General features: G+C 33.7%; 1 pseudogene; it reads left to right on the plus strand.

Annotated features, from left to right (window-relative positions):
* Positions 1–70126: 70126 nt before the first annotated feature.
* Positions 70127–71037, plus strand: LOC100932509 (annotated as a pseudogene).
* The last annotated feature ends 1052 nt before the right edge of the window (positions 71038–72089 follow it).

Below are 72089 nucleotides of genomic sequence, written 5' to 3' on the forward strand. Positions count from 1 at the left end.
GATTTCACACAAATGAATTGGATACAGAAATATATTTCATTCAGCAAGGAAATAGGATAAAGGAAGAGGGGGAAAAGTAACTAGTGGAAAAGTGAGTTAAGGGAGAGGTTAACTCTAAGCAAAACAAACTATAAGAATACATAAAAATATTTATATATCCTTTTTTGAGTTAGCACAAAATGATCAAAGAGGGTGATCATAAATTGAAGAATGAATGAACAATTTATGGTATATAAATATGATGGAATATTGTGCAAAATTCTTATCAGTGTGATAACTAAGATCACAGAGAGCTAAAAGTAAAATATGCTACACACTTTCTGATAGAGAGGTAAGTAATCAGACTGCAGAATCATATACACACATTCACTTATACACACACATTTTTTTTTAACAGAAAATTTGTTTTGATTGACTATACATGTTGAAGTGGAACTATTATTATATTGTTCTCATTTGGGGGTGATGTTAATGATAGACTGGCTGATTGAAAGAAAATATTAAAAGCAAACCTTAATCATTATATAAATGTGAACTATTATTATAACTATTAAGTAGCACTAAGAAATAAAGAGTTTGGATGATTTGCATAATCCTCCCAGATTTTAGACTCAAGTAGTTTTATGTCATTATTATTATGAATATTTACTTCAGCATTTTGAATGGCAAGCATATATACCTGCTTATCTCATAAGATTCTCTTCTGTGTATTCCACAATTTCATCCCAAAGGGTGAAATACTTCTTTGAATTCTATTAATATCACAAAAATGTTCATGGAACGCAGTCTTTCCTCTTTCTCTTTTATTCTTGTCATATTACCAGCCTAATTAAAATATCTGCAACCTTATCCAAGTTCTTAATATCTCCAGTGGGATATGGGTAAATGAAAGGGCATAAACAAGAGTTATAATAGTTTCATATAAAAGTTCAACCTATGAAAATTAATTACAATAGCAAGGCAATCTAAACAGCAATTTATTAAACAAACCCTTGACATTTGCCAGATGAAGAGACATGGTGGACAGAGGAAATATCAATTTAGAATGTAAACTCATTTTAAAACTATTAAAGAGAAGGATGATGAAAGATTATAACCAATATAACTTTTATAGGGCAGAAAAGTAGTAGAAAGTAAAAAGCTAGAAGTTTCTCCATAGAAAGTCATCTGGAAAGAATTTTAAAATGAATATGAAATGAGGGGAAAAAACTGGAAAAAAGAAAGGCATCTAAATATATATGTATATACAGTTTTTTTCACAATCAAGGATATTGGAGGAAACAAACCTGGATTCATTCCATAGTATGGTAATGAGAAAAACAGAGATGGGAAAGGTCTACACTCACTGAAAAAGTCCAAACTAGGTGATGTAAATTCGATGTTGGGGGCATAATTTTGAAGTAGTAAAATCTGGAATAGGACTCAGAGGAATATGAAGAAAATCCAACCTCTGTTGATTCTTAAAATGGAGTCTCCTAGAGAAACTCAGCAAAGCAAGAAAGAGGTGAGCCTTGTCAAGGGATATTCCATAAAGACCAAGCTGCAGGATTGATAAGCTATTCTAGCATAAGGAAAAACTAGATGCTGAGATAGCGATAGAATTATGGGGTTTTTTAGTCCAAAACATTAGGAACATGATTGAAAGAGGGAAGAGGGAAGGAGAGAGAGAGAGAGAGAGAGAGAGAGAAGAGAGAGAGAGAGAGAGAGAGAGAGAAGAGAGAGAGAGAGAGAGAGAGAGAGAGAGAGAGAGAGAGAGAAGCAGAGAGGGGGAGAGAAATAAAGAAAGAGAAAAAAGAGAGAGAGAGAGAGAGAGAGAGAGAGAGAAACAGAGAGGGGAGAGAAAAAAAGAAAAAAAAAGAGAGGGAAGGAAGAAGAAAAAGGAGAAAAGAAAGGAAACAGGAGGGGAAAAGAAGAAAAGGAAAGGGAGGGAAGAAAAGAGGGAGGAAAAGAGAGAGAGACAGACAGACAATTACAGAGATAGACAGAGAGAAAGACAAAGAGACAGAGATACAGAAAAAGAGAGAGACACAGAGAGAAAGACAGATGAAGAGACCCTCCCTATTACTTCCCTATTTTCCCTCCTCCACTCCCTATTATTTATGTATAGTTTTCTCCATTAGAATATAAGTTCCTTGAGAGTTGGTATCATTAGAAAACACAGACAAGATGGTGGAAAAAAGTCAGGAAGTTGTCCGAGTTCTCAGTTTCCCCTGAAGATGTTAAATCAAGCCTCTAAATGGATTCTGGAGTGACTAAAACTACAAAAAGACAATGTGAAACAAATTTTCAGTTTAAGATAACTTAAAAAGACTTCAGAAAAGGTCTCTCTCACTTGGGTAAAAAGGGGGGTGCAGTTCAGTTCATGTACTAGGAAGACAGCAGGAGGCTCTTAGTTATAGCATAGGTCAGCAACCATGCCCCATAGGCAAGCCTCAGGAGGTACAGTAGGCCAGCTGTTAAGGCCAGCATAAAAGGCATACTGCCCAGAATTCAGGGCAAAAGTAAGCCAGGCCTTCCCAGTGCAATAAACAAATTGCTAACCCTCAAGGCCTGGTACAGAGAGCCAGGGACTAGGTCTCTGGCTCAACACAAGAAGCTTGGCAAAGAATTCCTTGTGGCCCAAAAGCAGTGAAAAATTTTAAAAGTCAGAAAATAGACTAGAAAATGAACAAGAAAAGAAAAAGAACCTTGACCATAACAAGATACTATGGCAACAGGAAAGATCAAAACCCAAACTCAGAAGAGAACAACAGTATCAAAATCCCTGTTTGCAAAGCCTTAAAGAAGAATATGAACTGATCTCAAAACTAAAAGACATTTTGGAAGAGCTCAAAAATGATTTTAAAAATCAAGTTAGAGAGGCAGAAGAGACCTTGGGGAAAGTCATGAGTTATGCAAAAGAGAGTCAACAGCTTGGAAAAGCAAAGAGGGAGAAACAGACTGAAGTAAATAACTCCTTATAAAGTAGAATTAGCCAAATAAAAAATGTTCAAAATTTCAGTAAAGAAAAACTCCTTAAAAGTGCAAATGGAAAATAATAACTTTTATGAAATATCAAGAATCAGTTGAACAAAATCAAAAGAATGAAAAAAAGAAGTAAAAATAAAATATATCATTGAAAAAATAACCGACCTGGAAAAAACAGGTCCAAGAAATATAATTTGAGAATTATTGGTTAACCAGAAAGCAGAGAAACACACACAGAGAGACAGACAGAGGGAGGGAGATAGAGAGAGAGAAAGAGAGAGAGACAGAAAGAGACAGAGAGACAGAGAGACAGAGAGACAGAGACAGAGACAAAGACAGACAGAGGCAGAGACAGACAGACAGAGGCAGAGACAGAGAACTTAAATAGCATCTTTCAAAAAATTATGAAGGAAAACTCTGTTGATATCTTAGAAACAAGAGTAAAATAGTAATTGAAAGAATCGCTTATCATCTTCTGAAAGAGATTCTAAAATGAAAATTTCAATGATTACTATAGCCAGATTCTAGGAATATCAGGTCAAGAAGAAAATATGCAAACAACTAGAATGAAACAATTAAAATATCATGGAACCACGGTTAGGATTACATAGGACTTAGCAGCTTCAACATGAAAAGACCAGAGGTCTTGGAATATGACATTCCAGAAGGCAAAGGAGTTTGAATTACAACCAAGAATTGACTACCAAAAAATTGAGCATAATATTTCAGGAGACGAGATAGAAATTAAATGAAATAAATAAATGATTTTCAAATTTTCTTAATGAAAAGACCAGAGATGAACAAGAAATGTGAGCTTCAAATACAAGACTTAAGAGAAACATAAAAAGATAAACAGGAATGAAAGAAAAAATGTATCCAATAAAAAAAATCCAATTTATTTCCCTACACAGGAAGATGATGCATGTTAACTCTTTAAAAGTATCTCTATTAGGGCAGCTAAGAGGAGAATACATAGACAAAAGGTGTGGGCATAATTTGATAGTGACATGATAATATAAAAATTTAAGGAGTGAGAGGAAAAAAGGATTGTCCTGAGAAAAGAGGAAAGAGGGAGATAGAATGGGGCAAATTATATCACATAAAGAGTTATGAAAGACCTGGGAAAGAAGGGAGATGGTGAACATTATTTGAACCTCATTTATATCAGATTTAGCTCAAAGAAGAAATAACATACATTCAGATGGGTATAGAAATTTATCTTACCCTATAGAAAACTAGGAGGGGAAAGAATAAAGAAAAGGGTATGATGGAAAAAAGTATAATGGAAATGAGGGAAGATTTAGGAAGGCAGTGATCAGAGTTGGTAACATGTTTTCTTGAATTTAATTATCTATGACTTAGTACTATTTCTGATGACTCTTTGTCTCTATCTTGTCTCTGTCTCTCTGTTTTACTGTTTCTCTTTTTGTCGAAGTCCCAATATTTTTCTGTCTCTGTCTCCTCTGTCTCCCTGTCTCTTTGTCTCTCCTCTCTGTCTCTGTCTCTGTCTCTCTCTGTCTCTCTGTCTCTCTCTCTCTCTCTCTGTCTCTCATACACATGCACATCCACACACACACACACACACACACACACACACACACAAATACAAAAATTCTGAGAGGTAGGTTATTATTTTCCATTTTACAGTTGAGGAAATTGAGGCAAACAGAGGCTAGGTGAATTGACACACAACTTATATGTATATTTGGCCAGAAGACTCTGGTCTTCTTGACTCCAGGTTTTGTGATCTATCCACTACACTAACCATATCTTAAAGTATTCCTATAGATGGTGCCTTTTGCAATTTTACCCCATATTCCAAGTGCTCCATGAGGAGCCTGAGGAGCTCAGCCCTCAACAAAGAATGTGTAGCAATAATGAGAAGGGCCCTTCATGCAGGAAGAAATACTGTTATTTTTGTGTGTGGCTGGTAAAGAAACAGAATAGACATCTGTAGGCTCTTTTCCCAAATTTCTCCAAAGGGGTTGAAGGGTTCCTCTCTTTTCCTCAGAGAGAAGGAGTTCTAAACTAAAAGTTTATATATCTACTCCCTTAATTAGTATTTATCTAGGGATATGGACAAATTTCATCTAACTTCTGATCTATTTTAAAGGGTCAGGGTCACTTCAAGCTCTCTATCCAAGAGAACCTCATTTGTCACCAAATACCAGCTTCATGATGAACACATAGAGCACGTATCAAAGAAAATACATCTATACACATCAAAACAAAATAGCCATCAGAGAAGGTAAACCCTAGGAGAATATATACAATCTAAGAAGCTCTCTTGTTAGGAGCAAGGTAATTTAGCTCAACCAAGAAAGAGTAATTGATCTTATCCAAGTGGAATCTTCTCAAAGTTTTGAATATAACAAATTGGAGTGGGGAGTGGTAAAGACAATAAAGATCGGCAACTTTACTCATACCTTCCAAGTTTCTCTTACTTCAGAAACCTCAAGTAATGTTGACCTATCCCAACATAATGTGAAACAAACTAAAAGATTGATGAGTCCCAAAAAGGAACTGTCCTTGAAGAGTTTTGATGGGGTGCTGGATTTTTCACCACCTCTGCTCTTGTCACTCATGTGGGGCAGGACGGTCACTTCTACCAATAAAGAGAGAATCCCATACCAGTGGACTTGGGAAAACATTTTGCAAACCTTTGAAAAGATCATTCGAAGCAAGTCCAAAACCTGAAAGCACACAGTATAAACACATCCATCACCATTTTAAAACAACAGGGACAATTCTCTTGGAGTCCCAGGCAACCAAACTTCAGTACCATTAAAACTAATATAAATAAATACACATTAAAAATACATGTAGTAGATATGACACTATAAAATTATTAAGTATAAAAAGTATTACCTGTGAGAATATTAGAATGATGGCAAACCTAACTACAGATAAAATTTGTAACCCATGTATATTTCAGAAGTCCATGCATATCCATGATACTCAGCAATCAATCAAAAAGGACAGTCTTCTAATTAACAAAACAAAGTTATCTAGCTTCCACAATAACACTATCAGTAGACGTTTATGTAACATTCAACTTCACTATAAATAGTAATGTATATGCACATCAACAAACAAATATTGCTATAGGATGAACACAACACAAAAGACAGTGAAATGATCATAACAAAATAAAAAGAAACATAGTCAGAATTGGTGAAGAATCCAATCCCCCTTCAAAACTCTTCAAGGACAGTTCCTTTTTGGGACTTATCAGTCTTTTAGTTTGCTTCACATATTATTGGGATAGGTCAATCCCACTTGAGGTTTCTGTAGTAAAAGATTTTGTGAAGACATGAGTGAAGTCTCCAGCATGTCCAGCATGCAATTATATGCAAGGACCTTTTCATAGAAGCAATCTGTACCATTTTTGCTTTTCTTGAATCATGTGAAACTATATTTTCAGGTTTTCCTGTAACATTATAACTTATCCTAATGATTGAACAAATGGGTTAGTTCTTCTGTCACCAAGTATTCTATTCATGAATTAGTTGTTGTGCCTGCATTAATACTTCATATAGATTGACAATGAGGATCATTGTCACCTGAGTTGACAAACCATTCCAGATTGACTATCATTATATTTGAGTTCTGTGGATTAAATATGACCTTTAGAAATTTCTGAAGCATTTTAAGGCAATAAAGGAGTTTCCTCTGAGTTTAGTTCTGCTGTATAATTAAAAAAAATAAACCTCAGCTTCCTTCACTGTATGCATTACTCAATGCCCACATTTAGCTCAGAAAGTCTTTGCCCAGCTAGTAGACAGTATTTTTTATCAGTTTTTTTTTCCCTGAATAAATATCCATTAGTTCTTTACACATACTCATTAGATAGTCCAATTAACTTTCTAACTCTCCTGTGGGCTTCGACGGTAATTGTGATGAATAGTCTTGATAGGGCTTTCTATGGGAGAACTATTTTGTAAACAGAAAAGTTGCCCAGAATCTGACTTATTTTGTATGGCTTAGCTGTCTATTGGTCAGCTAATCTCTCTTCCTCAGATAAAAATAAAATAGTATCCACTATACAGGTTCAAAACTAAAAACCACTGACTGTCAAAATTGTTCAGAGTTTGTTAATCTTTGGAAACATTTGTAACTTTCCATTTTTCTTAGTCACACCCACTATGAGTGATGCATAAAGACTTTTGGATTAGATGACAATGCGATTAAGCAGCTTTTCTTTGAGCTGATTTCTGAGATTTGAGAAATCTGCCTAAATCGTTCTCTGAATGGTCAGGATTTGGTGAGTTACATTCTGTTGATTATACCTTAATCACATTCTATATCCCACTCATGCAATGAACATTTTTTTTTTATTTAGTTCCATTCTTCTGTTTCTAGGGAGTTCCCAAAGACAAATATTTCTGGATCCAGCTCCAAGGATGAGAGTTGGGGCTCCTGTGATATTCATATTTATCTCTATCCTTTTCTGTTTGTGCACAGTCTTGCATAGATGGTCAGAGAGTACAGTTATTGGTACTGTGTGAAACAGTATTGTTCACAAAAACAATCAGAGACTCTCAGAGTAAAAAAACAAACAAAAAAAGGGGTTTATTACAATCTCCCGAGAAAGAACATCTTGCTTATCAGCAAAGAAATGCCAAACATAAACTGGCAAACAAGACTAAATGGGTCCTTGAGCCCCCCAAATCCCAAACCTCCAGACTGGCCTTTTCTGCCATTGTTTGGGGGAATCCAGTCTTACATTCTAATCTCAAAATCTAACCCCAAAAATAGAAGAATACAAGAAATAAAACACTTAAGAGAATTCAAACCCATCTTCACCTTTAAAAGAAGTACTTACATGCTAATTAAGAGGTGGTAGGAAATATGAGGGGACAACACCTGCAATTTTCTAGCTATTTCTCTATTTGTTATTATAGTTTAAGGCTATATTCCTAGAAGACCATCTTCACTCAGTAAATTCCACACAGGTCCTAGTTTGTGATTCACTGTATCCTGCTGATTTTTTTCAGGTCCTGTGACTTCAGTTCAACAATGATGATATTGCTCTCTTGCTTTTCTTCTGTCACCCACACTCAAGATGACCTGGAGTCTAAGGTGCTTCTGAATTATATTGTTCCTGGAAGATCAGGAGTATAGGTCTCATTTGGCCCATTGTTGGCAATGGTTTCTGCATCTGCATAGTTTTGATGATATCAGTAGCACCAGGGTCATGTATCAAGTCCTAGAATGATATTTATAATATAATTTTTCTTGTATTTACAAGATCCATAGTCTTACCTCCACATCAGTATATTCACAAATTATTCTACCCAAGGAGGAAATCTATAAGTTTTTCAACTTTTTGCTTGATATTACTTGAAAAAAATATCATAGGGTTCTTATGACTGTCCTCAAACATCTGAATGAAAGATTGTCTACATTCTTGCCAGTTAACATTTGAATTCTTCTTTATGAGGTTATTTACTGACTTTGTGGTGCATCCCTTAAGATCTTTGATAACTTCTAGACCTTGTCTATCTTGGGACCTTCTGATATCCTAGGTGCATGCTTGAATACCCAACTCAGGTCTCTTAATTTTGTTCTTCCTGGAGATACTGATCAAACCCAGGAAATTCATGGTTTTTGTATTCTATCAGAAGTACGGCCTCCATCTCCCACATTGATGGAGCTTCCTATTGCTTGCAGCAATAAGTGCAATATGTTATATTTGGCAATCAAAGTCTTGCATAAACTAGTCAATTCTTCTCTTTTCAGTTGTTTTTACACATTACTCTCCAATACTTTTGTTCCAACCAGTGACACTGGTCTCCTGGTTCTTCATGAATAAGATATTCTATTCCTCTGCTCCATGAATTATCTCTGGCTATCTCTTAACCCCTAAACTTTTGGGGCACCTGCTTCTGCTCTAACTTTTGATCTCTTGGTTTTGGAAATCCCAACTAAAATTCTGCATTTCACATAGAAAGTCCTCCCCATTTTCTCTTAATCCAAGGTTCTTTTTTTCAAAAAAAAATTCTAATTATGTTGTATATAGTTTGCTTTATATTTATTTGCATATTAATTCATCCATTAGATTACAAATTCTTGGAGGCCAGGGACTGTTATTTGCCTCCTTTCATCATCTCCTGTTCTTAGCATAGAGTCTGGCTTTCACTAGGTGCCCAGTAAATGTTTACTGATTGATTAAAATTCACTCTTAAAAGGGTATGGATGTTTGGAAATACAAATACAAACCAAGCTGTGAGTGGAAAATAATTCCTATTTGCATTCATTCTAAGCCATCAAAACCTAGATAACGACCCCCTATAAGTCCTGAACTAGGATTTTTATTGGCCATTCAATAAATGCCTGAGGAGGTGTAGGCTTAATGTATAGTCAAATAACTCTATTTAAAATGTAATGGAAAACCCTAAAGAAGACAAAACAAAAGAAAACATTGAAAAAGCACAGGACTGAAAGTAAATTCTCCAAATTTTTAATGGGAAAAATAGTTTCCATTATAACTTGCAAAAACATAAAACCAAAAATGATACTCCTACTGATATAGCTCCCACACAATTGGGTTCAGCATGTGTGATGAAGCTCCTCATATAAAGATGGATCCATGCATGACAAGGACCATTATTTTACCTGTGGCAGAATAGAAATCTGTAGTCTCTTTTCCCATAATTCTTTTCCAAGGGAGGCTTTCATTCCTGTCAAGAGAGATAGCAGAAAGTTGGTCCCTGTAGTCTCTCTAGTCTTAATAGAGAGCAGGGGGATCAGTATAGAAGCAAATCTATTTGCTCCCTTAAATAATATTGATGAAGGACACATCTGAAACAGTGGTCTTGCGTGGTGCCACAGTTTCTTTTTATTGTCCTGCCTCAGTTTCCCTAAATAGTTCTGCCTCAATTTCCCTAAATCGTTCTGCCTCAGTTCCTTGAATTGTTCAGCCTCAATCCTCCTGGCTGTAAGCCCCCCTGCCCCCGTTCATTAGGACTGAGATAATTAGGGCTGTAGAGATCTGGCCATTCTGACATTCCAAAAAATAAGACTCTGATTGTCCTATCTCAGATACCTAATTGGCATCCTCTATCTCTAAGTTCCCGACTTTCTATCTCTAAGTGACTATCCCTCTTCACTCCCAGTTTATCAGAATTTATGGCCCTAATCCCCGACCCTGTCAGAACTGGATTGATGGTCCGTCCCTGGAAATTCCCACTCTCAATGTTCGGGCATCACCCCCTGCCTTTGTCTCCCTGATCTTGGAGCCACATATATAGTTCATTGGACTTTCACATTCGATGGTGATGCTGAATGCTTTAAGACATCAGACCTGGGACCAAATTGGATCCTTTGGTCCCAGAAAATCTCTCCCTCTCAGAAATCCAAATAAAATATTAAAAAGCCTCTAATCTCTTCTTGCCTCAGTTTCTCCAACATAACATTTTTAACTGAATCATAATTTACTATCAGTAAATATTATATATATATATATGTACATATATATATATATTCCTATTTTACGTGCCTATATACACAGTGACAAGATTGAGACAGCAATCTTATGATTCTATGATAATGATTCTAAATACAAAGCACAAGGTTCAAGTTACATTGACAAAATCATAGTGGTATTCCCCTCTGTCAAAAGGCTAACTTAATTTATGAGAAAAGGCCACCTTTATATATAATAAAAGGCCACAGAACAAAATCCAAAAATGATTTTTGTAAAATGCTTTAAAAAGGGACAATTTTTATAAATTAAGGAAGAACCAAGGAAGTGTTAGGGAAATAAAGGATATGTATTAAGATAATGAGACTATGTTAAAGATATTATGGCAAAATTTGTTTCCTATCACGGCTTAATAAAACAGTCTGGGCAATTCCTAAAAGATTGTTTAAAGATGCTAACTAGACAATTTCAGAGTAGATGATCTGATTAAATATTTTTGACCTTATATTATTGAAACAAAGGTTGATAAAGACCTCATATCATTGAGACAAAAGAGGCTAATAAAGCCTTTTAAACACATTATTGAGACAATAAATGTCCAATTTAGAACATTACATTAATGAGGTATAGGCAATTGATTAAGGCCTCATATTATTCTTTACAAAAAGAATTGTCTGGGAGAACTAACTTCATTATAGCATTTAATAAGTGGGTTTTGAAGTCCACATCACCAGAGTCATTAAAAATTTCTCAAGTGAAAAGGGGTCACAAGTGGAAAAGTTTAAGAAACTGATATAGGGAATATGATCAGTGTCTTTCTAACTTCTTATCATTCTGTCAATTTGGAGGGGAAAGGAGAACCTTAATTACTTTATCTAAGACAACCACATTTCCACCAAATACCTGTTCCACTTGTGTGATAGATACTCATTGGCACATGTCAGAGGAGAAATTTCTCATCAAAGAAATACAAACACATATATATGTATAATATAATAGATAATAGATAATATGAATATTAATATTAATCTTGAATTTATAAGCTTTATCTGGATTTCAATGTACAAGAATCAAAATCTGAAAACTAAAGCGTATAGAAATATTTACTTTTAATCAATTTTCATATATTTCTAATTTTAAAGACTGATTTTACAGCATCCTATTTGAAAAACAAACTGGTCCAATTTAAATTGAATGTTTGTGAGAGAGGTAGAAGAGTGTTCTACAACTCCAAAAACCTCATTAGCCTTTCTCTTACCTTGATGGGCCATTAAAAGGGCAATGTGAATTAATTTTGGCAGATACTTTCATGTGCTTTACTGAAAAAAGAAAAAAAAATTAAATCCATTTTGCCTACTATAGTCTATAATTTGCCAGTGCTAAATGCTCAGGACATTGCCTCAGTATGGACAAACCTAATTCATGACTGATATCAAAGCAGCTGGTCTATGAATATCTGATCTCAGTTTGTAGGATTATGTATTAGACAAGAGTTTTTTTTTTTTTTTTTATTTAATAGCCTTTAATTTACAGGATATATACATGGGTAACTTTACAGCATTAACAATTGCCAAACCTCTTGTTCCAATTTTTCACCTCTTACCCCCCCCCCCCCTCCCCTAAATGGCAGGATGACCAGTAGATGTTAAATATATTAAAATATAACTTAGATACACAATAAGTATACATGACCAAAACATTATTTTGCTGTACAAAAAGAATCAGACTCTGAATTATTGTACAATTAGCTTGTGAAGGAAATCAAAGATGCAGGTGTGCATAAATATAGGGACTGCGAATTCAATGTAATGGTTTTTAGTCATCTCCCAGAGTTCTTTTTCTGGGTATAGCTAGTTCAGTTCATTACTGCTCCATTAGAAATGATTTGGTTGATCTCGTTGCTGAGGATGGCCTGATCCATCAGGACTGGTCATCATCTAGTATTGTTGTTGAAGTATATAATGATCTCCTGGTCCTGCTCATTTCACTTAGCAGCAGTTCGTGTAAGTCTCTCCAGGCCTTTCTGAAATCATCCTGTTGGTCATTTCTTACAGAACAGTAATATTCCATAATTTTCATATACCACAATTTATTCAGCCATTCTCCAACTGATGGACATCCATTCAGTTTCCAGTTTCTAGCCACTACAAAAAGGGCTGCCACAAACATTCGTGCACATACAGGTCCCTTTCCCTTCTTTATAATCTCTTTGGGATATAATCCCAGTAGTAACACTGCTGGATCAAAGGGTATGCACAGTTTGATAACTTTTTGAGCATAGTTCCAAACTACTCTCCAAAATGGTTGGATTCGTTCACAACTCCACCAACAATGAATCAATGTCCCAGTTTTCCCACATCCCTCCAACAATCATCATTATTTTTCCTGTCATCTTAGCCAATCTGACAGGTGTGTAGTGGTATCTTAGAGTTGTCTTAATTTGCATTTCTCTGATTAATAATGACTTGGATCATCTTTTCATATGACTAGAAATAGTTTCAATTTCTTCATCTGAGAATTGTCTGTTCATATCCTTTGACCATTTTTCAATTGGAGAATGGCTTGATTTTTTATAAATTAGAGTTAATTCTCTATATATTTTGGAAATGAGGCCTTTATCAGAACCTTTGACTGTAAAAATATTTTCCCAGTTTATTGCTTCCCTTCTAATCTTGTCTGCATTAGTTTTGTTTGTACAAAACTTTTCAGTTTGGTATAATCGAAATTTTCTATTTCGTGATCAGTAATGATCTCTAGTTCTGCTTTGGTCATAAAAACCTTCCCCTTCCACAGGTCTGAGAGGTAAACTATCCTATGTTCCTCTAATTTATTAATAATTTCATTCTTTATGCCTAGGTCATGAACCCATTTTGACCTTATCTTGGTGTACGGCGTTAAGTATGGATCAATGCCTAGTTTCTGCCATATTAGTTTCCAATTTTCCCAGCAATTTTTATCAAACAGTAAGTTCTTATCCCAAAAGCTGGGATCTTTGGGTTTGTCAAAGACTAGGTTGCTATATTTGTTGACTGTTTTATCCCTTGAACCTAATCTATTCCACTGATCAACTAATCTATTTCTTAGCCAATACCAAATAGTTTTGGTAACTGCTGCTCTATAGTATAGTTTTAGATCTGGTACAGCTAAGCCACCATCATTTGATTTTTTTTCATTAATTCCCTTGAAATTCTTGACCTTTTGTTTTTCCATATGAACTTTGTTGTTATTTTTTCTACGTCATTAAAATAGTTTTTTGGGAGTCTGATTGGTATAGCGCTAAATAAATAGATTAGTTTAGGTAATATTGTCATAGACAAGAGTTTTTAATATTGAATTTTATTACTCTACATGTAGGCTGTCCCAGGTTTGCTTCTATATTAAACTTTCATAAAATCTGCCTAGTTCTGTAACACTGCAATTTCTTTTGAAGGTCACAGGGGCACAAGTAAATTGCTATATGAGGTTAGATTGCCACAAATGCTGTAGCAGTAATGAATGTTTCATAAAGGGTCTAAGGCTCAGTTGAGACAACGGAAACTGATTATCTAACCCATAGGATCACTAACCAACTTTCTTTCTCTGAGGATTAGTATGGTCTATCAAATTTAAGAAGCATTTATTGTGACTGCAAAAGTAGAGGTTAAGTGGTGATGACAGTAAACTATGTTTAAAAACAAACTTTAAGGATGAATGAGAGGTGGGTGGTGGTGCAATTTGATAACTTCTGAACAGTGAGCCTTCATTGAGAGAGAAAAATAGTTTCTTCTACAATGCATTTGACAAATCATCACTATGTTGCTGGTGACAGTGTGTTTTTTTCTGCTCTAATTAGCAGTTCTACCTGAAATGTTATCAGCATTAAGTGGGAGGATATTAAAGGAAAATTTAAACATGAATACAAATTGTCCTTTACTCAGATATTCTGGAATTTTAAAAAATGATTAAAAAATCAGGAGAAAAGCACATTTTCATATCATCAGATTAAAAAAAAATATATAGTGTTATTTTGAGATATTTAATTGCCTAGTTTTAATAAATAGAATTATTAACTATTAATTACTATCATTGAATGACTTTCTGGAATGTTTATTATCTAATTTTCAAATAAGACCTGGAAGCTTCAGGCTAGACAAATTCTCTTATCTCCACATAGGTAATATTAGGAATGGGGTCAATGTTTGTCTTGTGGGGAGAAATGATTTTAGATGGTCAACCAGATCTAACTAGGAGCAACTAAAATGTATAATAGATATTGTTGTTGTTTCTTTGTTTTATAATATTGTACGTGTATTCAGTATTTTATGGTTTTAAAATAATTTTTCTGTATATTAGATTGTAGAATATTAAAATTGGGAAGATCTTTTAAATCATCTAATCTGATTGTACTCACTTTCTAAAGCTCCTAAATTGGCTCAACATAACTTCTCCAAGGAACAATATGTCCTGCCTTCAGGATAAGTTGATCACTTGAAATTGAAACCATAAAGAATAATTCAGATCCAGAAATGCTACACCTTCTCAATTCAATCTTAATTGCTTTTCCTCTCTACAGGTTCTAGCACGAAATTCCTCCCAAACTCTTCTATTATTGGAGGTTTCCAACCTTCTTAGCAACTACATTCATGTAAGTACTTGTACTTGGCTTGATTCCATGGAAAAATATCCTCCTCTCACCCTGTACTTAGGTCAGGTATCTCCTGGTGATTGTTCCTTCCCCACACACATATTGCTTTTTTTCACCTTTCTTTTATGCATTCTCTTTCTCCATTAGATTGCTCTTTGAGGACTAGGTCTATCTCTTTTTCTTCTTTGCATCCCTAAAGCTCAATAAAGCATGATTAAAGCTTAATAGCACATAGTAAGCACTGAATAAAAGTTAATTGAACTGAATTAAAGTGTGTAAGGCAAGTGACAAATTCAACAGATCTTAAATGGTGTGGTTAATAATCAAATCCAGCATCCTGATTCAAGTTCAGATGTTATGAGGTCTAAAATCCATGAATGCCATCGCTTAAGGGCAATGTAAGGGATGGTACTGGCATTTTTACTATGATAGTGGAGGGGAGAACCAAGTACATGACTTTACATAGGTAGAGAGGTACAGGGTGCACTCTAACACTAGGCTGATTGGGATAATAGGTGTCCATCTGATTTTGGAGGGCAATGGAGTTTCTATTAGCATATAGAAGTCTTTGACACATTTCATGAAAGCCTTATATTTTAAGATTCAAAGTTATTTCATTAGCCAATATTAGTTCAAACAATTGATGACTAATAAAAAATTTGGGTACTATAAATCAGTTTCACTATTGGAAGTATATTTAATACATTTGGGAGCTATAGATAAAATATCTGGCCATTTAATTTCAGTATGAGCATAATTTTTAGCTAGTTTAAAGTTTCAGGATGCAGTGGGCCCAGGGTAATATGGGCAATGAAAATGGTGATTAATCTGCAGTGTTTTTCAGATTGGTTTAGGATTTATTGTTCTTGTTGATTTTTTTTTTTTCTTTAAGAATCTTTTAGTACCTGTAGATGGATGTGCTTTCACAGAGAAACAGATTTATTCAAATATCTGAATACATACATGGAACAATGAATGCATCTCCATAGGAATATCATTTAGGTATTTAGGAAAAAAGTTCTACTGGATTAGCTGTCCTCTTTATTCTTATAGGTTTTCCCTATACATGCTTTTGTTTGGCAAATAGGGGAGTTTTGAGTTATTATTGTAGCAAAAAGGAAAATGTAGAATGAGACATTTTCCCCCCAGGTCTATTAATCACTTTCATTTTGTAGACATCTGCTATGCTACAGTAAATGTGATCAAGGTTTGCATGTCAGGTTTTAAATCCAATTTAGGAACCATCTTTGCTCTGAGTAGGAAAGTAACCCTGAAATTATCTTCCTTAGCTTCTGGGACCTGACTTTGGTGGTTAGCAACAATCTCAAGAGATTTATAGGGGAAGTTAAGCTTCAGGGATGGAAACAAAGAAAGGAACAGTCTTAGTTTTGGAAGGTAGCGTGTACTGCAGTAATATCAGACTCAATTAGAAATAGAGCCCAATGGACTATACATGAGGATCCCTGTGGGTAGTATATGGGCTTAAGAATTAAAATTTCTAGAGACTGCATTTTAATTTTGTTGGGTCAGCACTTGGGAGTATTTAGGATGCATGGAGTCTACAAGTCTTGGGTTTGACATCTCTGGTCAGCAGACTAATTTATATATTCATTTATGAATCAAAGCTGGACTACTCCTAGAATGTTTCCAAAAAGGCCATTTTACTCCTGTATTACTATTGTTATGGATTCAGGAGTTGATACCAACATTGAACTTATCATGTGGCATTTTAATTTCCTTCTCTGGTCAGAAGAAGCAACACTGTGGTGGAAAGAGCTTTGTAGAGAGGGGAAACCCAGAATCAAATCCCTCCTTTCATACCCCAGCACTTGGGAAAGTCAGCCAACCTGCGTGGATTTCAGCTTCCTCATATATAAAGCAAAGGTGTTGAACTGTATTATTTTGAGGTCCCTTCCCATCATATATCTCTAATCCTATGGCTCTGCTATTAAGAGGGGTAGAAGGGATATTGTTATACCAGAATTAAACTGTTCTGTCAGATTAACTTCTGAAAGTCACTAACTGGTTTTCTTAAGCATAAAGCAACAAAATCCCCTTAACTTTGTCTTATCTTTGTTATGGTCAGAAACGTGTGTGTGTGTGTGTGTGGGGGGGTGATTTGGAATAGCTTTTTTATGAATTATGTATCCTTATTTAAGGGAAATAATAGCATGGGACAGGAGTCTAAAACTTTCATTTATAGAAAAGAAACAAGACAGAACTTTTACTTCAATATTCACAGCATTATTCATTAATCTGGAACAGGTTTTTCAATGTGGCATTTAGCATTTCTCAACTGGTAAGCATTGATATTTTGCCCTTGAATGATAAATTGCTTATGTTTCAACATAAAAACCTTTACCTTGATCAGAGTGAAATGATAATTTAGTCAAATTTATACTCATAAGTGATACTACCCCATACAGTAAATTCAATGCTTACAATTAAAGCAAGGGAAAACTATTCTAAAATTTACATGAATACTAGCAGATATAGGGATTTGTTTATAGTTGCAGTACACCATAAGAAAAAAAAATTAGGATACACTGAGTAGGGTTCAATCTTCAGGAAACAAATTCCCTAATTCATTATTAAATACATTTTAGATAGCTTAACTTTTGGAAAAAAATTTTTGTAGACAAATATATGGCATTTAAAAAAATTTGTAATGTGAATTTGACAAGAATTAAAATATGAACATTTCCTAATTCAAAAAATAGAGAGTATTGCATATGAAAATATGAATCTCCATAGCAAATAATTTTTTGTATACTTCAAATTCAATATGGCAGTTCATGCTATATCCACTCTGAACTTTCTTCAGTTTTCTTCTGTTTACTTTTAAAATTTTATTTATTTAATACTTTCCCTCAGTTACATTCAAAACAAGTTATATTTTTTTACATTTGTTTTTAAAATTTTTGGAATTCTAGGTTCTCTCTTTTATCCCCACCCACAATTAAGAAACTAGTTATGAAGTTATGCAAAACATTTCCATAAAAGTCAAGTTGTGGGAAAAATATGTGGAGCTTCCACCCTAATGAAAATAAAACCCTCAAGAAAAATTAAGTTAAAAAAAGTCAGAAAGATAGAAAAAGAGAATACTTCAATCTGCATTCTAACTCAATCAGTTCCCTTTCTGTGTATGGATATAATTTTTCATCATAAGTTCTTCAGAGGAGTCATGGATGACTATCTTACTGAGAATAGCATAGTCATTCATAACTGGTCATCACAAAACATTACTATTACTTTTGTATAAAGTACATTTTACTTTGCTTAAGTTCAAAGAGGTTTTTCCAAGTTTGGTTTGATTTTTATGAGAGCTTCTTGTTCAGCATTTCCCATAGAGCAATAATATTCCATCACAAGCACATACCACACTTTGTTGAGCCATTCCCCAAATTCCCTCCTCTCAATTTCCATTTTTTTTGTCTTTGGCAAGTATAGTAATATTTGAGCTTCTTTCTGGATGCTTGTGATATTTAGTCCTTGACCTGAGAGTTCTGGAATTTGGCTATAATGTTTCTGGGAATTTTCATTTTGAGATCTCTTTCAGGAAATAATTGGTGGTTTCCTTCTATTTCTAACTTACCCTCTGGTTCTAGAATATCAGGACAGTTTTCCTTGAAAAATTTTCTTGAAGTTCAGGCTCTTTTTTTTTTTGACCATGACATTCAAGTAGATTAATAATTTTTAAATTGTCTCTCCTGGGTCTATTTTTCTAGGTCAATTGTTTTTCCAATGAGACATTTCACTGTTTTTTCTATTTGCTTTATTGTATTTTGATTTCTCATAAAGTCATTAACATTCATTTGCTCAATTCTATTTTTTAAGAAATTATTTTACTCCATGAACTTTTGCACTTCCTTTCCCAAATGGCCAATTTTGTTGTTTTAAGGCATTTTTCTCTTCATTAGCTTTTTGCACTTCCTTTTGCATCTCTCTCAATTCTTTCACTAATTTTCCCTATATCTCTTTTACTTATCAAAATCTCTTTCGATCTCTTTCATTATCTGAGCCCAATTCTTATTTTTCTTGGAAGCTTTGGATGTAGAAACTTTGACTTTGTTATCATCTTCTGAGTGTGTGTGTTGATTTTCCTTGTCATCATAATAACTTTCAGTCATCAGAAACTTTTCTTGCTGTCTGCTCATTTTTCTAGCCTATTACTCTGCTTTTAACTCTGTTAAAGCAGGGCTCTGTTTCCAGGATGGAGGATGCATTGTCCCAAGCTTCAGGAGTGTTGTGCAGCTGTCATCAGAGATACATCTATAGTCCTGACCATAGTGAACAGTGAGGAGGGTGGACACTTCACTATAGCTGTAAAATTTAGTGTCCTGGTTGAGGATGAGGTTGCTGACTGTGCTGAAGCAACCTGCAACAGGATTGTGTGCTGGGCTCTCATCCTAATGTCACAGATTCTCTCCTCTTACCTTCCAAGTCTTCTATGGTATTTCTGGGGCTAAAAAGTTCAGAAGGCTTGATTGAACACTACTGCTGATTCAGAGATCCTAACTCACTAATGCTGGGATTTGGGCCAGGGCTACTGTAGCTTGTGCTAGAAATATATGCTAGCTAGCCTCCCACCCTGGTTCCCCAGACCTTTTCTACTGACCTTCCACGTCTGCTTTGGTGTCTCTGAGCTAAGAGTGATGGAAGCCACCGGTACTGCTGCTGTTTCAGAAGTCTGGTTGGGGCCAGATCTGGGTCCAGGGCTGGGGCTGGGCCTAGAGCCATGCTGGTGTAGCCTTCACTGGGGCCATTTTCTGGACTCCCAGACTGATGCCAGAGACCTTTTCTTTTAATCTTTTAAGTTATCTTCAGCTGGAAAATGTTTTATTCCATCTTTTGGGATGTTCTGGTGCTCTTAAATTGGTTTAAAGTCATTATTTAAAGGAATTTGAAATGGTTTGGAGGTGAGGTTGGATGAGTTCCTCCTGCCTTTACTCCACCATCTTGATTCTGTCTCCTTTTGTTTTTTTTTAATTGTTGGAAATTTTATATCTTTTCTTCTTTTTTAAGTATCACCATCTCTTTCCAGAATCTCCTTCCTGGTAGTTTAATTTCCATCTTCTTCCTTCCTCCATCTTAAAAAAAACAAAAAAAACAAAAACAAAACAAAAGCATAGGCTACCTTTATGATAATTAAGTAGAGTCTTGTAAAGCGATTTCATCCATTGACCATGTCTCACATTGTCTATGCATTCCATCAGATCTTTCACTGGGATAGGAAGCATGATTTATTAGATTTCTGGATTCATTTTTGTTTATTAAATAGATCATAGTTCTTAAATCTCTCCAAACTGTTTTGTGTGTATTTTTACTGTGACCCTTATCATTTTCTCTACTCCTGGACCTACACTTTTCCTCTTAAATCCTTCCATCTGCCCCCAACAACTCAATGATATGAATACCTATATCATAAAGAGTCAGAATATTTCTTTCCAGTATCACATTCAGACTCTACTTCTACCATCATCACTTAGTAGCCAACTGTTATTTGAGTTTCATACTCTCCAAATTTATTACCAAATCCAGATCCTATGGATTGGTGTCTATATATGCTTAGGACAGTGTACCTCCTTCTTCATTGAATTCATTCTCTAAGGTACAGTTTTCTTTCTGTCCCATTTCTTGATCTAATTCTAGTGCACTCCAGTATATGTTTATTGATGTTCCCTTTACAATGCAATTTCCCAATTTCTCAAAATACTAAATTTTCATACCTTATTCCTTCAGGACATCTTGGGTACAAACAGAAATATTGTCAGATTTAATCTTGTAATCACTAAATGTTCCAATTTAACATTCATGGACTCTGAAATTTTTCTGTTTTATTAAATCATTCATCATCCCATCTATCCCCTTGATGTATGATAATCCCATCCTTTGTATTCACTGTCACCTCTAATTTCTTTATCTTATAGTACACTTGCTATACTCTTTACTTTCCATTCTCAACTCAGTGAATCAGTTCAAATCTATAGTATTTTTATCCTTTAAAATCATTAAAAATGATTTTATGGTATCATTTCATTTGCCTTCTTGCACTATCATGTATCATACTCAATCCAACTTTGTATTATTCTATTGAATGAAAATATTGAACAAGAGTCTACATAGACTCTTAATCCCAGCATTTCTCATCTTCTTCAGCAAACTATCCATGCTATCAACTCTTCTGTTGTTGTTTAGTCATTTCATATCCAACTCTTCATGATGCATTTGGGGTTTTCTTGGGAAAGACACTGGAATGGTTTGCCATTCCTTCTCCAGCTCATTTTGTAGATGAGGAAATTGAGTCAAATGGGATTAAGTGACTTCTTCAGGATCACACAGCTAGCAAGTGTCTGAAAACACAGCTAGTAAGAGTCTTCTTAACTCCTGTTCACTAAATCCCCTAGCTGCCCTTGTACTAACACCTCAATATATCAACAGCAACAACAACTCCATTAGGGAGAGTTCTAATATTCAATCTCTGTCTACTAGGCTCTTTCATGATGCCTACCAACATTTGGTATCTTCTTTGACTTCAGACAAACAAATATACTTTATTCAACAATCTTCAATAGCTGATCTCTTATATTTTTGCTGCCCTTCTCAGCTAAATAAAGCAGTGAAGAAAGAGATCTCTTTTTCTATAGTGACTCCCATGAAATGGGACTTCCATATGTATCATTCAACTGAAATTATTCTCTCTGTTGTCATCAATGATCTCTAAATTACCATATTTAGTGGCATTTATCAATCTTAATTCATCTTGACATCTTTCAGTCTTTGATACAGATTATAAGTCTTTCTTTCTGGATACTTTTTCCTCCAAGCATTTGAGATGTCATTATCTTTTAATTCTTTTTCTACTTGTCTCACTGTCTTCTCAGTCTCTTCTGTTGGATCTATATCTAAGTCATGCCCACTGGTCATATGTTTCTTCCAAAATTTTGCCCCAAATCTCTTCTTTTCTCTTTATATAATCTCACTTAGTGATCTCATAAATATTAATTGATTTAATTATCATCTCGAGATGATTCTTAGATATATTTATAGACATTGTTTTTCTTTTGAAGTTCAGGATTATACCATCAAATTAGATTTGGATGTCTTAAACTGGACATGCCACAGGCATGTCAAAATTAATTGTCTTAAACAAAACACATTGTCTTTTTTCAAAACCAATATTTCCTCCCCTAATCAAGGGCATCACCATTCACTGAATTCTCCAGTTTCACAACCTTGATGTTATCCTTTACTTCTTACCTGCACTCACCCATATACTCAATCCATTGAGAAAATCTTGTAACTTATACCTATATAACATCCCTCCTATGTAGGGATTTCTTTCCATTCACCTAACTACCATCATAATTTAGGATTTCCCTAACTTTTCCTTGGACTGTTGAAATACCCTTATAAAGTCTTCTTCACTCAAGTCTCTATTCCAAACTATCTTCCAGTCACCTGGTAAAATGATTTTCCTAATGTATATTCTCTAATCAAATAATTCTATTATTACTTTGAGTCAAATATAAAATTCTCTTTGGGGAATTTAAATCCCTTCACAATCTAGATCTTTTCTATCTTTCCAAATTTTTTCAAAATTTGCTCCCCTAGAAAGAGTCTAGAATCTGGGTACATTGATTTATTTGCAGTTTGTCAAACATGGTAATCTACTCTCTGTTCTTTTGATCTCATTGCCCTCCATGTTTAGAATGTTGTCCCCAGTCATCTTCAAGTCTTAAGCTACCTAGGTTTTCTTGGTTCTTTTCTTATCACTTGCTGCTAATAAGATTACCTTCTATCATATATATCAATATCTATATCAGTTGAACTGCTCACTCCATTTGAAAATGCATGGAAGTGAAAAACACACAATTTAGATTTGGGGATTTCAAAGGATATATAAAAAGAATATATAAGCTCCAATGACTGTATTAAAAAAAAAAAACTATATAGAAAGCCTATTAAGAAGGATAATGGGTTACAAATAATAAAAACATGAAGAAAAAATCTTATATTCTAGTAAAGATATCTATATCTTTTGTATATAGAAAATTATTATATTTCAATACTAGAGAAACTGAGGCAAAATAGAGGTTAGAGAGTTTTAATATTTTATTTGGATTTCTGAGAGGGAGAGATTTTCTGGGAACAAAGGATCTGTTTTGGTCCCAGGGTTGATGTGTTAAAGCATTCAGCAGTCAATGTGAGATTCCAGTGATTTTTATATATGTGGCTCCAAAATCAGGGGAGACAAGGGTAAGGGGTGATGTCCAAGTAATGGTGAGTGTGGGAATTTCCTGAAACGGACCATCAATCTGGTTCTGACAGGGTGAGGGGTGAGGACCATAAATTCTGATAACCTAGGAGGACTTAGGAGCCAGGATGTCTGAACTAGATCTTCTCTTATCTGAGATTATATATTTACAGTTTATGACTCTTGCAACGCCAGAATGGCCAGATCTCCACAGCCCTAATTATCTCAGTTCTAATGAACAGGAAAGGGGATTGCAACCAGGGGGATTGAAGTAGAACAATTCAAGAAACTGAGGTAGGACAATTTAGGGAAACTGAGGCAGGACTAGTTAGAGAAACTGAGGCAAAAAATAAAAGGAAACTGTGGCACAACAATATGATATCTCTCCTATTAGAATATGATCTCCTTGATAACACAGAATATGTTTTTGTCTTTACTCTATACATAGGACTTAACATAATGTTTGGTACATATTTAAATGCTTAATAAATGTGAATTGATTGAGTGACTGAGAATATAATGAGGGAGTGGGCACAGATATCACTTGGGGTTTGTGAGAATAAATTTCCAAATCTAAAATAGTTTTAGAAAGAAATTTATTAGGTGGTTTGGTAGAAGAAATCAAGCCAGAAAGATATGACTCCTTCTCAAGCAATCTCTGGAATACCTTAAATAGGAATACATTATATGGAATTTAGGCAAGTATCCCTACACTCACTTATTCACAGTTAAGAAATTTTGTTGTGAAAACAATTTGAAAGTAAGATAGATTGAAATTGAACATGAATAAATGTAAACATTCAAAAATTTTTGGCAAAATCAAAATGCAAGATACAAAATATAAAACACAAGCTTATGTGGATCCAAAACTGACCAGAATTAGTGAAAACAAAACACAAATGTTTTGAGTAGCTCCAGGACTTAGAAGAATATAATTTTTTGAAGCCATCTCTGGCATTACTGTAGTTATTATGATAAGATTTCTAGGTTCTAACAATCTTAAACAGAATGCTGGTTGATAAATTTACCAAACACTATAACAAATAATAAACTAAACTCTTTATATTTCTTCTATCCTCTACTTTCCAGTCAAGTTAGCTAATTGCTCTTTCCTAATCTCTGTTTTAATCACTTGACTCCATAAATTTGCACAGAATGGAACTAACACCAGCAATGATTTCCTTTTTCAATTCCACCTCAGTACCAGGAATGAGCTCTCTTTTCAATTTCATCTCATTTTGTTGTTGTTGGAAGCCACAATTCCCTTCACATAATGAAATACTCTTCATCTCATCAGTAATCAGTACTTGCTTCCTTTTACTGTGTAATTATTTTTTTTTACTATTTGTATTTTATATTTGCTGTTTATGTGTGTATAACATTCCATATTTATCTCTCACAGTCAAAAACATGCACTCCTTGGGTTGGGAACTATTGTTTTTTTTTTTTCTCTTTGTATCCTCATTTTTTTTTTTTAATTCATAGAGGGATGTTACCTATGCAGCTCACTGACCTTTTTTTAAACACACTTTTCCTCTTTATTAGAATATAAGGTTTTCTCAATATTTTTATTATTTGTAATCCTTCTTAATAGACCCTTCTTAGAACCCTTCTTAATAATTTGTAATTCTTCTTAATAGACTTTCTATATATATTTTAATGCAGTCATTGGAGCTTATATATTCTTTTTATATATCCTTTGAAATCCCCAAATCTAGATTGCATGTTTTTCATTTCCATGCATTTTCAAATGGAATGAGCAGTTCAATTGAAATTTCACATTATTTCTACTTCAGAAATCACTTTTTTTGAAGGTCTGAATTAATTACAATGTAAGAGAACTCTTGTTACTGCCTTCATCTTCTGAATAATCAGTGCTATGAAGGCAAGACCAAAAGGTTTCAGTTCTGCTTTTTAACAGAGAAAGGAAGAGGGGCAAAGACAGAGAGAAAGAAAGAGAGAAAGAGAGAGACAGAGACAAAGAAAGAGACAGAGAGAAATATAGACAGACAGCGAAAGAGACTTAGAGAAGTAAGAACACAAATATATATAGAGAAAGACAAAGAAAAAGACAAAGAGGACACACAGAGACAGTAATACAAACAGAGCCCTAACAAAGGTCAGAAAAATTGAAGTCTTCCATTACTACACTAATATACATCCATGGCAGATTTATGATATTTCCAAAATTACTCATCTTCCTAGTTCCCATTTATTTATTTCGGATAAGTCTATAATATAGTTCAATGAAGATGATTTTGGTTGTTGTGAGTTAATTTAATTTGGCTTGCTTTTGTTGTTATTATCATTTTCCTTTTTCTTTAATTGATGCTCAAATCAAGGAATCTCTGGCATTCTTATACTCTCAAGACCTTAGATTTCCTCTCAAGAAGAAATTTTATTCACCAGATTTATGTTTCTATTTATTAAGTTAGAGTTTGTTTTTTTTTTTACTCTCATTATAGCATATGTCAAACATAATATTATTGTTTCATGTGAAGCATTCCTTCTTGAGTCCTATGTTCTAACTCTGGTAAAATGGCTCTATTCCTTTTTTTTTTTTTTTTTTTTAACAATAACTGCTACTTGTTTTTTTTAAGTTTGTTTTAGTAGATCCAATAACATTTCTTTTTATCAAAGAGTATGCACCTAATCCTCCAAATTTGTGTATTGTGTATTGGAGTTGTACATTCCAAATAACCTTGTGAGGGGGAGCAGGAAAAATGAGGGGATGAGAAGGACCTAGAGAAAGGAAATGCAGACCATTCATTCGATTGCCCTGGCTCCAGGAAACAAGTGCACTGCTCCATTTCACCATAAAAAATTAGACATTTATACTTCCCAGGAGTAGTTTTTCAAAAGGTCCCAGGGCTTTTGGCCATAAAAATTGCTGTAAATTTCTGCTACAGCTTTCTGCCTTCTGCTTTCAAAAAAAAAAAAAAAAAAAAAAAGACAACTGAACACACTATCATCCAAGCAGCCCTAAGGAGAGCCCTGTAGGGAAGATCAGATATGAAGATAAAATTTAAGACCTCAACCAAACCAAATATAACTGTTTTCTGTGAACATAGCCTGTTGTTAAATTCTTCAAACTAAATGAGTTCATCCATTTTTTAAAAAATAAAACACATTATTAAAAATATGGTATAGGTTAAAATAGCTTATATATATTTTTGAATGAATATTTTTAAATGTCTAGTAGTCCAAGATTTACAACACTGGGTTAGCAAAAGAGCCAATTAAAGCAATAGGACCAGGGAATCATCTATTTAAACCTGACAAGTAATTAATTTTATCCAGAACCTTATTGTACTTTGGAACCCAACTTAAGTGGAATTTTGAAAGCAATTAGGATGGTTGATCAGAGAATAAAAGTCAAATCTGTTTTATATGCAGTTATACTATCAATAGTAGGTATGAGGATACTTAAAGATAAGTTGTTTTTACTTGTCAATGCCCCATTAAAATAATTTTGGATGTCAATACTGGATCTTGAAAGTATCTGAAGATACTTTAATTCATTCCTAAATTTCACTTAATGTACTAATTGGTGTTGGTCTAGTTTTTTTGAAATGAAGATTTAACCATGTTATCATTATGGTACTTTTGAATGTTTGGTTTTCTTATATACTGATCTGAGGAAAAAAAATTCTTGAACTCAACAAACCAGAAAGAACTATTTTTCTCTTATCTAGGTGCCTGTGATATGGAAATATTCATCTGGTATTTGATATATTCTGGTTTTATGTGTATAAAAAAGATACCATAATCCACTGGCACATACCCACATACATGGTTACAGGATGTAAAGCCTACACAAAATTCTGTATTACTCACTTGATTCACTGTCTTCTATTTTCTTTTCTCTAGAAATCTTCACAAAGCTTACCCAGAAGTTCAATTTAACTAGTTGGTGAATTCTGGGGGTGATGTTTCTATGGCAATGCAGCTTATAATTTAGTCTAATTTTGTTAACATATGTAAAATTTCACAAGGATTTTCCTCTTCCCTTTATAAATCCATAAAATCCACCAAGAACTTTATGAAAAATAATCTGATAAGCATCATACTTTTGTTTCCCTTAAAATAGACAGTAGTTTATTATTTTTTTCTCCTTCAAAACAAGTTGGAACACAAAACTTAGATCACATTGTTTTACCAGAGTAGTTTATAGCATTCACTCTCCACAAATTGTTTTGCTGTCATCCAGGTACTGTCATTTCGAATCACCAATTAGTCTCTGTCCTTAGTTTCAAAACAACCAGAGCTCACTTAATCCAGTGAAAAACAATTGTAGTCAATGCTGTGTGAATCAATAAAGCAGTTGATTGACTTTGTAACTTTATAAAGCAGTTATGGTTATGTAACTGGGTATTGGAATATTTTCCCCTGTAGGCAGGGAAATGTTCTTGAACCTGGTCTCATGAACTTTTATGAATGATAGTTCCAGAGAGAATTATTGAAATTTCCCACTTACACTGCAGAGAATAATTATAAGATTCTAAAGGGTAAACCCTAATAAATATGAGGTTCAGCTGAGATTTGGCTTTGAACTGTGATGAAAACATGAGACAGGCAGACACACAGAGATACAGAGGCAGAGAAATAGAAAGAAAAAGTCAAAGCAGTAAATAGAGAAGACTCAGAAAGAATTTTGTAAAATAAGTTAAGAGAATAGGATCTGAGCAGTGTGGGATTGTCTAAGGACTGTTTTGGGTGCTTGAGATAAGCAAAAAGTCAGTCAAGGTTTAAATATCCTACCATCTGCTGTAGCTGGCATATATGTTTACATGTGTTTTTTCTATAATTTAGCTGTTTATAGTTCCTGATTTCATCTCACATAAACTATGGCTGTCATTAATGCTGTCTAACGCACTCCTGCTAATTATGCATATAGAACGAGATTTAATAAATGATATTTTCCCATAAGCTTAGAAATTCAAAACTGGTCAATCCAAAATTCTGAACTTCAAGTACAAAATGTTATATTTCTTTTCCTCTACTCCTACCCTCCTCATATGGAGATTGTCATAAATAATAAAGAATCTTATGGATTTTATTTTTTTACCTACTCATAAAATCCTAAAGAGTATAGAGGAACAATTTTATTTGGAACTATTTACCCTCAATTTACTGAACCAGGACTAAACACAATTCATGTGTTATAGAGTGAAAGTTACCTCAGTGACAGAGATTTCTACCCTCCAAAGTGAAGACTGGAATAGAGACATGAGCCAAGAGATCATCATATACCCTGGACCATTCAGTAAGAGATATTTTTTTGGGGAAGAGTAGCCATGATTCTAAATTCTGAAAACATAAGCTAGCTTTTGACTTTCAATTTCCCTCATATTACCAAACACTGAATGACATTGCTAGTTATATATTAGCACTTACTTATAATTTAGTCTGAGGTATAAATAACTATTTGAAATCCATAGGGAAGAAAAGGCTAGTTCCTTACTATCAAAAATCTTATAATGTCACAGTGAAGATCAGTAAGAGAAACATTAAATAAATAGAGCTAGGTACCCCTCCCCCAAAATATATAATTATATGATTGAGTAGCAAGGGTATGGCTGTGCTTGTAGTTATAACTAATTCTCCTCAGAGAGCCTGGGTTTGGAATTTCTGGTAATTTATTCTCTCAAAGCCTCTGTGAAAACATCTTATCACACATGCCCAAAGTAACAAATTTGAGTAGGAAAAACTCAAATTGATCCTTTTTTGGGACTCGCAAATGTCAAAACATGTGTGGCATTTTACCATTTGGACTTAAGGTTATTCATGCTCTCCTTTATCTATACACTGGTGATAGACACCTCTCTGGTTTTTTTATTACCTTCAACAGACTTTTAGTTTCTTTGCTGCAATTTGACATAAACCTTAACCCTTTGTGAAGTGATAAGACTTGTAATCCTGGGAGTGTTATCCTAGTGTTTTTGGCTATAATGTATTGGGTTAATTAGGGAAAAGCCCTTGAGGTGGTCCTTGAAACGGAAAGCATGGTATATTGACAAAAGAATTGAACATGGAGAAAGGAAAGAATTGAGTCTATACCACATATTTATAATTGTATTAATTTGTACAAGATTCTTGGACAAACAACTTCTCTTAAACTGCTTCCACATCTATAAAATGGAAATACTAATGTAAGAGAAATCAATTAAGCATATTTGCAGGCTCTTAATTGATGTGTCTTCCTGATGACTTACTGAATGAGGTGAAAAACATTGCTCTAATTGAATAAAATCATCCTTCCCTTCCCTCATCTGATATATTAAAGTGAGTTGTAAAACACCACACCCATATTTTTGTGCACTCTCTCATTTGGATTTCTACAAAGAAGGTAGAGGGAAGTATTTCTCTCCATTTTCAGAAATTAAAACATGTTGAATCACAGAAGAATATGGTAAGCTTTAGGTGTTTAACTAATTAACCCGAGGATCTTTGCTGTAGATGTCACTTCATTTATAGCCTATCTTTAAGATTTCTCAAATTCAATCTCCTCAAGGTGGAGTATTTTTTGAGTATCTTAATTCTGGAAGAAGAAAGGAGGACTATCTATGTGCCCCTACAGGTGGAATACTGAAGCCATTGTATTAAAAACCCAGGAGATGAAGACTTTGTCAATTCACCACAATATTATTGTGCATTGTTCATATAATTCAAGTCAAATATAAAGGCAAATTGTCTTTTCTGCATTTTTTCAAAGTATATTTACTTCTAAGGAAGGATGGTTTATTTGTGTAGTCAAACTACCCAAATTTTACTCATGTTACAGCTGATAGAAATTGCTATTGATTCTTTTTTGCCTTATTAATCTTCCATTGCAAGTAAAATAAAAGCTAAACTAGATTCACCAGACATAATTCAATGAGGAAAATAAAATGATGGGATATCTTGTGATACACTTTTATGAAAATGTAGATGCATGCCATATTTAGGTTTTATTTTGGAGATTTCTCTTGAATCACACTCCATGGTAGGAGTAAGAATCAATCCAATCCATGTGATTTCCAGAGTCTTTGAAAAGAAAGATTGATACAAAAGTGATAGTAATATTGTAATATCCACTTTAAAGGTTTAGTGTGTATGTGGTGGAAAGTCTTTCTAAACTATAACTATATACCCTTTCATACTCGCTTAAATTTGAATTACTTAACTAAAGTCTAAAGGCATACAACAGGGGGTTGGTTGTGTTCCATGCTTTTAGCATGGAACAATAAAAGGGGATCGGGGCTTAATATTAAGAAATATTTCTGTGTTGTAAGAAATAATGAGCGTGATCAATACAGATAAACATGGGGTAAGAAGGGAAAATGCTACAAAATAATCTGAGTATGAAAAAGAGCATATTCTATAATAAAAATGGGAATGGAAAGAATAACAGCCACAAAATAATGTTAGGATAAATATGATGAAATTATGATGAACAAATTTGGTTCTACTTTGTTGCAGAAATTAATGCTAACAGGTATGGGGAATTTCACAAAATTTTAAATGGTAATGGGGAAAGGGTTGTTTAAAGTGAGATTTGAAGGAAGCCAGGGAAGACAAAAGGCAGAGGTAGGGTGCAAGTTAGGTTTTGGACATTCAAGATAGTTGTTGAAAAATGCTCTGTCTACTGAGACATTTACCAGGTTGGCAACATTATCAAAGGTGAAAAGGGGGCATCAGTATTATGAAAGTGGCCCTGGATGTAGGGTAAGGCATAAACAAAGTACTCTGGTCTTCAGTTAGACTGGTTCTTCATAGGGAGATATGTCTTTATAGAACTGATGGCTTCACTGCATATGCTCCATCTGTGATGTGGTGTTTTTGACTGAAAAGATCTGCTTCTGAGCTCAATCAAATGGGTACTTGCTGTGCTAGTCCTTCAACAGGCTCTTATAATGCTGGACTGGGCCAGAAAGTTGATTAGACAGTTCTTGCCAGATAACATTTTTCAGGTGCCATCACTCGCAGATATTGGAGACCAGAAGAGGCTGGTCAGGATGCTTTTTTTCTATATTCCTCTTAAGATGTGTTCTTCTTGATGCACAGCTTGATCCACTTATCCACTGTTTCCTGGCTCTCTCTTAGCTGGGCCGCTGTAATATTTTTTCAGCTTTCAGTAACTGACTTGACTGAGTAGTATTGTGCTTTGGAGCCCTTTTCATCTTGATTACTACAGAATTTATTTTATTATTGTTATTATTATAGATTTTTATTTACAAGATATATGCATGGGTAATTTTTCCCCTAGATGGCAGGTTGACCAATACATGTTAAATATGTTGAAGTATAAGTTAAATACAATATAAGTACACATGTCCAAACAGTTATTTTGCTGTAGAAAAAGAATTGGACTTTGAAATAGTATACAATTAGCCTGTGAAGGAAATCAAAAGAGCAGGCCGACAAAAATAGAGGGACTGGGAATTCTATGTAGTGGTTCATAGTCATCTCCCAGAGTTCTTTTGCTGGGTGTAGTTGGTTCAGTTCATGACTGCTCTAATGGAACTGATTTGGCTCATTTCCTTTTTGAAGAGGGACACATCCATCAGAATTGATCATCATATAGTATTATTGTTGAAATATATAATGATCTCCTGGTCCTGCTCATTTCACTCAGCATCAGTTCATGTAAATCTCTCCAGGCCTTTCTGAAATCATCCTGCTGGTCATTTCTTACCAAACAATAATATTCCATAATATTCATATACCGCAATTTATTCAGCCATTCTCCAATTGATGGGTATCCACTCAGTTTCCAATTTCTGGCCACTACAAAGAGGTCTGCCACAAACATTCTTGCACATACAGATCCCTTTCCCTTCTTTAAGATTTCTTTGGGATATAAGCCCAGTAGAAACACTGCTGGATCAAAGGATATGCACAGTTTGATAACTTTTTGAGCATAGTTCCAAATCACTCTCCAGAATGACTGGATCCGTTCACAGTTCCACCAACAATGCATCAGTGTCCCAGTTTTCCCACATCCCCTCCAACATTTGTTATTATCTTCTCTTGTCATCTTAACCAATCTGACAGGTGTGTGTACCTCAGAGTTGTCTTAATTTGGATTTCTCTGATTAATAATGACTTGGAGCATCTTTTCATATGACTAGAAATAGTTTCAATTTCTTCATCTGAAAATTGTCTGTTCATATCCTTTGACCATTTATCAATTGGAGAATGGCTTGATTTGTTATAAATTAGACTCAATTCTCTATATATTTTGGAAATGAGCCTTTATCAGAACCTTTGACTGTAAAAATGTTTTCCCAGTTTATTGCTACAGAATTTCAGGCAAAAATTCATAACTGAAGCTAGGTAGAATCTTCCCACATCTTCCTAAAAACCTTAGCTCTGAGGTGGTTTCATCACATCTAGACAGATGATAGATTTGTCATGTAATTAGCATTTATTATATTATTATTTAGCATTTTATTTATTATTATTATAATTAGCATTTATTGTCTTATTGGACTCTTCATAGGCAAATAATATAAATCCCCTGATCATTTTGGGGGCTAAAATGAATATTTTTGTACTGGAAGTTTTTTCTATTTTACATTCAAAAGCCTGACCTTTTCATTAGAAATGCAATTTTCAGTACTGAATTTTGTGTTCTTTAAGGTCAAGTATTTTCTCTTTAGCACTCCCTTCCCCAATAATCAGGAAATATTCTATGTTTACTCAATTTTTGTTTAATTGACTTGAATTCTTCCTTGTTTATGCCTGCAATATTTTAGGAGAGAAGATATTTGATGTGTCCTCATCTCCACTATCAAGTAGTTCCCTAAACTCTTTTTTTTTCATCATGGCTTTTAGGAAGCCCAATAATCCTTAGATTGTCTCTCCTAGATATATTTTCCAGGTCAATTGTTTTTCCTAGGAGATATTTCATATTTTCTACTATTTTTTTCATTTTTTTTGTTTTTGTTTGACTGATTCTTGAAGTCTTATTGGGTCAATCACTTTCATGTGTTAAATTCTATTTTTAATGTATAATTTTCTTCAGTTACTTTTTTTTAGTTCCTTTTGCAATTGGCCAATTAAATTTTTTTTTTCATTGAATTCTTTTTCCATTTTTTTCCATTCCTTCTTACAATGACCTCATTTCATTTCCCCATTTTTCTTCTAACTCTCTTTTAAGATCCTTTATGCAATCTTCAGAGAAAGCCTTGTGAAATGGGGACCAGCTCATGTCTCTCTTTGGGGCTTCTTCTGCAGTTGCTTTGCCTTTAGGACCTCAGGATTTGAGATCTGTTTTTCTCTCTCTCCATAAAAGCTATCTATGGTGAGAGGCCTTTTTGGTTTTTTTTTATTTTTTTAAGGCTTGAGATCTGTTGAATGCAAAGGAGCAATACTTGCCCTGGGGCAGGTCTGCTGATTCATTTCCAGTGCTGGGTAATGGCAGGTAGGTCAGGTGTTCTGGGCTCAGTGGTTTACAATTTGTCTTTTACAAAAGGCAAATCTGCCAAACCACTTGCTTGCAACCAAGACAGAGTAGCCTAAAAGGCTCAGAGAAGATTGTCAGGAGCGTGGAAGCTACAAGGTTCTAACTTTCCTTTCCAGCTTCTTGCCCCAGTTTCCCGATGCTGCAATCTGGGTTTGGCAGACTGTCCCTCTGCCTGATTGAAACAAACCTGTTCTGAAGTTCTTCTAAGCTATCTTCTTCTAGAAATATGTTGAAAAAATATTTGGATAAAAATCTACTCCAAATATTAGTGGATATTTGGATAAAAATCCACTCCAAATATTAGTGGATTTTTTACTTCAAAACCAGTTTAGAGACTTAATCGGTTGTTGGTTTGACAGAAGATCAGAAGGGGTCACAGAAAGTCATGTCTGCTCTCTGCCATTTTGGCTCTGCCCCCCAGTTCCCTAAACTCTTAAGGAAACTAATAAAGCTGTGGAATTCAAAACTTAAACTAAATAAAGAACCTTGAACAATGGAGCAATTATGAATTAGGGATGGAAGAGCCCCAGTATATTGAAGGATCAAATAAAAGAAAAGTAAACAATAAAAAAAGAAATGAGGAAAATTTAATAGAGATCTTACAAATCACAATTCTTTCCACACAAAGAACTGATTCAGAAAATAGATGGGACAGTCTTTTCAAAAGGCAGACTTTCCACATGATTTTTTTAAATCCAAATTGATTTATCTTTCTCTATTAACTGGAATTCACCCTGATGTGCAATTCATCTTACTCTCTTTCCTTGTCAGGAAGAAGTCCAACCAAATATTATCAGGCATGATCAAATCCCAGACTATCCTGTTTGTATAAAGTGATTGTAAGAATGGAACTCTTCATCAGACTCATTGTTTATTGCTCCAACCCCTGGGTATCTTTGAGGTATTGATTAGCATATTTCTAGCCAGGTGCATTCTATTTGTCTTGATCCCTCCCTCTGAGCTGTCAAGATACACTCCTCTATAAATTTAATCTGCTATTCAATGGTGCATACTAGGTCTCTTGGAATATTTTTTTTATGGATTCTTCCAAACATCTTTCTTTCCTATTGCTCTTTCAAATCTATTTCATTTTTACCACTCCTAGTATCTAATTTATCTATTCATTTTATTTGTAACTTCTTCTAAATAAATGTTCCTTTTGGCAAAAAGATTGGCCATTATGAATTTTCACATGTTTGTTTTAAGCTAAGAATTGCTACCTTGAGCTCATTAACCTCATATGATAGTGTAAGTATCCATATCAGATTCCACTAAAGTAGATCTGTTTTATCTTCTAGATTTTTTTTTCTTAAAGGAAAATAAACTTTTTTTTCTTTTTCCAGGAAATTAAAAGAGTTCATGACAATTAGTTCAACTAAAAAACAAACAAAACAAAACAAAAATACTTCAGTTTCTTGATTAATAAGTAAAGCACTCAAAATGTCTTCTTTTTTCAACACCATTTAGTTTTATTTTAAAACTCTGGGTATTACCTAAAAAGGAGAAAATGTACAAATAGAAACTTAACATACTACTTTGCCTCTAGAGAAATATATCATGAATGCAGACTCACCAATAATATGTTGGTTGTTGAGAACTGAGGTTTGAGAGAATCAAAGGAATAAAAAACATGGATGTAAACTAGAATGAAGTTTGAAAACAAAGAAAAACAAAATGGAATCAACATGAAGAGCACATGCTTCTGACTTTGTAGCCTATTATCCTGTGATGAGGCTTTGAAAACAAGACTACATTTCTGACCAGAAATAAGCTCAAGAAATGAGCCTTAAATCAGTCACCCCAGGAAACATATAGGGCAAAGCATCAAAACTTGTTGTTAAGAATAGAATCCCAAATGGAACAATAGTGATATCTGAAGCTAATTCCAGGTAACAAATTTCCCCATCTAAATGAACCTTGAATCTTCAAAACCATGTATCAGATAGTGGTTGGGGGAGATGTTTGTTAATTCTAGTACTAAAAATGATAGCTAATTTCCCTGGTGAAAATTACTGATTCCAAACTCCTAAATCATATTTGAAAACTGTGGATTTGAAGCACACTTAGTGGTTAATTAAACACTGATTAGTTCCAAGAGATGGCACAGGCACAGGAACTCCACAATGTATTTTAATTTCATCACTTGTTATTTTTTTGTTTTTGTTTAGTCATTTCTGCCATGTCCTACTTTTTGTAATCCAATTAGGGGTTTCTTGGAAAATATACTGGAATGGTTTGCCATTTCCTTCTTCAGTTCCTCTTGTAGACAATGAAACTGGGGCAAACAGAGTTAAGTAACTTAACTAGTGTCAGATAAATAATAAGTGTTCAAGGTCAGATTTGAACTCAGGTCTTCCTAATTTCAGACACTTTATTCATTGAGCAATCTAACTATTCTTTGGGGACATGTAAAAACCATATATAGTTACTTTGTGTGATCACCTGCACATCCTGTGCCCATAGGATTCTTTGAAGGGAGGATGATGGAGAGAGGTCACCTATTCTCTGATAATTATGTATGGCTTATTTAATTGATTAAGCTCACATGACAACATTCAAAGATTAAACAAAACAAGCATTGTCACCTAGAAAAAGATTGAAGCTCAAATGTAGAAATTGCTTGCTCTCTAAGACTCCCTCTTACCATATCTCTTATTGTTTAAAATAATGCACACTCTTCCAGATAAATGTAGGATTGTTTAATGCTTGATTCTATATGTTGAGTAGAATTAGAAGAGTGGCTAACAGAGTTCCCAGGTAATTAAAAAAATAAGGCTTTGAATTTACTTCCTTGACTAAAAATATCATAACTAAAAGTTTTTCATTCCCATAGTAATGGTGGAGAAACTGAGGCAACATAGAGATTAGAGAATTTTTAATATTTTATTTGAGTTTCTGAGAGGGAGAGATTTTCTGGGGAGCAGATCAGAATCCATTTGTCCCCCTAGGGCTGAATTGGACTTTTGTCTCAAAGAATTCAGCATTGAATGTGAGATTCCAATGATTTTTATATGGCTCTAGAGATCAGGGGAGACAAAGGCAAGGGGTAGAGTCCAAACACTGGTGAGCATGGGAATTTCCAAGAAGGAACCATCAATTTGGTTCTGACAGGCTGGGAGTAGCTCCATAAATTCTTGATAACTTAGGAGGACTTAAGAACCAGAATGCCTGAATTCCCCTTTATTTGAGATTAAACATTTATAGTTTATGACTCTAGAGTAGCCAGCCCTTAAATATATTACTCCTAATAGTCAAGAATGGGGTGAGGATTGCAACCAGGTGGATTGAGGCAGAACAATTTAGGGAAACTAAGGCAAGACAATAAAATAATTGTGGCACAACACCTTTAACAAAGTATAATGTAAGACACACTTCTTTACAAAATAATGTAATTCCTCTAAATGCAAGATCTGGCTATTTACATTTGATCTTTATATCTCCAATCTTTTAAATATAGTGGACCCTTAACAAATGTTTGTGAAATTAGAATTTTGATTTCTCCTTTACTTTTCACTTTTCCAAATATTTTGAAAACATATCAACTTGGGTCTAAGAAACTTAGTTAGAAATAAAATTTTTCTATAACCAAAATGAAGCAAAACAGTTCAATACATACATAAAAAATTCTGAAGAGGATTTTTTTTACTTCCAGGGCTTTTGTTTTACTATGTTTTTTTAAAATAAATTTCAAAAACCCTTTTCTATGAAGAGGAGATAACTTCATAATCACTAGCTGATGTCTAATGATACTTTGCTTGGAAATATCTTATTAGAAATTCCAAATTTCTGAGGGACTTATATGTGCCAAAATGTTTGTGGCAGCCCTGTTTGTAGTGGCTAGAAACTGGAAAATGAATGGATGCCCATCAATTGGAGAATGGCTGAGAAAATTGTGGTATATGAATGTTATGGAATATTATTGTTCTGTAAGAAATGACCAGCGGGATGAATATAGAGAGGCTTGGAGAGACTTACATGAACTGATGCTAAGTGAAATGAGCAGAACCAAGAGATCATTATATACTTCAACAATTATACTGTATGAGAATGTATTCTGATGGAATACAAAGAGACCTAACTAAGTTTCAGTTGATCAATGATGGACAGAAGCAGCTACACCCAAAGAAAGAACACTGGGAAATGATTGTAAACTGCATTTTTGTTTTTCTTCCCCAGTTACTTTTACCTTCTGAATCCAATTCTTCCTGTGCAGCAAGAGAACTGTTTGGTTCTAGACACATATATTGTATCTAGGATATACTGTGCCATATTTAACATGTATAGGACTGCTTGCTATCTGGGGGAGGGGTGGGAGGGAGGGAGAGGAAAAGTGGGAACATAAGTGAGTGCATGGGATAATGTTGTAAAAAATTACCCTTGCATGGATTCTGTCAATAAAAAGTTATAATTATTAAAAAAAAAGAAATTCCAAATTTCCAGCAAAATAGTAACTAACTGAATAGAATCAGATGGAAGCTTAATATCTGGTTGGAATAAAATGATGACATCATTATAAGAAACTAGCCATTCACTAGTATTGTAGGCATTTTTTGGGTCATTCATAATTGGTCCTGCCCACACATCATAGAATTGATCATAGCCACATTGGCCACATTCTATCTGACAGGGGTAGTAAAACTCTGACAAAAGAACAAATTGTTGGTAATTAGGTAGACTATAGAGAATAGACTATTGCTCCCTCAGCAATAACAGGAGAGGGCCTTTGTTGAATTTTAAAAAGCCCTAGATGAATTTCCACAGCATAAATAATTAGGAAACTACTCCAGGTAAGTAGGAAGGGGCTTTGACAGGGTCATTTTGTTTTTAAGAATGCCTTTGTTGGGACCTGTACGTGCACGAATGTTTGTGGCATCCCTCTTCGTAGTGGCTGGAAACTGGAAGCTGAGTGGTTGCCCATCAGTTGGAGAATGGCTGAATAAATTGTGGTATATGAATATTATGGAATATTATTGTTCTGTAAGAAATGACCAACAGGATGATTTAAGAAAGGCCTGGAGAAACTTACATGAACTGATGCTGAGTGAAATGAGCAGGACCAGGAGATCATTATATACTTCAACAACAATACTATATGATGACCAGTTCTGATGGACCTGGCCATCCTCAGCAATGAGATCAACCAAATCATCTCCAATGGAGCAGTAATGAACTGAACCAGCTATGCCCAGAAAAAGAACTCTGGGAGATGGCTAAAAATCATTACATTGAATTCCCAATCCCTATATTTATGCCTACCTGCATTTTGGATTTCCTTCACAAGCTAATTGTACAATATTTCAGAGTCTGATTCTTTTTGTACAGCAAAATAACGGTTTGGTCATGTATACTTATTGTGTATCTAATTTATATTTTAATATATTTAACATCTACTGGTCATCCTGCCATCTGGGGGAGGGGGTGGCGGGGTAAGAGGTGAAAAATTGGAACAAGAGGTTTGGCAATTGTTAATGCTGTAAGATTACCCATACATATAACCTGTAAATAAAAGGCTATTAAATAAAAAAAAAAAGAATGCCTTTGTTGTTTTTAAGTGTGTCTTTGTTTCAGTAGGCTCCTGTTGTACTCCTTGCATTGACAGAATTATCTTAACTTCATCATTGCTGTATCCCATTTAGAGTCCAAGGTAGAAATGTCTACCAGTCAAGGTTATTCCTCTCCATGTTGTTAATCCCTGTTTCATTAGGTATTTCTCCAGCCTTAGGGATTCAAATCATTACTCCCATTTTTCATCTTGTTGATGGTTAGTTCATTAGGAATTTACCCATCTTTCCCCTTGTTATGGTTTCTTCTCCCTTTTTAACTTCAAGTTCCACTGGGTATCTAAACCTGTGTCTTTTCTCCTTGTTAATCATTAATCTCCCCTTTGGAATTTAGTCTGCTGCCAACAGTTAATAAGATCTTGCCTCTTAATTTGGAAATGGTCTAAGCCTACAAATTCTTTTGAAACACTTTGTGAAATTGGCCCCAAACCTCAATATATTTGGAAGAGTCAACCCTTGGACTCCAATGATTCTTTCTCACATGACTACCTTACATATGTCTAATTTCCCTAATTATAATGCATCTATTTTTAGTTGTATACTTCAAGTTTAGGGCAGGATTGTTTTAATCTTACTTAAAAAAAATTATGCCATTTCATTAAATGCTTTTGTTTCAATCAAAATGTTTCTTCTGGATTACTATTCAAAATAAAAACATCTTGAATGGAGTTTTGATTTCTAATGGATACAAACCAAGATAGTGCCTTGAAACTCAAATAGTCATTAATGGACAAATCACTTAGAAGGTTAAAGAGCACTTAATATTGATATGATGAAGAGCTTCAATATTAATTTAACACTATACCGCTATACCAAAGTGCTAACTTGAATAGCATAAGAATAATTAGAGAATGTTTGTACTAGGTAATAATTCTGCAGCTATTGTTAAAGATGTATAGTAACAGATGGTCAAATAAAGAAAGCAATATTAAAAGGCAAATGTGGCTTGGCAAAAGGAAGGTAGGCCTGAAGTTGTGCTTTGAAGACTATATAGCTGTTAAGATCGTGTATTTTAAGATCAGCACGAGACAGGAATTCAGGTTAGGGGAAAATCGTCAGTCTTTATTCTCAGTGAAGAAGGATCGGAGGTGGAAGAGAATCGGCGATAGCAATGTGTGCAGCTGAGTCAAGAAGCTAGCTCGACCAGCAGCCACACAACCAGCAGCTCAGAGTCTCGAACTCAGCCCAATCTCTCCCAGCTTGTCTTCTTCCCTCTCTGCCTCCACCCACCAAAATCGTCATTTCCTATACAACACATCAGGACTTGCAAGGAGAGTGGGGCAGGGACCATTCTTAATCCAATCATGTATATTAATAGAGTATAGCCCAATTATTATCTAGCCTCATGTACTTGGGACCTCAGTGCATCAGCTCAAACCTCAGCCCATTACATATAGCTACAAGAAGAGAAGAAATCAATTTTCAAGAAATATTCATATATTTTCACAGGACTGCCTTCAGAAAATTAGAAATCTATTGTATCTTATTTTTGGAACTGGTCACTTATAATAATAAAAGTGGGTAGCCCTTTCCTCTTTTAAGAGTTCATTCAGCGCACCAATAGTTTACTTCTCAGAGGTGGTTCAACATTAATTTGTCATAAATTTCAGTAGTGGCCAAACTAGGATTAAAACTTTCTTGAGCCTCTGATTGAATAGCATTTCTTCCATTTTATTTGGCACAGCACTATTTCAAAGTGATTTTGGCTCTTTCCCTGCTTGCTGTATGTTGTAAATCTTTACCACTCCACAAGGTCAGCTGAGTAGGAGATGCAGGGTTCTGTCAGTGGCACTGACAGCTCCATCTTTCCTTCAGTATAAGGAAATGCAGTAGGCTAAAATTCCATTGCCATTCTGGCCCAAGAACCACAGTGGTTTCCATCATAAAGAATAGGGAGCTTATTAAGTGTGTTTCTCTGCTTCAACTGCTTGAAAAAAAAAAAAAGAAAGCAGGGGGAGGTGCAGAAAATTAATGAAATGGAGGCATTAATTGTAATTAAATACTTGTAAACATTTACAAATTGAAAAATCTATAGTTAATATCTATTTCTTTTTCTTTTTAAGGTATAGTATTAGTTTCAAAACTCACTATTCCTCATTTTCTGCCTATTTTTGCCTAATTTGATAGCTTTGGTTAATTTTTATGTAGACAATAATTTCTTTTCTTTTTCTCTATCTCAAGAAGTCAAACTTTGTTTTTACAAAAATATACAAAGACAGTTTCCAACACTGACTTTTGCAAAACCTTTTTCTAATTTTTTCTTCTTTTTCCCACCCACCTCCCCAGATCAGCAAGCAATCCAATATAGGTTAAATATGTGCAAGTCTTCTAAACACAATTCCATATTCACCATGTGAACAAGAAAGATCAAAGGAAAAGAGAAAAAAATGAGAAAAACAAAACAAGCAAACAAACAACAACCAAAGGATAAAAAGTACTGGCTTTGGGTTCAGGAAGATTCAAATTCTATGTCTATGTGATCTTGAGGAAGTCACTTATTCTGCCAACACTCCATTCAATTAAGACAATTAATGACTGAATAATTTCCTATCTGTACTCATCATAGTTCTTGATAGTGAAGAAATCATAGGCTTGAATAAAACACTCCTTCTATGTAACTTAGCACCTTAATGACAGAGTCAAATTTAAAAGGAGTTTGATTGGAAGTTTCAGTGACTTCTCAGTCTTGCCCTTTGATTACAAAGTTGAGGTAAAATTTTCTAATAGCGATTTAGCTTTGGAGAAAGTATTAGAGGCAGGCTAAAATCATATTTTACAGGATTAAATTTCTTTGACTAACTTGAGATACCTCAATCACACACTACCAGAAAACCCAATTAGAGAAGAATTCAGTAACTTAGATTTAAAAATTAAATGGAAGCATTTTTTTTAATTTAAAGAATAGATCACATCTAAAATAGTGAATAAAAATATTTGTTGCCAACTCTCAAGTCTTTTTATTTATTATACAATACAAAACTTCAATTTTCCCTTGGAAATCAAAACTTGATTAAAGGTGTTGTATGGATCAGATGAGATAAAGCCCACATATTCCAATGTGCTATAATCCATGCATCTGATTATGAGATATATGTCTTTGAGAATTTAGGGTCCACACATCCTATCTTATTGCAGGGGGATAAAAGGCTTTACATTTTTGCAGTGTATTACTCTTATGGGAGAGGGGATAATATGAGAAAGAAAAGGCAGAGAAAGGAGAGAGTAGAAATAGCACCAGATGTAGGAGAGAACAATGGAAGAATAAGAGACACAAAGGAAGATTTACTAGATGGAGAAGTATTTGATCTGGTTTTAAATTAACTAGATGAGCTATAGAAACTGCTAGTTTCTTTGAGTGACATGGTGGAGAGCCTGGTGGAGAACTGCAGATCAAGACCTATGAGTAGTTGATAATCAATTTGACCAAGACATTAAATGATTTTCCTATTATGGTAGAAAATCCTAAAACACTGTAAAGTAATTTTCCCCTTAAAACAGGTGCTAAAATTGTAATCAAGATTTAATTGATTTAAGAAGATTGAGGATTTTCAATTTAACTACCCTGTTGATTGAATGTAAAAACAGACAAAACACAAGAAATTGGAGCAATTCTTTTAGGCTTTAGACTACTGAACAGCATCAAATTCAAATACAGAGGGACCTCTAATGGCTGCATGTTGACTTAGAAAATTCTTCCCTAGTGAAGAGGCTGATCTTTGTATTCCTAACACCTAATATAATGCTTTGTAAATAGAAAATGCTAAAATATTTTGTTGGAAGAATGAATTAAGTGAATTATATTGTACTTATTTCAAATTATGTTCTTTTTGCAAGACTAAATAATAGCAAATTAGAAGGAGGAATCAGAAGTTAGTTTAGGAGTCAGCATGTCAACAGTGTAAAAACCTCTGGTTCTAGAGTCAGAGGATCTTGGTTTAAATATTGCTTTGAGCAATCTTTGCATAATTTTGGGCAAATCACTTAATCTCCTCCTTGATTCTTCAAATACAGAAAGATGGGATTTGATTCTCACGTCCTTTCCAGTTCTACCTGTATAACTCTATAAGCCTATGATTTTAAGAAAAATAATTTCAATAAATCAATATAGTCTATTAAATAAGTTATTGATGCTGATAAGTGAGAAATAAATAAAATGAAAGGTATTAGATCTGATATGAATCATTTATTATATAAGTTTATTCTTTGTAAAACAGTTTCCATAACAAGAACCCAATCCACCATTCACACACATGCAAAAAATGAATCTATTAATTTCCTTGAAAATGGGGTACAGAGGAGGAGAAAATAAATTGCTTCTAATATTACCACTTGATGACTGTGGCAAATGGAAAGACATGACAGTTATGGATGGCATGACTGTGGAAAGTACAAACTAATAAAACATTAAGGAGAAGATTGTGAGCAGTATTATCTCATAAAACACTGAAAATTAGTGGAGGAAATAGAGAGGGATAACAAAAACTTGGTGTAAAAAATCAAGTGTGAGATCATCTCAAGAATATTTATAGATGAAAATGGTAGAAAGACAACATGTAAATAGGAAATAGAGTTTTTTTTTAGAATTTCCAACTTTATGTTTACTTCATCCTTAAAAGCAAACAATACATTCATATTTTAATTCATCTGTCTTTGATTCCATGTAGGAGGAAAGAGAAACTATAGTTAGCAAGTCATAAGTGCTACTTTGTTCCAGATACAATGTTTTTAGTACTAAGGAATTAAAATTAAAATGGGGAACTGATTATACTTGACCAATTAGATGTTGACAGCATTCACATTACTAGAAATATGATTGTGAAAGAACTAAAAATGATTTTCAAGTTATCTAGGAAGAAAAAATTCTGAGAAAATGGGTTGAAGGGGCTCAGATGGTAAATTATCAAAGATAATACTCAAAGATATTAGCAACTGTAAACCTATAGGTCCTTCACTTCTCTACTAAATCTATATGCATATAAGATTCATACTTTATTCAATATATAATTATAAAAGAGTGAAGGTGGCTTGCTGGCTAACTAGATAGAGTGCTGGGCTTAGAGTCAAAAAGGCCTGAATTCAAATGTGATCTCAAACATTTACTAGCTATGTGGCCCTGGGCAAATCAGTTAATCTTTGTTTCCCTCAATTCATTGGAGATATAAATGGCAAATAACTCCACTGTCTTTGCCAAGGAACAACAAAACATGGACTTATGATCCACAGGATACAGTCAGATACAAATGAATAATTGAACAATGCTCATGTAGATAAAGCAATGGATAGCAGATGTATAACTGAAGTTCTTCACTTATACTCATTTTACAGTTTTAAAAGATCTGTGATACCTTGATTTAGCTAACTTCAAAATAATTTATTTTTAGGATTTTAAAAAAGAAATTCTATATTTTTATTTGTTATTTTATCTTTTCCCACTGATTTTATAGATTTACTATTTTAAAGGGTTTTTGTTTGTTTCTAAGAATTCTATTTTAATAGCATATAAAGTTTATCAATCATCTCATTTATTTTGCTGAGATATGCCTCTGGAGGAAATAACTTTTTCCTTTCAATAGCTGCTTTATCTGAATTCCCAAACTGGAATTTTGTTATCTCATAGTTATCATTGCTATTCACATACAAGTTAATTGTTTCCATCATTTATTCTCTGATATTTTCATTATTCATGTTGTTAAAATAAACTCTTTACTTAATTCTGCACTTTTTACTTATATTATTAGAATTAATTACTAATTGCATTATGTAATTATTTTAAATATTTTTATATTTACTTTATAGGTGCCTATTTTATATGCTTTTTTTTTTTTTTTGTATAAAGCCCAATCCAGGCTTTTGCTTTCTTATTGTGATAATCTCATGTTTTACTGTATTATTTAAAGCATTCATATAAAATTATAAATAGATTTGTGTTTTCCTACTTTTCCTTTTTTTTAATGATTTTTATCCTTTTTTATTTTAAAACAACCCCAATTTATTTTTAGTTAAGTTCCTTTGATATAGATAGATAGAGATCTATATCTATATCTCTCTCTATGTGTGTGTATAAAGATGCTTTCTTCCTCTTCTACTTTTGCACTCTCTATTTTAAATTATTTTAATCATTTTAAAGCGTCAATTCTTCTTCCTTTATATTTGCTGATTTCTGTTTACTCTTCTTTTGTACTTTCTTCCCTTGCCAGTTAAACAAATAGTTCAAAATTTCCCTTCTCTTTGTCCTTTTACAATATTTTATTTTAATTAACCTTATTTTTGGACACTTATTCTCAAGTAGTTTGATGGTAAAGTAAAAGCAAAATAGAGTGACAAAAATAAAGCAATAAAAAAAAAACAAGAATGACAAAATAACCCACAATAATTATCAGCACTTCCATGAGCAATAAAAAATGCAGAAAGTAGAAGAAAATGAAATTTTATTCACAACTACTGAAAAAAGTTTAAAATATCCTTGTTATTCAGTCAAAAACAGAATCAAGAGTTATGCAAGTACAATTTTAACATACTATTAAGTAAATAGAAGTAAATAAAGAAAAAAAAAATCTAGGGGAATAGTCATTATTCTTATATGGGACTAGTTTTTCAAATTTCCCAATAAGTCTTATTAGTATTTGGTATTCAGGAATGAGAAACCAGAATTTCCCCTAATAATATCATTCTGTATTTCATAATATTTTACTACTATTTTCAAATAAGAATAAATGAACATAATAATTATCAGTAAATTTTAATTTCTTTTAATATGACAAGGTATTACCAAAAGTTTAAGAGATTTTCTGTTAATAATATAAAACAGTAGAGAGAGAGGGTCAAAATGGCAGAGTAAATTCAAGGACTTTCCTGAACATTTCCCAAACCCCTCAAGATACCTTTAAGTAATGACTCTAAACAAATTCTTGAATGGCAGAACACATACACACAAGAATGAAATAATTTTTCAGTCCAAAACAACTTTAAAGGATGGCAGGAAAGGTCTGTTGTACCATGCTTAGAGAGAAGCACAGTCCAGCCTAGGCTGCACAACAACAGGAGAGATTGCTAGATCTTTGAACTTATAAATGTCCAAATCAACATAGAAGTTCAGCAGGAAAGTTCTACTTAACTTGGGTGAGAATGGAGCCCAGTTTAGCACAGGCTGCACATCCCTGGCCCTGGAAAACCAGGAGCAGGCCTTGGGTACCACTGAATCAGCACTGATAGGGGCAGCATCCAGACAGCTGGTCAGAAAGAGATTACAGAAATATCATTACTACTACCAAGGCAGGAAGCTCTTGCTTTGCCCATGATTGGATCTAGGTTACCATCCTGAGTGGCTGTCTCAAAGTGAAGAGGAGGACTGGAACACAAGAGTTTGCAGCCACAGTGAAGCTAGGACTTTCCTTATAATTCAGGGCAGAAAGGAGAGGTTGTGGTTATTCACAGATCAGAGAACCCTGGATTTTTAGTTACATACCCAATTCATTGATCTTCCCCTTTCTTTATTCATGTAACTTTTTAGAGATATAAAATGTCCCCTAAGAAAGTAGAAAATATTTCAACCAAGCAAGCAGAAAGAAACAATTTGAATCTTATGTAACCACAATCAGAAAAACGCAAGATTTAACATCTTCTATATTAAAGGATCAGTGGGTCTACAATATGATATCACAGAGGGCCAAGAATCTAGGATTACACCCAAGAATCACCTACTCTATACCCTAACTATAATCGTTCAGGGAGAAAAATTGATATTCAGTGAAATAGAGGACTTTAAGGAATTCTTGACCAGAGCTAAATAGAATTATAAGATTCAAAAAAAACATAAAAAATAAACAAAAAAGGGAAATTGTAAAGAACTTAATAAATTTAAACTGTTGACATCCTTACATGGGAAGATAATACTCATAACATCAAAAACTTTCTTATTATTAGAGGAGTAATAAGAAATATATATATAGACAGAGGACACAGGTGGGAGTTGAATGCTAAAGGATGATTTCTTTAAAAAATACAATTAAGGGATGATAGAGGTATGTACTGGGATAAAGGGAAAAGGAGAGGAGGAATAGAAGAAATTATCTCACATAAAAAGATGCAAGAAAAAGCTTTGGCAGTTATAAAGTTATAAAGCCCTTTGACTTAGTGATACCATTGATGGATCAGTATCCAAAAAGAAGTAATTTTTTTAAAGGGGGAAGAGGTTCTATATATATAAATATATACAAAAATATTTATGGCAGCCTTTTCTTAGGGTAAGAAATTGGAAATTGAGAGGATGCCCATCAATTGGAAAATGACTGAACAAATTGTGGTATGTGATTATGGTAGAATGCTCTTAGAAAAATTTGGTAAGATTTCCATGAACTTATGCAAAGTGAAATAAATTGTGAACAAACTAACAACAATATTGTAAGATGATCAGCTATGAATGACTTAGCTATTTTTAGCACTACAATGCTCCAAGACAACTCTGAAGGACTTATAATGAAAAATTCTCTCCCACTCCCCTAGAGAAATAACTGATAGTATTTGAATACAGATTAAAGCATATTTTTAAAAAACACTTTTATTTTTCTTGAGGTGGATGTGTGTGTGCATTGTTTTTTGGGCGTTATTTTGTTTGTTTTTTCAGTTCTATATTTACTTTCACAATCTATTATGGAAATGTTCTGCATGACTACTCATTTATTGCCAGTATCAAATTTCTTGTCTTTTCAAATTCAGGGGTGGGGAGAGAAGAAGGGAGAGAAACTCAGACTCAAAGGTTTTAAAATGAATTATAAAGATTTCTTATACATGTAATTGGGAAAAAAGAAAATTCTAAATAAAGGAAAACAAATACTTAATTTTAAATATTACTTTTAAGCAGCTTTTTTTGTAATTGTTGCATTTATAAGTTGATCTTCTTACTCTAAAGAAAAAAAAGCAATATATTATATAACACAATTTGCTATATAAAATGATGTCTAATAAAAATATATTTGCTATATATTAATATATTCTGTTAAATATATAATAATAATTGTGCTGTATATTATCATGAACAATATTTTATAACAATGAATTTAAACATATCTAGCAATGAACTATTTTCTTTTTTTCTTAAAACACTTTGAATATGCTTCATATTTTTTTTTTACTTATTATTAATAATGTCTTTAAAATGCTTGATAAAAAAGACATTACATGTAGTGGCATTTACAAAGAATGTTAGGCTATAGTAAATATTCAAATAGCAGAAAATACTGGCAAAATATAGTAAGTAGTATTTCAATAATTCAACATTTACATTTCCTGTGAAATTTAACAATACTACCCAGAATTATGTGTCAAAATTGACATTTTAAAGACACTTTCTTTCTACCATATTGTTAATTCGTGAAACACCACTCACAGAATCTGTAAAATTATAAGATGTATATGAACTTATTTATGTTTGTTGTATTTGCAAGAATCAATCAGACTTAGCAGAAGAAAGAGCTATGAACATGTACTTGTAAGATGTAAACAGTTCAAAGCAAGACTGATCAGATCATGACCCTTTCCCTCCTACACATTGCTATTACTCTTCCTAGAAATGTCAATCTTAGCTGTTGCTTTTAACTTGATATCAAAAAATTCCAGCAAAGTCTTTATGTGGATTATTAACATTTAATTCTTGCAGGAGAATTGTATTTTCCCAATTTGGTGACAATTTTTTTTTCAGAATTCAAGATATAGAGAAATATATGAATTTCCAAAACATGCTGGGGAGGAAATAAATCCCATTTGGAAACACTAGTTAGAATGAATATGTGTGTGTGTGTGTGTGTGTGTGTGTGTGTGTGTGTTTGTGTATGTGTGTGTGATTTTTAAATGATACTGCATTTGTCATTCTTTTTGTTGTTGTTTGATTGTGTTTTATTTTCTTTCTCATTTTTTCCCTGTTTGATTTGATTTTTTTTGTGTGCAGCAAGATAATTGTAAAATTTGCAAATTTGCAAATATGCAAAATTTGTGTGCATATATTGGATTTAACATATATTAACATATATATGTTTAATATAGTGGGGCAGAGCCAAGATGGAGGAGAGGACATGCACGTCTTTCTGAGCTCTCCTTCACCCTCAAACTATTTTTTATGAAAATCAGCCTTGGTATTATTGGTTGACTGCCAGAACCCACAAATATTGGGAGTACAACACATTACCAACAGAAGATAATCTTGAAATTTGCCAGAAAATGTCTGTTTTTGCTTGAGTGGGGACGGAAAGGGGCTAGGCCTGATGCAGACTCAGGCAGATATGCAGTGGGAGCACAAGAAACAGCTCACACTGAGCAGACCAGAAGGGGATGGGGTGTGGTCTCTGCAGGTGGAAAATCTGCAGGGAGAACTCTACCACAGTTTGAGCTACTCTGCCCTGGCAGCAAGCCAGTAGATCAGCAGAGGAGCTATAAATGCAGGGAGTAAAGACTATAACCACAGAATGCTAGAGTCTCTTAGGACCTTGCCACACCCACATAACACCCGGAGTGACATAGCACAAACTCAGAGCGCAACGGCTAATCCCCGCACAGCCATTGCTGTCCCACTGCTGCTTCACTGCTGCTTCCTGTTGTCTGTTGAGAAAGCTTGGTAACCCCACATTGCCCTAAAAGCAGACTGCACCTTTTTTTTTTTTAATGAGTAAAAAGTTAAAGTGGGCTCTAACTACTGATAGCTTCTATATTGAAAGAGAACAGACTTGAAACCCTGAGGAGACTAAAAACAGTTTGTCTCCAGATGAATCCCCAAAGGGGAAATGATCTCCCCATCACACAAGATTCTCATAGAAGAAATATATATATATATATATATATATATATATATATATAGATATAGATATAGATATAGATATAGATATAGATATAGATATAGATAGATATAGATATAGATATATAGCTATAGATATATAGATATGTACATGTGTATATTGTCTGTATGGGCAACTAGATGAAGCAGTATATATAGCAACAGTCAGATCAAATCCATCTTCAGATATTTACTAGTTTGTGGCCCTGGAAAAGTCACTTAATCCTGTTTCCCTCGTTTTCTTCATCTGTAAAGTAAGTTGGAGAAAGATATGATAAACCTCTTTAGTAAATTTGCCCATCTATTGATCTAAGCCAATAATATATTTATCAGAATGTCCATGTTCCCATTACTCCTTCTTCTTTCACTGTCATACAAGGAGTTTTTGTAGCTACCCAACTGGAACTGTCTATATGTCATGATTTCTCAGTTGTTTTTCTGTGCTGAGTAAGTGTCTCCACATGTCATGTGAGGATGAAAAGATAATGTCAGTTTAAATAAATGCTTTCAGTTCTGTCATTTAAAACCTAGAAAACATACTTAAGCTACCTACTTTTCTTTCCATTACTTGCTCTATTTGCATATAGTTAAAAAATTATAATTTAGTTTTGACAATTGTAGTCATTTTATTCAGTATTTTTTGGTTGTTCTGCTTCATTAGTCCAAATCTTCAATGCTCATGCTGATGTTTTGTGAAGGAATTAAGCCTGAAATTCTCTTGAAAATTTGTTTTGGATTGTTTTGACAAATATACTCACATTTTCTTCATGTTAATGCACATTAAATAGGTATTCAACAGTTTAGATGCAAAATTTTATTTATCTTTTAAAGTTAGAGCTGTTTTTCTATGGAGATCTTTTTCTATTTCTTGTAGTGATTAAAAGCAACAACAATAAAAACCTTCCTTGGAGATAAAATATTTTATAATATTTCATTGTGTCCAAATTACTGGCAGTCAATTTGCCTTATGCAATTTTGCATAGTAGCACAAATAATATATTATGACATATATATTAAGATAAGAAAGATTTTAAATCAAAATTGGTTTTAGGGATTATCTAGTTTGAACACTTCATATTGTAAATAAGAAAACTGACGTCCATTTTTTAAAGGGCCCTGATTAAGTCACATATATAATAAGTACCAGAGTCAAAAAATTAACTCTACGTTTTCCAATGCAATTTTCTCTTTCTTTTCCCACTCTATAGCATTCAAGAAATGAAATTTTTAATTAAGAAAAACATTATTTGGAGATAATCCTTTAGTTTCCAACCTCAGAAGTTATAGTAATTAATTTTATCTGTTTGACACAAAACTGATACTGTATTAGTCACTCATTACTTGGAAGAGAGACAATAAGTCAAGAGGTTTCCTTGTTATAAGGTTATCCATCCTCATACAATAGCTTTAAAAAAACAAACAAATAAATGATTAACAAACAAAAAAACAGGCCAGGGCAAATTTGTCTTCCTGGTACAGCTTGAAAGGATTAAGATGCCATCATCATTTTACTAAATATTCTATAGGCTTTCAAATTCAACATATGCAAAACAAAACTAATTTAATTACTCTCCAAACCCACCTTTTTCAGAATTTTTCTATCTTGAGAGTTATGACCATCCTTTCAGTCACCTAGGTATACAATTTATGTATTGTCTTTGACCCCTCACTGTTGCCCAGCACCAAACCTATAAACCCATTACAAGATCAAATCTCATTTTGACTTTTACAACATCTCTTAGAAGTGGAGATGGAGACCTCTCAACTCATACAACACTTCAGTTCAGGACCTCATCAGCTTTCACATATTTTATTAAAATCATCTTCATATAGAATCCTTGCTTCAGTTTTTGAATCCACTCCAATATTCTCTCAGCTATTTTGGTACCAAAGAATATATCGTTCTCAAGTCATCCTAGGCTATGTGCTGCTCCTGACAAGTGAGACTTTATTTTCCATCTCTCTGTTTTTGCATTGACTATCCTTTATGTCTAGAATATTGTTCCTTCCAACTTTTTCTGTTAGGATCTTAAAGAGATACTATATAGATGCTGAGGAAGCAGCTATAACCTTGTTATTGGATTCTCAATAATAGTGCTAACTAACCTTGCTGACTATCTTGCTCTTGTAAAATGTATGATAACTTCAGATATATGTGATGTCTTAGGCATAATTATCTGGAAAAAAAAGATTGTTTTTATCTACCTTTGTTGACTCAGATTATATATTTTGTCTGTATTGAAGCTGAAAGGGAGGAAAGGATTTAGTAATCTATTAGAAGTATTTAGTAATTTATTAGAAATGAAAAAGAGTGATAGAATGTGGGGAGTTATATATATATATATGCATACACACATATATAAATACATTCATACATATAAATATTTATCTGTATACACATAAGTATATTATATATTATGTATATCATATTTTCTACAAATGATACGAGTAAATTGGATTTTAGATATTTTACTTTTTTGTCTGAGTCTTTCAAAAATTTCTAGAACAAAAACCAACAAGTTTACAAAAGGATGAAACAAGCATTTACTCATTACTTGCTAAATGGTAGACACTATAAAAATGTTATCTCATTTGCTTTTTATAACAATACTAGTAAAACATTATATTGTTTTTCTCATTTTGCAGATGAGAAATTTAAGGAAGACTGAGATGAAATTGTTGAGGTAATCAGGTACAGTCAAGGTTTTCCTGTACCAGACTACTAAAATGATGGGGTGAGCCACCAAATGATGAGGCATGGGTATGAAATCCCAAAGAATAATGGGGTTATGGGTCATTGTCACGGGTTGTCTCAAAAGAATTTACAGGCTTAAACCTCCTCCAATTCAAAAGGAAAAGATTTTATCATGCTTCTAAGAGCTAGTTAAATCCATATAGGGTTTAGCAATTAACAAAGAGAAGGAAAAGTTCCCTAGCAGAGATGTCATTAAAGTGTGGCAAGTGGAGTTTACAGGTTTAATGATGAAAGAGATTGAGCATCCTAAAACTTTTAGCTGTAACAAGGAGAAAGATGCCCCAAGACAAAAATCCACCATGGTGGGCTACTTCTAAAAAAGGATTTTAGGAACGATCTAAGCTTGAACAGATATTTTATAAGAGAAATATAATCTTGAGGGTTTGACATTACAATTTGGCTTTCTGATTGAATATAATAAAGATAGAGTTACAAGAGAAGTCTCTGTCTGGGGTGGTACTGGAATCCAAATTCCACTTTTGAACTAAAGGCTTGCTTAAGGCTGGATGATCCTATCAGGGCAGTTTGTTTACAATGATTCAGGCTTTCTCTATCAATGCTCACCTGACTCCTCAGGATTTCACCAAAGTGACTCAATCAGGATTACAGGGTTATTAATTGTATGAGGCAAGATTTCAACTCAGGTCTTTTGACTCCAGGTCCAGAACTTACATTGTTTTACTTACTCATTTTACAGATGAGAAATCTGAGGCAGACTGAGATAAAGTTGGGGAGGTAATGGGGAACAATCAGACTCTCCCTGTATCAGGCACCAAATGATGGGGTTAGCCAGCAGATCCAGCACTGCATCACTTAGCTGCCTCTAGGCACAAATGAACTTTTGCAGAAAGGATCTGTACCATTCTGAATCATAATGATGACTTTCTTTCCAAATTGCATTTCATATATTGTAGATATACTTTGTATATGCACACATGTTAGCTCCTCTAAGGAAGTTCAAGAGTTTTTTGGATAATAACTATTTCATTTTTGTCCTCACATAGCACTCTTCATGGCACTCTAGTACTTGTTAACTGATTGATTGGAATGTGATAAAATGCACTAGCTGAAAGGAGGATATTACAAAGAAAGCTTTTATGTGCTTATACATACATGTCATATTGGTAGCAATTTTGATAAAAAATAGCTAGTGTTGTATAATGGTAAGGAGATTGGATTTTAGAGTCAGAAGATTATTTTTCCTTTTGTAGTTGCTTGCTTACTATCCTGGAGATAGATTCCTTAAAAGTAAAATATAGGAGGCAGGTATACCAAATGGCTTTAAACTTGGAGTAATTTTCTTTCAATCTTCAATATTCTATGATGCTATGGTTTCCAAATAAAATCATAGATGTACTAGACAAGATAAAGCCTCATTGCTTAAGAAATCAGTAACTTCAAGAAAAAAGTGGGTAGTCTTATGGCTATCAACATTCAAAAGGGACAAGGAGAAGAGAAAATTGCTACTTTAATAACCATTTTCAATCAGATTGACTGCAAATCAATAGTTATGAATGCTCAGTGTTTCACTTATGAGTATGAGGCAGATTGAGAAGAATATTTTGATGAAAATTTTCAGTTTATGCTTCTTTTTTCTTGGGATGATCTTAGTGCAATATTGATATTTATTAGATAATATGGTGCAGAGATTTAATTTCCTATTGTTGAAATTGCATTTATGAAAAGATTTGAAGTGTACTATTACAAGTTTGGATACACACAGACATACTATACATATACATACACATGCAAACACCTATACACAAATATATGTATGTGTGTGTGTGTGTGTGTGTGTGTGTATATATATATATATATATATATATATATATATATGTACATGTATGTATGTATTTCCCCCCTCAGTAATCTTATAGACATTGAATCCTTTTTTTTTTGGGGGGGGTGTTTGTTGTTTCTTCCTAGTTGTTCTATTTCTTCCCTGGAACATCCAATCCTTCTGTGTGAACATTTCTTCCTTATGCTACAATTCAAAAACTTCTTTTTATTTATGGTAGTTTTATCATTCACAACTACAGAATAACTAGAAGAATAATTTCCATAGTTTATTGATTATATGCTTTGTGGGGCCATTTCTAGGTGGGGGATTTAGGTTGAATAGAAAAAGCATGTATTCTTTATATTTGGAAATAGAACCATGAGAAATAAGTTTATTGAATTGTAGAACTTTGATCTGGAAGAATCCTAATAGGTCTTGTAAAATGTTTGATCTAGAACCCAGAAGGGGTTTCTATACTTTTATCTTTGATCTACTAATGACCTCAATATCCATACTCTGAAATCAACATTGAAAATCTTAATATGTGTGAGCTTACCGCTTTACTGGCAGATTAAGAGATATACAGTGGCATTTATAATTTGGCAGCATATCAAAACAGAGGATGAAATAAGGATTCCCTTAGTCACTATTAAAATGATAAACACAAATACCCTTAAAGATTTGGGAACACAGATTTAGACGGTGCCCATACACAAGTTATATTGTGCCTCTTAATCTAGTATTGATTTCATTTTTATCCACTGATTTCCTCTTGTAATTTTATATTTTCCTAAATAAATTCCTTTGGAATTTCCTTCTCAAAAAAGGAAAAAAAAAGTGTAACAATTTTTTTTAATGTCCTTCTAGGAAAAATCTGCCAATAACACAAGAAGAAAAATAGCAACAAAGAACAAATATAAAACAAAGAGAAACTGTAATGGGCTGAGGTTTGAGCTGATGCACTGAGGTCCCAAGTACATGAGGCTAGATAGTAATTGGGCTATACTCTATTAATATACATGATTGGATAAAGAATGGTCCCTGCCCACTCTCCATGCAAGTCCTGATGTGTTGTATAGGAAATGACGATTTTGGTGGGTGGAGGCAGAGAGAGAGCGAGGAAGACAAGTGGGGAGAGATTGGGCTGGGTTCGAGACTCCGAGCTGCTGGTTGTGTGGCTGCTGGTCGAGCTAGCTTCTTGACTCAGCTGCACACATTGCTGTCGCCGATTCTCTTCCACCTCCGATCCTTCTTCACTGAGAATAAAGACTGACGATTTTCCCCTAACCTGAATTCCTGTCTCGTGCTGATCTTAAAATACACGATCTTAACAAGAAACAACAACTCCTTCCTCTCCCAAAAAGAAAGAAAAAAAAATAATCTTGAAAGTTAACAGTTGTCCTTGTCTGACAATAGCTATTACTCCCTGCCATGTATTAAAACTGTGATGATCTTGATAGGACAAAGATTTACTCCACACTCCTATTAAGACTTTATCCTTTGCTACTATTTCCAAAAATCCCCTTTAGTTACCAATTCCACCACTAGGAGAATTTTTAGGTGCCAAATTCAAGCATTTACTATTATCCTCATCCCTGTCTCATTCATGTCATTGTCTTTTCTCATATTTTTCCTTATGCTTATATGCTTTTATAAGATCCTTCCTTCTTCCAAGACTCTACTTATATTCTATCATATTCATGAACTCTTCACAGGTAAAAGTTTGTTCCTCATATAATTTGTCAAAGCAATTTGATTACACTTCTTTGTATTTATTGTGATCCCTCCTATATTTCAATTTCTTATGTATTTCCAATATTTATTTACATTTTAATCTCTTTATTATCAAGTGTAGTGATATTTTCTTATTCTCTTGCTGTTTAGATCTCTCTGTAGCAATTAATACTATAGATCAATTATATTTTCCTCCTGTTTATACTTTCTAGATATTCATGATTCATCTCTCTTTTATTTTCCTTAACCATCTAATAGCTTTTCAATCTCCTTTGCTGTATTTTCATCTGTTTTGTTCAATAACTGTGGGTTTTACATAAAACTCGGTCCTGGGCCTGTTATATTTTTGCTATATTCTTAGTGTTCATCTCAGTTTCTACGAATTCATTTATCTTTTCTAAGCAGATGACTCACAAATTTATTTACACTGCATTAGATACTTTCCTGAGCACCAGCTTCTTATTATACTTATTGCAAAACTTGCCACTTTCTGGTAATAGCATCCAAATTCCTAGAAAAGAAATTAAGAGAGCTGCAAGAAGAAATATACAGTAAAACTATTCTAGTAGGGCATCTTAGCATTGTACTATCAGAACTAGATAAATTGAACCACAAAATAAACAAGAAAGAAAATCAGAAAGTAAATATAATTTTAGAAAAGTGAGGTATGATAGACTTTTGGAGAAAACTGAATGGGGATAGAAAGATATACACTTTTTTTTCTCAGTGATATATGGTATCTACACAAAAATTGATATATTAGGGCATAAAAACTTCAAAATCAAATGCAGAAAGACAGAAATAGTAAATGCATCTTTTTTCTTCTTTCTTTTTTTGCATTTTTAATGAATCTATTGGAATGAAGCGACTTTCCCAGGGTCACACAGCAAGTAAATACTAAGTGTCTAAGGCCAGCTTTGAACTCAGGTTCTCCTGACTTCAGGACTGGTACTCTATCCATTGCATCATCTAACTACCCCCAAATGCATCTTTTTTTTCAGATAATGATGCAATAAAAATTACATGAAATAAAGGGCCAGGAAGAAATTACTTTTAACAAAGGTCCAGGAAAACAGACCAAAATTAATTGGAAACTAAATAATCCTATCCTAAACAATAAGGGCTTAAAACAACAAATCACAGCCAGAATTTTCAGATCATGATTCAAAAAGAATCATATGTAATAAAGAGCCAGGGGAAAAAAGACCAAAAACTATTAGAAATTAAATAATCTGATCGCGAGTGGGTTAAACGACAAGGCAAAGACACAATTGAAGAGAATGTCAATAATGAGACAACATACCAAAATTTCTGGGATGCAGCCAAAGTAGTTCTTGGGAAAGTTTTATATCTCTAGATGCTTACTTGAATAAAATAGAGAAAAAAAGATCAATAAATTGGGCATACAACTAAAAAAACTAGAAAAAGAATAAATTAAGAGCCTCCAATTAAAGACCAAACTTGAAATTCTGAACTTTAAAGGGGAGATTAATAAAATTGAAAGTAAGAAAACTATTGAGCTAATAAGCAAAACTAAGAGTTGGTTTTATGAAAAAAGCAACAAAATAAATAAAGTTTTAGTTAATTTGAATAAAGGAAAGAAGAAAACAAATTACTAGTATCAGAAATGTAAAGGGTTAACTTTCCACCAATGAAGAGAAAATTAGAGCAAAAATCGGACTATTTTACCCAACTGTATGCCAATAAATCTGATAATCTAAATGAAATGGACGAGTACTTATAAAAATGTAGATTGCCCAAATTAACAAGGGGAAATAAATTACTTAAATGATACCATTTTAGAAAAAGAAAATGAACATGCTATTACTCAGTTACCTAAGAAAAAATCTTCAGTGCCATTTAGATTTACAAGTGAATTGTATCAAACATGCAGCATAACTGTATAAATATGTGTGGAAGAATTGCACACATTTAACATATATTGGATTGCTTACTGTCTTGGTGAGGGGTAGGGGGAAGGGAAAGAGAAAGGATTTGGACCACAAGGTTTTGTAAGGTTGAATATTGAAAACTATTTATGCATGTTTTTTGAAAATAAAAAAGGTAAAAAAAAAAAAAAAAAAACTTCCATGTTCCCAAACTTCTCTATTCTTTAAAGCACTACCATACTTCCATTCAACCAGTTTGATAACCTCATTTCTATTCTCTAACTATTCACTCTCCCTTACCCCACATACAACCAATTGCCAGATCTTGTTTTTTCTTTTACAATAACTTTCATGTGCATCTCTTCTCTACAAAGAAATAGTCATCATCTTCATTCATTCCTTGCAACTCTAAACTCAGACTATTGCTGCAAGTCTCTCCTCAATCCAATTCATTCTTCAACAGCTTCTGAAGTAATTTTCCTAAATTATAATTCTGATCATGCTATTGTCTTATTGAACAAACTCTATCAATTCCTACCATTGGAGAAGTTTGGGATCAAATATAAGTTTCTTTGCTACTTAAACATCTTCAAAATCTGTCCCTTTCCTATGTTTGTTATTTTTCTCCAATTACTCGATGATATACATATACTGGCAACTTGTGATTCTTCATGCCTAATATTCTTTATGTCTTTCTGGAACATTTTATATAATCTCTGCTTCTAAGAATCTCTCATTTGGCTGAAAATTCAAATCCCATCTTTTTTTTACAAGGATTTTCTTAATTCCTTCTAGTGACTAATACTATTCCTTCTCAGTTTACCTTCCATGTACCTATTGACTATTTAAATGCTGTCTCCTCCAACAGGCTTAAGAATAGGGACTATTTGTTCCTTTCTTTGTATCCCCAGTGTTTAGCATATAGCCTTGGATATGACTAGCATTAAATAAATATATGTTACATTGATGACTTTCAACCATATTAGATTTTACACTTTTTTGGAATTGTGGAATATGTTGTATTCTTATTCATCAAATTCATTCAATTCATATTTGAATCCCCAAGCAGATATTCAATAAATATTTGCTGATCTTTAATGAGATGCTCTTTTGGAGTGGGGGCTTTACCCTTGAAATAAACTTAGCTGGACCATTACAATAAAATGACCTGAAACAACAACTATAACTATTACTAATGAAAAAAAATTCTTTCTTCCCGAGACCATTCCTAGGATGTTCAACATAATCACTTCCATTCCTAACCAGTCCAACTTATTAACATAGAAAATTTCCTCTTTCTTCTTCTTCATCTTCATTACCTTTCTCTTCTTTCTCTGTTTTATTATTATATTTTCCCTTCATATTTTTCCTACTGTTTTCTTCTTATATTCATTTATATTCTTTCTTCATCTTTTGATAATTTTCCTCTTCCTCTCTTTTTTTATCTTCCCCTTTCCCATTATTGTTCTTTTATTTTAGTCTTTTTTCCCTTTCTTCTGTGTATGTTTTTGCTGAGGATTAGATCCAAAACCATACCATCCTTTTCCAACCACCATTAAGGACTTAGCTCTTGATTCTAATCATTTATCATCTGAGACGCAATCACTCTTACCTGAATTCATAGTGAGTTACATAAGATTTTTTTAGAGAGAGAGAAAAATAGTAGCATTAATGGATTGTAATGAAAACCCTGCCCTAAGACATAATGAATGACAAATAGTTTCAATCCTCTGTGTGATTTGACCAGTTTTGCATAGGCAAGCTATCTTTCTCCTAATGCAAATGGATGTCATTGGTTTATGCACCTGAAGTTGAATTCTCTCCACTTTTTAATTAATGAGGATACACACAGAAGGACTTTGATCCGTTTAAAATAAAAAGACCCTCAGAACTATGGCAACAAGAAATTAGTTGACAATATATTACAAATACTGTCATGATTGACAAGTAAAGCTGTATGTAGTAACTAATGATTACAAGCAGTGTGAGAATTTAAATGCTGAATACATGCTAGAGACAGCTAATCATTACATTAAAGATTATTTTCTTCAATTGATTAATGCTTCCTTTCTATTTCACTGAATTATTGCTGAAAATGAACAGAAAAAGTACCTACCACTTTCGTTTAAGATCTGCTTGGATTCAGGGTCAATACAGGGTATAAATCAAGGGACCAGATATGAAAATGTATCTGGGGAAACACTTGATCCAACTATTTTATGTGAGGATTTCCCTTCCATTGGGAAGTAATTTTAAGGAAAAAAAAATGTAATTTAAGAGTCTAGAGGGATTCCTTGTGAATTGAAAATATCCCCAAAACTTTCTAGCCAAAAGTCCAAATATAACCATGAAATCTTTTCTAGATAAAAGTTTGTTTTTTAATAAGAGCACTATCTCTTTTTTTCCCATGACTTTTCTATGTTTAAATATCATTAAATGTTTATTGTCTGAGCAAATGTTACCATGGCAGGGTCTAAATTTTATCTTTCAGAATAAAGAAAAAAAACACATGTTTTTTGAACCTGTACAAAAGCAAAGGAATAACTTTCCAGTTTCCTTTGGTTTCACTAATACATTATTCAGAACTACCTTCCTTCTCTTTTCATTTTCCTATACATCTGTTATTCATTAAGTGCCTCTATAACCCCAGTCTGACTCAGATTTGCTAAAAAGAAACAAGATAACTCTCTTGCTCTATAAATTATTTTTTTTCCCCCTTAGTTAAGGTGGACACAGGCAAAGAACAAACTGAATGCTTTTCTTTCAACAATGTCCATTTCTTCATATTGATTTAAAAATCACTATTATTTGGCTGAAATAACTAAGCTTCAAAATAACAGGATGGTCCTGATCAGGGCAAAGAAACAAAAAATTTAATACCAAAAATTTCCCAAAGAAACATGAATTATACCATTCCCACTCCCTCATCCACCAATTCCTGTCCTCCCAAGCATACCTTTCTAGTTCCTACAAAATAAAAATTTTTTAATGGGCCCTTTGTCTCTGTAAGAAGTTTATCAAAATCTGTATTGATTTAGATGTTATAATTACCATGTGTAATGTCTTTATTGATAATTTTAACTAAACAGAAAATTTCAATCTGTTTACTTATATGACATAGCTTATCTGAAAGAGATAATTATCCATATAGAAATTTGATAATGTTTCTGAGCCAATTTGGCAACAAGTACTTGTTAAGTTTTGAATTAAAAATTAGTCAGTAAAAGTACTATTGGAATCAAATCAAACTATTTTCATACTATGGCTTTTGGGAAGGAATTTAGGAAAATTCATGTTATCAACCTGTTCTTGATAGTTCAATTAAAAGTATATTTCTTAACCAACATTTTCTATTTTACTTAGAGATCTTTTTCTTAGGTCATATTGTTCTTTCTGAACATTTGAACTTTCTAATAGTTTAAGAACCATTGAATATTTAAATCTATAGAACATCATTAAACTTGATCTTTCCAGTGAGATGATTATATGAAATAATCTTTATAATTCTAGAGGCAATACATAAACAACAAATAATAACACATTTGATTTCATTAAGGGTGATCCCTCTGGTGGCAGAAATAGAGATGTAAGGTAGTCAGCAAGAGAGGTAGGATTCCAAAGTGCTAAGGGTCTTGTTTTACCTTCTTATATGTTCTGAAGTTTCTCAATATTTGGTTTCTCAATATTTGATCTTAGTGTCTCAATGAACTAATAGCCACCCCTTTCATTAGCTCAGATGTCTACAACTTCTCATTGCCAGATTCATCTGAAAAATTCTAACTGATTTTTCTTTTGCCTTTTGTTTCCATGAACAGCTTCTAATATTTTGTACAGAAAGGTAGTTCATGTAGAACCACAGATGTATAAATATAATATGAAAGATCCTTATTAAAGAAAAGAAAGAGATCATAAAAATATCATTGTATTGATTTATTTAGTTGGCATAGTGGATAGAGCATAAGACTCTGAGTCAGGAAACCCGAGTTCAAGTCTACCTAAAATATTTACCTATATGACTTGAGCAAATCATTTAATCTTTTTGAAGATCAAATCATTTAATCTTTCTGAAACTCAGCTTCCTTTCTAAAAAACAAGGAGGTCAGATTCAATGACCTTTGTGGTACTGTTCGGCTCCAAATCTATAATACAAGATCCTGTGAATTATTTACTTCCAGCTTCTATGGGAGCAGAGAGAATAAATTAAGCAGAATAAGAAGAAAACAATATTTGTGATTATACTGAATGAAGTATCAGTAGTTAAATTTGAGGAGGAGAAATTTTACACCCCCCCAATTGAGGAAAATTTTAAAAACTAACAAAAAACAAACAAAAGATCAGATCCAGATACCAGCCTAGATTTTACTTCTAGATTATAAATGAAGATAATTCAATAGATAAGAAAAATGCAAAAATGATAAAGAAGATTTAGAAAATGGAACCCATAGAAAATAAAACAAAACAAAAAAAGACAAGGTAGTTGACATAATAAATCAAGGAAGAAAAGAAACAAACACTTCTAAACAGTATGTGCCATGGACAGTGCTAAGGTTAGTAAAAGGGAGCAAAATACGAAGACACACCTTGACACTTTTGTTTCTCCTTTATTTTTGAAGAGGACTAGTGACAGCACTGTCTTTTATTTGACTACTGTGTGAATTGAATATAAGTGAGACAGATTTGCACAAAATTGTCAGTCTCACTCTCTCTTCCAGAGTCATCAAAGTCCAGTGAGAAGACAAAAGTCATGATTATAGGCAATGACACTTGATTTGATAGATGACCTTGGCATCTTAAATGTCTGACTAAGCTTTAGCACTCCATAGTACTGCTCTTCAGTCACCTTGATGGTCAATGGAATAAATTGTTCTTATCTATCCATTCCAATAAAGGAAAGTCTTAATGCCCCACTAACACACAAGCATGCTTATAGCATAGTTTGTCCCATCTGCAGAAAGAGTCTATTGGTTGTGGCTACTACAAATGTTACAGGTTTTTGGAAGCTTGGATGAATACAGAGTGACAGGTAGAAACCAAAGGTAGATGAGCCATACTGAAAATGGTTTGGCAAGTCTTCAGATTATAAATTCTAGACCTCCTTGAATGCCCACATACCCAATTTGGCCATTAATGTATAAAGTTGATAAAATTTGTGAGTTAGTCAGAATTGATCATTGTAAAATCTGCTCTTGCCGTGTACAATGTTCTCTTGATTCTATTCATTTCATTTAGCATCAGTTCAAGTAAGTCTCTTCAGATGTGTGAGAGAGTATATTTTAACACATTATAGCACTATGTATTTGATGAATATGTTGCAAATCTATTATAGAGAACTTTGAACTAAAAAAGAATAAAAAAAAAATATAGCCTATGCATTAACCTACAAGTTAAATACCTTAGAGAGTAATTGAACACCATAAAAAATAATAATAGCTGATATTGTTACTTCACAATTCTGTTTCCATAATTATCCTGACCCATCCTGACTCAGTTTCTCTGCTTCTCAAAGCTCTGTCCTGCAAAACTTCCCATCTCTCTTTATCAGAATATTTGATAAGGATAAAAGATCTTATGTTTTAGAATATCAGAATGCCTCTCCCCATCCCAAGCACTTGGAATGTCAGCTACCAATTTATTCCTCTTCCCATCTCCAGGGTGCCTTCCCCTATTATGTTATCTCATCTCTGGAGGCTCACCCCATCTTGTCAGAGTCCTGTTCCTGCCTCAGTCTACCCCCGAGTCTGAGCCATGTGTATATAGGTCATTGAGAACTCTCATTGTTTGCTGGATTCTTGGAGACAATAGTTTCATTCAGCCCTAGGACCAAACCATGGATCCATTTGGTCCCAGCAAAGTTCTCCCATTTAATAAATTATTAAATACTCTCTAACCTCTATCTTGCCTCAGTTTCTCCAGCATTACAATATACCCAAAAGTTCACAAGTGATCAAAATTCAAGAAAAAAGAGACTAAAAAGAATCACCATATCCTCAAATTCCTGGGGTTTTCGTCATAATTTTTTTCAGTTATCTCTGATTTTTCATGACTTCTTTGGCAGTTTTCTTTGCAAAAATACCTGAGTGGTTTTCCATTTACTTTTCCAGATGATTTTACAAATTAGGTAACTGAGACAAACAAATTTAAATAGCTTGCCCTGGATCACCCAGCTACTAAATGTCTAAGACCAGATTTGAACTGAGAGTTTGGCACTCTTTCCATCGTACTACCTAGTGGCCCCAATAAATGATTATATGTAAATTCCAAATATCTAATATGTAGAAATCCTAATATAAAAAATGTAACTGATATCAGAGTCATCACTGAGACTTCAAAGGATGAAACTCATGATTATAGTTCTGGATAACTAACACTATATTATTCAAAAGGTACAGAATAGGTTAAAAGGAAAGGATGGTATAGAATTATATGTTAAGAAATTATACTTAAGTAGGGAAAATTCAGGAGCAAGAATGGTGAAGTCTGACAAAAACTATTCATTCAGATTAATATCAATATAGGTGGGAATAGAGTGATTTTGTTAATGCAAAGGACAAAAGACTACCAAGGCAGAAAGAAAAAAAAAAATAGATAAGGGTAGGGAAATTGACTATAAGATTTTCTCAGACGTTTAGCACAGTAACAATGGGGACTTTAGTTATCCATACATCTGCTGAAGCTCTGTCTTTCTATATCTCTGTCTGTCTGTCTTAATGGTCTCTCATGTTCTCTCTGGGAAAAAAAGAGGGGTTAATATTTCCATCATTTGTTTCATCCTTCAAAAATCAGAGGAAGAAATGATGAGGGGAAATTTTATTTTGAATTTAATTCTACAGAAGGAAAAAGAGAGAGACACACAGACACATATATAGAGAAAGACGGACACACAGAGACAGACAAAAAAGACAGAGACACACACACACACACAGATGAGACAAAGAAACAGAGACAGAGAGTCAGAGACAGACACAGAAAGACAGAAAGGAAAGAAAGGGAGGGAGAGAAAGGAGAAAGAGAGAAAGAGGAAGCGAGACAGAGAAGAAGAGAGAAACTGAGAGACAGAGACAGAGAGAGATTTGTTTAGGTTGGGCAAGAGAGTAAGTGATGATAGGGAAAAAAAGCATAATTTCTCTATTTTAAATCCCTTTGCCCAAGGAGAATTACTTTCACTCAGGAAATGATGGAACAAAAACTTAATAATGGGTTGCTAGTCAAGATAAGTAAAATAGAACCTAGCTATGCTTAATGCATTCAAGTCACCTAGTTCAGTAAAACTATATTGTGGATTACAGAAAGAACTTACAGCTCTTTTTTGCAAAGGCATACTGTCAGTGATAATTGAAATATTATGGAAAACCAAGATGTTCCAGTGTAGAGCAAGAATTATACAAAATTCAAAAAGGGCAAATATTGTTTCCAATTTTTAAATGGAAAATAAATGTCTATATTTCAGTGGACTTGAGTTCAAATCTGGGGGAAATTACAAAAATAAATCTTTAAAGAGATGGTTGGGAAATATCTGTAAAGGAATGCATTTGTTACAGACTCATCATGGCTTCATTTAAAAAAAAAAATGGTCCAGACAGATGAATCTTACTACATTTTTGATAGTATTATTAAGGTAATAGAAAAGAAGAATGCTGTTTATTGTTTAACTAGATTTTAGTGAAAATTTTGTTGAAATATTTGATGGTATTTTTCAGAGCAGGATGAAGAGATGTAGACTAGAAATGAATGCAATTAAATGCATTCAGAGCATATTTAAAGACATTATTATTCATTCAACGCTAGCAAAGAAGGGACCCCAAACTCCTTGAAGAAGAAAATCCCCTTCAATTCTGCCTCAGTGAGGGACCCCCCTGCCAGAGGGAAACAAGACAAACAGTTTCATTCTGTTATCTAGGTGGGGTTGATTCAGTCCTGAGAAAATAATTCCAACCTTATTGAATTAAAGAAACTCATTCAATTCTATTCAAATTCCAGCTCAAGCTGAAACCCAGTTTGTAGATGAGCCAACTTGGGACTCCACCCACGAGCCCCCTTCAGCTTGTAGCTAAAACTCCTATTATAAAAGAGTCAATCTAAAATCCTCCCTTTGCAGAGGCTCTGAACATGCCATGCTATGCCATGCTTGCTATGCCAAGGGCCTCTGCCCACTAGAATAATATTCTCTTCCAGTGTCATTCTCTCTTTATCCTCACCTATTTCCCTAACAAGACTTTATGCCTCTCTATCAGGATTTCTAACCTTCCCAATCCCCATAATAAACCTCTTTTGTCAATCTAGGTTCTCAGGTCTGTAAATTCCTTTACATAGAATCTCTGTTCCACCAAAAGGGGGTTCCCCAAAACTCCCTACCCTTGTGCCAAATCCCAAGGGTGCCAAACCTCTCCATTTGGTTCCCTGAACTCCAAACTTGTCACTAGACCTTATCATTCAACTCCCTGACCACTAGAAACCCTAATCTCTTTTTGGTTGCCTAAATCATTTGGTTCTTAATACATTCTTCATCTTCATCATTTGGTTCTCTATAAAAGAGAACCCCAAAACTTAAACCTCATCATATTTTTGGTTCCTATACCAGGAGCCCTAAAATCTAGACCACCTCATTATTAGGATTGTAGGAGATCTACAAAGAAATACTCTTTGGTCTTATGCTATTTCATATTTTTTAATCAGTTACTTGGTTAGCGGCATAAACAATATGCTCATCAGATTTGAGGATGACACAAAACTGAGAAGCAAAGTTAGTATGGAAGATGACACAATTAGGATCTTATTTATCTTAGCTGACTAGAATCCTGGGTTGATTGTAACAAGATGAAATTCAATAGTAAAAAAATATGCCAGGTATCATGCTAAGGTAGAAAAATTAACTTAGCAATACTAATAGGGAAGTGACATTGTTAGAAATTGCTCTGAAAATGATCTAGGGGATTTTTGGAATTGTAAACACAATTTCAATCAGAAAAATGATATAGCAGTCACAACACCCAAGGCAACTGCTATAGTTGGCACAATTATATAAAAATAGACATTTATGGAAACTATCACCAATATTTTGTGGGCTTCAAGGAGCACTTTACTTCTATATAGAGCAAATAACTAGTAGAATATTTTCTAAACAATGTTTATAGAGAAGGAAAGGAGAATTGGGCCAATGAAACATAAAGTCATGACAGGATATACAAGTGAAATGTTGGTGACCATTAAAGACATGAAACTAGTGGGAATGATGTGTAAGAACTGGAATTTACTTATTCCTGTACATAAGCTATTAAATAGAAATTCCTATTTGTCACTGATAAACAAATTCCTCTTACCTATAAGCAAATTCCAAAAGAGCAGCTTACATAGAAAAATATAATAGGAATCTTCCTTATTATGTGTGCACTTTAGTTTCCATAGATTCAAGCTTGAAGGCTCATTTAATACATCATTCTCTTTTATCTGACAAGTTCTTACTCAAGTAACTCTGTAACTTCCTTTTCTGTGCCCCACTTTATATATTTTCAGAAAGTCCTGCTGTTGAAATGGTCATATGGTGAAAGATGGAAGTTGCTAGGATTTACTTCAATCTTCAAATGACAACACCACATTGAAGAACTGCACCATATGTTTGGAATTATCACAATGTTCTAACACATGTGGAATTGGAAGCAAATCTGACTCTTTTCACACTTCCAAAGTGGAATTTCTAAGTTCAACAACAGTCAGTTGTTTTAGAGCATAGACTGCTGTACCAATAAAAATGATACAATGTCTCAATTATGTGAGTTGAAATGACATTTTTTTTTCAAAATGGTACTAAATCTTTGATTTATTTATATTATCAAATAGAATATTAAAGCTAGAGAGATTTCAGGCTGCCAGAATGAATGAATCACTAAAATTATGTATTTGATATTAATAATTTATCACATGTGTAATTATATGAATAATATTATGTATAATCTATTATAACTATACGCATGATAATTTTAAATGATTTAAATGATAACATAAAATGATTTAAAAAATAAAATAAAATTACTTTTTTTTTCTAAAAAGGGTTCACCATTATAATTTGATACAATGTGAATAGATGAAAAAGCAAAGCAAATGAAGTTCTGGATACTTCCAGGAGGAGGGAAGTCTACTGAATTTAGAATAATAAAGGAAAGTCATCAAAATTTTATTAAATAATTAGGAAATATTGTTAAAGATTTAATTGTGCTACATGAACAGAGATGTTAAGGTGATTTCAGTAATATAGACTAGTAAATGGAAGACATTGTTCTGTGTTTTTGCTTAGTTTTGATCCAAAGCCATGATTTTATCTGGCTGGACCCTTTATGGCATCCTCCCCCAGGAATTCACATAAAGAATCTGACTTGTCTTAGTTTTCTAGAAATTCTTGAGGTCTTTGGGAGACTTGTTCATTGTTATAATGTTAGCACACACACACACACACACACATACACACACATATGTGTGTATGTATAGATGTGTGTATATATATATATATATATATGTATATGTATATGTATATATATATATATATATATATATATATATATACTTCCAGCCCAGAGATCAGAGCTATTATCTACAGATATAAATTTTGTGAAGAAGGCACCAGTCATCCCCACAACTACCAATGAACTGCTGTTCACAGGTCTGACAAATCTGGAGCCAGAAACTGTCTTGATGGAGAGACAGGAGAAAGTATAGATCAGACAGATCAAACCACCACCAACACCTTGACCACTATCTCCCTTTGAACCCTGTTGGAAACAATTCAGGACCCTGAAGCTAAAAATATTTGGAACAGTGATACTTCCACCCCAGTATGAAAAAATTCAATATTTGAATATGATTTTGTCAGTGGAAATGACACCAAAAAGTATTACCATTGACATTAGCATTATATGCTTAAGGACAAGGTAATGTTTTTTTCCTGACTTGCAGCTGAAATCTTTCTTATGCATTATCTATCTCATCAGAAATAAGGTCCTTTCTATTCATATCCCCAGCACTTAATGCATTATTCATTCTTTCATTCATTCACTTATCTTTATCATGGATTCATTATAAAGATTTCAACTTGAGGTTCTGCTTTAAGGTTAAGTTTAGTCACTAACATTGTTTGGTCAAAAAGAAATCCCTATTGAAGCATTTGCTTATTCAATTTGTTCATATTACAAATATTGAATACATATTTGCTATTATTAGAGCATCTTGTTAAGTGCCCTCAGAGATGAGATACAGATAAGGACTGAAACTGTATTTTTATAGAGAATTCCTGACAGAAGAAAGTCTTTCCCCGTGAATTTTTTTTTTTTTTGGCAATTATTTTAAAGAATAGCCTGAAGCACTAAGAGATTAAAGAATTTGTGCAGTATAATCCAGTATGTGCCAAATGAGAAATTTGAATCTAAGTCTTCCAAATTCTTAAATCAAATTTAAATCTATTGCATCATGTACCCTCTGCATGGATTACAAGAATATGTGCATATAACATATTTCTCCTCTTCTTTCTTTTTTTTTTCTTTGAGGTAATCTGGATTAGGTGACTTGCCCATGTTTTTTGTATAAATATGTCTTTTCCATTTTTATTTTGTCTTTTTGTGTCATAGTTCCAAATAGTTATTCAGAATGATTAGAATGATTGTGCTCTTGAACTCAAAAGCACACCAACAGGTTATATAGTATTGTATCTATTTTTTCCACATTCTCTTAATTATTTTTCCTTTGTATTTCCTGTCATAATAATTAATTTGATAGTCTCTCAGCTCTTCTTCAAGCTTCGTGCCAGGATCCATTGCTTTAATAACATCCCTGAAACAAGATGGTGAAGATTAGTCAATAGATTTGATTGTGTTGGGTGCCTGGTGACCAGACTGCATTCCACTCACGTGGAGAAGAGATTGTGGCCATCAATGACCCTTTCATTCACCTCAACTACATGTTTTATATGTTTCAATATGATTTCACCCTTGGCAAGTTCAAGGGCACTATCAAGGCTTAGAATGAAAAGTTGGTAATCAATGGGAAAGCCATCACCATCTTCCAGGACTGGGATTAATATTAAATGGGGAGATCCTGGAGATGAGTATTTTGTAGAGTCCACTGGTGTCTTTACCACCCTGAAAAAGGCTGGAGCTCACTTGAAGGGTGGAACTAAGTGGGTAATAATCACTGCCCCTTCTGCTGATACCCCAATGTTCCTAATGGGAGTGAACCATAAGAAATATGGTAATTCCCTTAAGATTGTCAGCAATACCTCCTGCCCTAAAAACTGCTTGCCCGCCTTAGCCAAGGTCATTCATGATAACTTTGGCATTTTGAAAGGACCCATGAGTACAACTCATGCCAGAAGACAGTGGATGACCCCTCTGGCAAGCTGTTGCATGATAGATATGATACTGCACAAAACAGCATCTCCACTGGCACTGCTAAGGCTATAGGCAAGGCTTTCCTGAGCTGAATGGAAAGTTCACAGGCAAGTCTTTCTGTGTTCCTATACTCAGAGTATCCATTGTGGATCTCACCTGGTGCCACCAAGAAAGTGGTGAATCAAGCAACAAATGGACCCTTGAAGAACATCTTGGATCACACAGAAGACCAGGTTGTATCCTGTGACTTTAACAGCAGCACACACAACTCTACCTTTGATCTTGACACTGAAATCGCCCTCAATGACCATTTTCTCAAGCTCATTTCCTGGTATGAGAGTAAATATGATTATATCAGCTGTGTGGTGGACCTCATGGTCTACATGGCCTCCAAGGATTAAAATGAGAAGCCATGAATCTTCATCTCCAGCCATAAAAAAGGAGTTCCATCACTGGGAAGCCCACATCCATAATCTATGTTCCTATACTGAGGATCCCATGCCCCATTCACATCTTTGTCCCAAAACCACCCCTGTAGTAAGGGAAAAAGCCTAGAGTTCTATATTATGTACCATCAATAAAGTCTCCATATTCAGTGCAAAAAATATAATCAGTTCAATAGAATTGAGATGGTATCTCAGAGATATTTTAATTTGCATTCTTCAAATCAAATGATTTAGAATTTTTATGTCTATTGATAGATTTTTTTTCCCCATCTGAATACTGTCTGTCCCTAGCTGATAAGTATTTTTAATTAGAAAATGACTCATTCCCCCCCCTAACTTTATGGGAGAAAGGCATTATTCTCTAATTAATATATATTTGAGAAATAAGACCTTTTTTATATAAACTTATTATAAAAATATTTTCTGGTTTCCTTCTTTCCTTCTAATTTTGACATAATTGGTTTTGTCTGGACTAAAAACTTTTTTGATTTCATGTAATCATAATTATCTATTTTCTATCACATGATGTTCTCTATTTCTTGTTCGGTCAAAAACTCTTTCCTTATCTACATATCTGACAGGAAAGTTTTCCATATTCCCATAATTTACTCATGATATTACCTTTTAGAACTACACTATGTGTCCATTTTGACTTTATCTTGGTATGTAGTGTAAAATATTGTTCTATTCCTAGTTTCTGTCAAACTTCTTTCCAATGTTCTAAGCATTTTTTAGTCAAATAGTAAATTCTTATTCCCTCAAGTTTAAACCTTTGCATCCAACAATTATTATGGTAATTTATTACTGTACCTAATCAATTTTATTTCCTAATGCATTTCTTAGCATAGAAGGATATTTGTATAATTACCATTTTGTAATTTAGTTTGAAATCTGATACTTCAAGGTTGCCTGATTTCATATTTTTTAATTGATTTGTTGGATATTCTTGACTATTTCTTTTTCCAGATTAATTTTGTTATTCTTTTTCTAGCTCTATTAAAAATTCT

Source organism: Sarcophilus harrisii, chromosome 1, assembly GCF_902635505.1.
Source record: "Sarcophilus harrisii chromosome 1, mSarHar1.11, whole genome shotgun sequence".
Classification (NCBI taxonomy): Eukaryota; Metazoa; Chordata; class Mammalia; order Dasyuromorphia; family Dasyuridae; genus Sarcophilus; species Sarcophilus harrisii.